The following is a 72,089-nucleotide window of genomic DNA, read 5'->3' on the forward strand; positions in this document are numbered from 1 at the left end:
TTTTTGGTAGAATACTCGATTACTAAAATATTCGATAGCTACAGCCCTAATAAAGACCCTTTATGAATAATTTACTTGGGGGGAAAATGGGCAAAACTAAAATATAAGTACATAAACCGATTAATCTTAAAAATAATCGGCAGATTAATCGATTATCAAAATAATCGTTAGTTGCAGCCCTAATATCTTTAGAGAAGTGCTGATTAAACTGATTTTGAACCTTCACAACTTTTTTGGCCATTTCAGCCAATAAATTTAGGTTCATCACTAGGTGTTTTAGGTTTTTGCTCATGTTACTATCTGTTAATAATTCCACATCTCACACCACAAAATTTAAAGCATGGCTTTACAAGGGTAAACAAGTTGGGGATATGTTTTTTTTTAATTAAAGATTTTAAAGTGTTGAATTTATAAAATAAAAAAAGGAATGTATCTGCTTGTCAAGTCAGACATCACACATCAGTTTCTGTTAGGGCTGGGCGATATACAAAAAAAAATGATATCTCGATATTGTCAAAATTTTTACGATATTCAATATATATCTCGATATGTTTGCATTTGCATTTAAATAATAAAAAATAAAACATGATTTTCTTTTGCCCATTAAAAAAAAAAAAAACTATTTAGATTAAACAGCTAATTTAAGCAGTTAAAAAATCTAGACCAAGAGATCACTTACTGCTTTTTATTAAATGAATACATGTAGGCCTATATGTAACTGAAGCAGTGCAAATTAAGTAACAGTTACAGAAAGTGCATTCTTCTTTTTAGTGCATGCAATTCACAATTTAAACTATGCAACTGGGATAAGTATTTTATTAAAAAAATTTTAACAAGTTTTTAAGCTAAGAACACAAGTCTGTCAACTGTCTGTGGTTTTAAGAGAAGCTCTGTGGCATGAAACTATGTTCCTACTGACACTAAAAACCCTCTTAGATGGGGAGCTAGTTGGTGAAGCACATAGCTATTTCTTATATATAAATATATATAAATGAATACCAAAGACTTTTGCATTCTCTCTGTCTATATTATGGAAACTGGTAAACATATCAGTGAAATTCCCCAATAGTAATTCCAAATGGCCATAGCCTATGTTTCTCTATTCAAACATCAGCGGTCGAGTAAGTGCATTTATTTTGCGATCACAAACGCAAACAATACAGTTGAGATCTCACGACAGAACACAGACCGGCTGAACGACGCTTTGATTAGATCGCTCAATTCCAGCTTGTTAGTGTTTTCAGATTATCGTCGGCGGCTCTTCCGCAATGAGGAGTGAGCACGTGCGCATGGTTGCCAGATTGCTTAAAATAAGCAAACACCGGGCAGAAAATGTATCCTTGTAACAGTGGAGCTCTGATTGGGAGATTTAAACTCTTGTTATCTGGCAACCGCTATCATTACAGCTCTCGTAGTAGAGGGGCGTAGAGCAGTCAGCAGTTACAGGTTCCTTTTTTGGACATTCGGCGCATTCTTTTGGGAAAGTATGCTTGAATTTGAAATATTCGATATTCCCAATATATTCAAATTGTACATCGTCGTCAAAATTATTCCGATGTTATCGCTAATATTCGATATATCGCCCAGCCCTAGTTTCTGTTTCCATAATTTCCGTAATCCTGTTTTTAAAAAATACATGTAAAAAACATTTTATATTTTCATTATTTACTTTAGTACAATGACCATATAAATTAACATTTAATATGAAAAACATATTGTCTAAATGTTAATATTTACCCATCTTCCAGAGTGTAAAGGAGCAACACAATAATGACCATAAACAGATCTGCTCAACATGTGGTCAACATGTTTGCCAAGCTGCATCCCAGGATTACATCTTTTCCCATCATGCACTGCGGCCGCCAGGTAACATGTCATTAGGGCAGCTCATCCTGGCGGTCTATATTTGTTACCCGTCCAGTGGCAGACCAGCGGAGCAGACAGGAGCAAACAAACACCTCTTGGCCCTTGTTTAGCACCTGATATAAGAACACCAGATATGCACTGTTTACACAAAGGCCTGTCTGCATGTCTTCAAAATCAGAACGTGCGACGAAGCTACCCTTTTTGGGATGCACAGCATCCCAACTCCAGCTCAATATGACGATTACTGCAACTGTATCATTAGCTTGCTCTCTCCCTCACACGTAATTAGAAAGAAACTGGTTGTGCGATGCTGCTGGCCTGTCTTTTTCTTTCTGCAACCATTCGCGTCTTGTCTGTTCCACCCTTTCTTCCCTCCCTCCCTCCCTCTCTCTTTTTCTCTCTCAGCCAGCTCCACTGAGCAACAAGTGCTGCCTGCGAGTACCACCCTCCCCCTCGTCCCAGCCTCCAGAAGATATCGCAAATCCTGCGAGCAACTGCCAGCTGCCAAAACTGTTTAGTCAGCAAGAGAGAGAGAGAGAGAGAGAGAGAGAGAATGAGCCGTACATCAGATTTAAACACTTATCTTGAGGAAACAACAAGAGAAAAAAAAAGTTATAAAAGTGAGGCTAGTGTAGTCAAACTACACTGCAAAAAAATGATATCTTAGTATTTTTGTCTTAGTATCTTTGTCTAAAAAAATATCTAAAGATTCCTAAATTAAGATGCATTTACTACATAAGCAAAACTACATTAGATATTAAGTATTGTTTCCAAGCGGGGCAAAAAAACAAACAAAATTAATCCATTTTGTTTAAAATAAGTAAAATTATCTGCCAGTGGGGTAAGTCAAATAATCTTGTTTTACACTCAAATTAGACTAAATATCTTGCATCTAGTAAAAGCATCTTAATCTACAAACAAGACTAAAATACTAAGCCTTTTTTGCACTGTATCCGTTGAGCTGTCTGAATCTCAAGAGAGGGAAAACAGTCGTGCAACTAACTCGCTATTGTTCGAACACTTCCTTCATCTCTTCCCCCTCCACCTCAGAGAAGAGGCGAGTTTCACTTCCTGTCTTTCCTCTCATCTCCTCTTCTCAGCTTGCTACAGCTCCCTTTTTTCCCTTCCCTGCCCTGTCCTCTCCTCCTTTGTGACATTCTTTCACATCGGTGATAGCCGTTGGGTTAGACTTTGAACTCTTGGCAAATACAACATTATTTGCTGGTTGGAGCGACTCGGGGGAGAAGCGGGGAAAGGTGATAAGACGGGCTTCAGCCTTATGTCCCATTAGCCTGAGGACTAGTTAACATGGCAGATGATTGGGTCAGTGCTTCTTAACAATCCTACAGCAGAGTTTAAAAGCAAGATGAACAATCACTTTCATCTAAACAATCATCTGCTAGCTCTTCAGCAGCTTCACTATTTCTGAACCAAACGTGTTTTTCATGTTTTCACAGCCAAAGATAAGTGCTGCCTGTGTGGGCCAAGACAACTCCTGCAGTCAGAGAGGATTGGTTGAATTTTTGAGGTTAAGCCTTCAATCCCATATATGACACATCTAGGCTGTTTAACAATAATGAGCCGCGGTGAGAAGGAGGTGGTAAAGCAGCATTCATGAAAAGTCTGCATTCTTCTTACTGCGTTAACAAACAGTAGGCAATGAGGGACTTCAAGCAGGACAACCACAGATATAGCCGAGGCTGAAGTGTCAGCACCCAACACTATTCTAGTACAGACCTCCAGACAGAAGCACACCTGTGTCGCTCCGAAATAAACCACTCGTTTTAATAAAACACCAGTTAATCTGTGTGCTAATGAAATCAACACACCCCTACAACAATTAAACCCACAACTCTGCATCTCTAACTAATTGCTGTCATTCTTGAATGAGATGGTGCAACTGAATATCCAGTTCTTTACAAGCAAGTTAATTAAAACAGAGTCCTAATTTTTTTATGGATAAACTCCTGATTTGTGAAAACAACTTGTGAAATACACCTTAGGGCTCTTTTTCCTCCATCTCTCACTCAAAGCTGTTCCCCCGCTGTGTTCCTGTCTCTGCTATATGCCTCACGGAGGGATGGAATATAATCTTATCTAAAAAAAGGCAGGCTAAATATATCTTGGGAGCCAAAGGGCCAACCCATCATGCCCTAGGGCCAAAAGCAGGTCCCTTTCCATCAGGTTGCTCATTTTCTCTATCAGGTCTCATTTAGACTTCAATAGCATTAAAAACACTAAAATGCGCAGCAAAACGTCTTGTATGTATGGATGAAGAATGCATAAACCAGGTATAACATTAGTACCTATACAAGATGTGATATTTCACATGCACCTTGTGCAATTGGAACTGGAATCAATTATTCACAAGGCATTTCAAGTAGGACGGTTCAATCCAAGATTGAAAATCAAATAAAATGAAATGTAAATCTGAGAACGTCAGTGATGCAAAGCAGAGCTGTAAAGTGTTTATCATTTGGCAGACACAACCGAGGCCTGCTGTGTAGGTATCTTGGGAATTACTATAATGAATTTAGATAATGTCAATACCCAGGACTCTCACTGAGACGCGAGGGAGGGTGATATACTTTTAATTAGCACTAGAAAAAAATCCCAAGGGGGACTGGACACCAGATTTCCAAATGTTTGAGAATGCATGAACAATGCATTCGGTATGAAACATCTAAATGCATTTAAAAACACCAAATGAAAAATACATTGGTTTTTATTCACTGGTAGCTAAAGTAGAATAAAGTATAAACTTTCCTGACAGTTTAGCATCTATATCGGTTTCCTGTGGGCTTTAACTCAATACATACTGCATATAAAAACACTAGACACTTCATAAACTCAAAAAATATATATGTTTATACACCTGCATGCATTAGAATCTCTAGATTGTGCCATTAAAAAATAAAAAAGAACAAATATGAGAGCAATCTTTCCTATTAGCCTTAGCCAAAGAGGAAACAAACAAAACTACAAGGAAACATCCTCCTTCTTTAGCCACAACACCATCAAGCTTATCCTTTAAGACCTCCGTATGGTCCTACTCATAACACGTCCGGTCTCATCCAAACTCTGACATCACTGATTTGAGAGAAAAGCACACAAAATGTGCTTAGTAAATACATCAGGTGGGGATTTTATTTTTAGGGATGGCATAAGATCTTATATTTAGAGACAGAGATGATGTCCGTGTAGACTCTGCTCGTCTCCAGGGTCGAGTTTCCTAATGGAATGTGAACTGCTCATCCAGATCAATCCTCTCTTCCCGGTCTTTAAAAAAAAAAGGCTAGAGGAAACTTCTTTATTTGCCACGACCCCAAAACTAGTTTTGGTCATCTAATGTGATTGGTTGAGCAGTACTGGGACTTTGCAATCCTTGAACCTTGAAAGTGTGAAGTGGAAGCGGAGCGTGGAATGGGTTTTTACTGGAGGAGAGCGCAATGGAAAGTCCGGAGCGGAGCTGGAGACAAGGGATTAAAGAAATCTCTCATTCTTTTTTGTTGGCTTGTTACTTGCCGACACTCAAAACTAGATGCTTCGGCTTCATTTTGGAAATATCGCTGCCATGGAAAAATTAGTTCCTTTTAATATTGATTTTGTTATTACTACGACATATCACAAATTCAAGAAGGAAACAGAACCTGGAAGTAATCAAAAAAAAGAAGAAAAAATAAGAATTACTGTATATTGTGAACAATAAACCTAAATAACTATATTCAAACATTAATTTCTATCAACTTATTTATCCATGGTACCACAACTAAATATGAAGAAACTGATTAACGCCATTCGCTTCAGACTTGCTTTCCGCTTACTGATCTCTAAATACAGATTATAGATACATTATGATATTATCTACACATTTCCGCAATGTCAAATCAACCTGCACCTTCACAACTTCCCAATTTCATCAAGAATTCAGAGTTTCCCAATAGAAAATACGACTTGTCTTTAGTCATTATGATAATTTCCACTCAAACAAATATATCCACAAACTAGCCTACTTGTCTGAAATGTATATTAGTCATGCAGTATCATTCATAAACAATCCTGTTGTAGTATTTTATCGATGACCCCTAGAGGCCTTGTGCCTAACCTTGCTTAAATACTAATAAAGCAAGATACTCTCGACTATAACCGCAGGAGTATCATCTTAAAGACACCGTGGAGGAGGATGCACTGAATGAATCTGCCACGTTTCCCTCCGTCTCTCCTCAGTTTCTGCCTAGCAACCATGATCTAATCCATCCTCCATTCCTTCAGTTCAGTACGACAGAACTTACAGAAACAACAGATCAACGACCTTTCGTCTTTACTTTGACGGGGCAGATCTTAACGAGTCCCAAACCAGCGAGTAAACAATGTGACAGAATCACGAAACGCTTTCCAACCGACGTTACTTCACTCGAGTTACCTCAGAAACTACCTGAGCAGCTTCGCGATCCAAAACAGGCCATCCTTAAAGAGATACACTGTATTTGTGAACTTTGTGACGCAACAGGTGGTTGTCGAACTAGACCAAACGAAGAAAAAACCGAACTAAATGAACTAAACACATCAAAAACGACTGTTGGTAGTCGACATCGATCGGGGTGATGCTCCGCAGCGTTAGCTTAACGCTAGCTAACCGCCGCAGACTTTGACCCCCATCACCGCTCGAAACTACTTCCAAACAGCTTTAAAAAGTTAGTAACGAGAGCCACAAAGTTGTGTGCGCAGAAACAAGCCGATGTCTTAAAGAAATGGCGTTGTTTGGGCATCAGGTCTCTCCTCACGCGACGAGGAAGCTGAAGTTGGGGGGTGGGAAGTGTCCTCTTAACTTTCCCACTAACTCCAACACGAAGTTACGATAAAACCTCAAATAAACACACAAAAGAGGCCCAAGAGAGAGAGTTTAGGAGAGCCGTGTGACTTACGTTTGACTTTGTTGGGGTTGGGTTGCTTTCGCCGAGACATGATGATGATAGTGATGATGATGAGCTGAGGAGAGAGAGAAAGAGAAGAAGAACAGAAAGAAGCTGCTAAAGTTGTTCCGGAGAGGAATCAAGATGGCGTTTGTAAAAGATGTGCAAAGTTCGTCAACTTTGCGTTTGAGTTCCCCACTTCTCCCAGATTCCCCCCCACGCTGAGATGCTTCAGGGAGGAGAGAGGAACACACTCATGACCGCGCGCGCTCGCTCTCTCTCTCTCTCTCTCTCTCTCTCTAAAGCTGATCAGTAAGGCGGAGTCACGTGATGCTCCTGCTCTAGTCTCCAAGGGGACGCGCGCTCCTGAAGCTGCAGACACACACACACACACTCCGCTCTTTCACAAATACTGCAAAAGCAATACTAAAAACACATAAAAGTGCACTTTATCTGTGTTAACATTGGGTTATGTGAACAGGAAGTCACAAAAAATATTTCAAAACAATAAATACAAAGTAATTAAAGAAAGGAGAATGGGATGTAAAATAATGTTATATAAATATTAATTAAAAATATAAATATCAATAGTAGCCGATGTAAATCTGGGCAAACTACCTGTAGGCTACGAACATTATCCCACATGGTTAGGAAGATTAAAAAGAATGATTGAATAATTAATAATTAAAATATAATAATATTAAGATAAGTAACTACTACTACTGCTATTAAACATCTAATAAAATAATAATCATAGTCAGTAATAAAATATGGTGAGTAAAAATGTAAACAATAAAGAAATAGGCTATGATTATTATTAAATAAAATGAATAGCAATAGTTAATCTTGGCCAGTTATAATTATGCACATTATTAATCAAATATAAACAAAACTGATTATTATTTTGTTGTTATTATTGATATAAAATGAAAATTAAGAATTTATTTGAAAATTAACATGACAGCGTTAATTAAAAACCAAAGAACACTAGAACGCTTGAAGTAATTGATATTTTATAGTTCAGTGTTTTATTGATATGACAAGTACTTTAACAACAACTAAAAAACAAAAAGACACAAAATACACAGTAAATGAAAAATGGGGAAATAAAAATAAAAGAACTGACGTTAGTGATGAAGGTGCAAAGAAAATAACATTAATAAAACTTCACATTAAGAAAGTTTTCAGTGTGGCATGCAACAGACTGTACTGAGAACTACGTTAATTAACTTCAGATGGCAAAAGAGATATTGTATGATGGCTGTATTTTGCAGGGTTTAATCATCTGTAGGGCTGGTTTAAGCAGTGATCTCCTGGTGCTGATCACAGGGTGTTAGACCCTCCTCGTCCAGCTCAGACTCATCAGACTGGACAAACCTGACCCGCGGCACCCAGCCAGCATCTTCCACTGTGATACTGGATATTATAATTGATCCACTTCTGAGAACTTCTCATCAGTCACTACACAGAACTCCAGCTGTGTTCACTGCTCATATAAACTAAAAAACACTGTCTGGCATCTTCACAGGGACTTTCTCCCTCTACTTCTGGATGTATTGGTTAAGGAGGTCTTGCAGTCTCTATACGGGTCAATGAATAACCTGTTTAGACCGTTTATCATTCCCTCCCAAAGTTTGCATGGCTGTTGAGTGTTCAAGTCATGCATCTTTGCAGAACACCACCAAAAGTTAAATAACTTCAGTTTATGAGTCAAATATGTTCATTAGTGAATTTAAGCAATGGTTTGTTTCATTCGTTATCATGCAAACTACATCTAAGTGTTACAGGTTGGGTTTAAAGCCCGTTCTGAAAGGCCTACAGATATACTCCAGAGTAAGACCTCAGTCTCCAAACTAGCCGAAACTTGAGAGTGATGTTATTTATTGACCGTTACCTAGGCATCCGAATGCAAACCTGTTGCTAGGGAACAACCCTTCACAGCAACAAAAGGTTTCCTTTATCCTCTGTGAACGAGTCTGAAAGAGTACCTCAGCAGCGGCGTGGTCTGAAGACATCCCACAATGCACTGCAGGCCGTTGCATCACAACACACACCATGATATACAATATTATCTCTCAGTGCATCCAAATGGTGCTATTTCCTAAATGTTAACATGTAAAACATCTTAATCAGATCATTAGGAACACTCCTGGACTAATGATGGATGTCAGGATGAAGCTGCAGCACACAACATACTGAACTTCTCATGCTAGCGGATTACAAAATATGCTTGATTAAAGGGAATTATGCACACAGATTCAGAGCAATAACTGTCCAAATGCGGCAAAACCAGAATACCTGTATTGTAAAACCAATCAAATTTAAGGCGTTTTTTAAAAAAAAACGTTGCAAAGGTCGCATTTGTCGTATTTTTATTGCTTTATTTTGTTACTGTGAGCCTGAGGAATTCATTCGGTTATCTGTTTATAAATAAACAACATTAATGATGTACTGACTAAATATGTTCACATTTATCAGCCATTGAAACATCTGTCATAATATAGATACAGATAACTTTTGCTAAGGCTGTTTGAAGCTTTATAAAGTTGTTGATCCTGTTAATATAGCAAACTATTGTATTGCATTGCTAAAAAATATACTTAGTTAACATAATCTTACCAACTAACTTGTTCATTTGCTTACCTAGCAAGAAAATATAGTTTAAGAATATTTTACTAACATTTTCCGTTATGAAAATTTTATTTCCGAAATGTTCCCTAAACGTTTTAATGTTTTTTCTTGGTTATATGAATGTTGAGGGAACATTCCATTCTATAGTTTTTAAAAGATTGTCAGAATGTTACGTTTGAATGTTCTCTGAACGTTCTGAAAGAAGTAATAATAAAAATAGATACACATCAAATATAAACTTTATAATTTTTTTGTGCTAACAGTACCACTGGAATAACATTTGTTAGACGTCTAATGTCTTTCAGTGGCTCTAAACTTCTTTTTGAACTTTCTAAAGTTGTCTGCCAATGCTTTGACAACATAAAATAAAAGCCTGACTTTTGTATTACGAATCGAGACGGATGATGAAACAGCTCGTCTTTCAAGCACAGAAATAACTAAATGAATTTCCCAAACTGGGCTATGTTTACTTTTTCATTTTCTCAGAAAGTGCATGGTTTACTGAAGTATAAGCATGTGATGTATAACTCAGAAGGATTATGCAATGATTTTTCCGGGCTTTTGCGATGGAAGTCCTGGTCTGTATGAAGTGAAATGTGTAAATGTATTTGAAAAAGAGAAGAAGGCAGATTAATCTCTGAGGAAGAGAGAAGACACGTGCATACGGACACTTCAACCAGACCTGCCTCTTTCATATTTAATGTGTACATTAGGACTGTATGTCTCTAGATTATCAGGTCTCATCACTCCAGATGAATGGAAGGTATGTGATGAATGTATGTGCTGTCATTATGAATGGGCAAAAACTTTGTATTTGCTTGTGTTGCTTGCAATTAAATATGGTGTCTAATATATTGTGCAATTGAAAAAAGTTCCACTTTTCACTTCTTCATTCAGTAGGCCGATACATTAACTTAATTTCAATACGTTCTTGGGACAAAATCTAGAATGATATAACAAACGAAAGTGATTTTAAAGAGGACATGAAGTAGATGCAGTGCATCTGTCTGTGAGAGGATGAGAGTGCAGCAGCAGAACAGGGTCAGAAGAGGATGGCGCCATCTACTGGTGACAGACAGAACTGCGCTGTGCTACCTTTGAACTTGTGAGACGTGTGTGAAAATACTTATATTCAGTGTGTGTGAACTCAAGCAGTGTTATTTTAGTATCACCGAGATACTATATTTTGAATCATTTAAAAAAATATTTTCGTTTTAATTTTTAAGTTTAAGGTATTATTAAAATATATTTTTTATTATAAAGCATTCCAGTCTTTATTAATTGTAAATTTCAGGTTTTCTAGAAAGGAAAATTTCCACCGCAGAGTTATTTCCACTGTAAATCATAATGTCTGTGGTACCCCCCGGCCTGCGAGGGACATGGGAGCGAGGCCGGTGGAGTGATTGGAGATGAGCTACACCTGTTCGACCCACCGGCCTCGAGGCCCACGGAGGAGATGGAAGGATATAAAACTGGAGCGATGACAGTGAAGGACGAGAGAGGACCAGGCCTGGGCTTTTAGTTGTGTTTTGGTTTTTATTTGCTGTTTTGTGTTTGTTTTGAAATTAAAGTTTCATTTTGATTGTCCGCCGGTTCCCGCCTCCTTCTTCCCGACGATTAGGAAGTTTAATCCATTACAGTCTGTTATTGTGTTATTGTGATGGAAATCTTTAACATTTGTGGATTTTTTTTTTTTTTTTTTTTTTTTTTTTTATAGCTGGACATTTCAGGTATCCTGAAATAAATAAATCATATTTTCAAGGAAATTCCAGCTTGTTTGAAAATGAAAGATAATAAAGATATGGTTCTTTATTTTATTGACAGTCTCATACTGTATTTCAATCATGCTTTTCACTGAAAATGTCTTACGTAGTTTTCAGGAGAAAAAAAAAACTCCTTTATTTGTCACAAGTTTTTTTTTTCACTAAAATTTTCACAAAAAAAATATTGAATCTAGATTTTTTTTCACTGCTTTTTTACATCTTTTTTTTCTGTTTGCATTTTGTTTTTAATGGATTCTTATAGTTTTAAAAGAGCAACGATCTGAGACCAGGGCAAAAATCACCTGACAGCATCAAAAATCCTGAACATACGCCGACACTCACTCTGTACATTTCCCATAACTCTACATTGAGGAATAACAAAAATAACTTAAACATTCCTTTGCTGAAATGCAGTAATATAAGATTAACATCTGAGTTCAACAACTTGCAATTACCACAGTGTAATAGATTGTACAGTTGCTCTCAGCTGAAGCACAGGTCCTCTGCTCTTAAAGGATCAATGAAAGCTGAGAGTTGCATTCACACAGGCGATCAGGAAGCCATCTTGATTTATTGCACGTAGTTTAAGATCAAAATCAGCCTGTGAAAAAACACACGCGTTAAAGGTCATGTTCGTTTTCAAAGTAACATGACGTGAATCAAAGCTGTTTGAATGGAAAACATAAAATCAAACCTTTAGAGGAAGATTTATTTTTGACTTAAATGATGACTCAACGGTGATTATTTCTGGACTATTTCACTGTACATTTTAAAGTGAAAAAAACACACACACACACACACACACACACACACACACACACATATATATATATATATATATATATATATATATATATATATATATATATATATATATATATATATATATATATATATATATATATATATATATATATATATATAAAGAAAGTAAATTACACACCACTTTTATTCCATCAAAAATACAACAGTGACAGCAATAATTCAGTGAAGTATTATTATGATTTCAAATAACTGTGAATGTAAATTATTTCTGTGATGCACAGCTGTGTTTTCAGCATCATTCCTCCAGTCTTCAGTGATCTTCAGAAATCAGAATAATATCATGATTTACTACTCAAGAAACATTTCTGATTGTCATCAATGTTGAAAACTGTATTTTTTTGTGGAAACCGTGTGATAGTTTAAAATTTTCAGGATTCTTTGCTGAATATAAAGTTCAAAGGAACAGCATTTATTATAAATAACATATAAATGGCTTTACTGTCCCTTTTAATTTATTTAACATATTCACAGTGAATACAGGTATCATTTTCTTAAATCATACACTGTATCTTTCTGACCCCAAACCTTGTCCCACTGATCTCACACTGATCTCACACTGATCTCACACTGATCTCACCGCAGCTCCTGTAGGTCACCGTGATTCTTTCAGAGTCGCAGACTGTGTGAAGCGGCCATCGAGGATCCTGAGCGTGAGCCTCATTCATCTGAACCAGAGACAGAATCACAACCAACAACATACTGACACACGGTCGTGTCTTCACAGAGTCTGACTAACGTCGGTGAAATATGTGGTGGAACAGGGCAACTTAACTTCTCCTTTAGGTCAAGCGCTTCAGACGGTGTCAGCATGTCACAAGTTTCACTTCCCTTCATCTTCATGTCAATACATCTTATCAACATGCCCTAGAGCTACTTCCTAATATCTAGCCTAATACAACCAGATATAGTTATGTAAATTGCATTTGTAATAGTACCTAAATTATTAGACTCTGTAAGAACAGCATCTTTTACCCTGATGGCTCATGTGTAGGGTTTAAAAGTTCAGCTAAAAAGCATCACAATTAAATCATTCTTCTTAAAACTCTTTTCATTTTAGTACTTTTCTAAAAAGACATTAAAATAGGTTTAAATTTTCCATGTCATTTTGTTTTTTAGTCTTTTTTTTAAACTCACAATTTTAATTTTAATTATAATTAATTTATTTATTTTAAATGACCTTTTGAGAAATAATGAATAGGTAAAAGCACGTTCTTTCTCTTCTTTTTCAGATACAACATTGTTTAGCACTTTTGTTTTTTAATGCTGGTAGTATCAGTATCACTTTTGTTGTTTCATAAGGGATCGAGAGAAGATGAGAAGAGAAAGAGGAAACATGATTCAGAAAAGTCACAAGTTTGGACATTATTTGGCTAAAAGTGTAACATCAAACCGATACATCATCTCCAAAACCTATCAAGGGTTTTTCTTTTTGTGTCCAGCTTCTGAAAAAATAAAGAGACCCAGAGTTCATAGACCTAGATTTGATCAGTGACAAAAACTGCATTTGTTTCCTTTTAGGGACAACATTTGTCCCCTTAAAATTGATTTATGGTTATTTTTAGAACATTTATACAGGATTCTTTCTCTAACCATATCAAATATATGTGTTAACTTTTAATTTGGACTGTTAAATGCAATTGATGAATTCTGTTAGAATAATAAGACACTACAGGATTTGAGGGGAAGTCGTGGCCTAATGGTTAGAGAGTCGGACTCCCAATCGAAAGGTTGTGAGTTCGAGTCCCGGGCCGGCAGGAATTGTGGGTGGGGGGAGTGCATGTACAGTTCTCTCTCCACCTTCAATACCACGACTTAGGTGCCCTTGAGCAAGGCATCGAACCCCCAACTGCTCCCCGGGCGCCGCAGCATAAATGGCTGCCCACTGCTCCGGGTGTGTGCTCACAGTGTGTGTGTGTGTTCACTGCTCTGTGTGTGCATTTCGGATGGGTTAAATGCAGAGCACAAATTCTGAGTATGGGTCACCATACTTGGCTGAATGTCACGTCACTTTTTTTTTTTTTACACATTTGACAATCAAATGAAATCAGCATCAGGAGAGAACGTCTCAGGTTACGAATGTAACCATGGTTCCCTGAGAGGGAACGAGGCACTGCGTCCTCTGAGGGGACACTATGGGGAACACCTCGTCGTGACCCGTGTCTGAAGCATACTTTGAAAAACGCCAACGTGTTGGCCGGCGACAGCCTCTGACGTCACTACCAGCGCTACAATAAATACGCGCCCGTAGGACCCGTCACTTATCTTCTTCGTGAAGCTTGCGTCCGAAGCATGGCAGGGAGCTAGAGGACGCAGTGTCTCGTTCCCTCTCAGGGAACCATGGTTACATTCGTAACCTGAGACGTTCCCTGTCAAGGGAACTTCGAACTGCGTCCTCTGAGGGGACACTATGGGGAACAGTATACCCACGCCGCCATGCTGAGGGGAGTGCAGACCAGAATCATGGCAAACACTAAGTACCAACTCTACCACTTCAACGGGAGTTGCCCCTGGGACGGTTCGACGGCTGTCTATGACATTATCCCTTATGGCCAAAGGCCTAAGCTACATACCCAACTTACCTGTAGGGCCCTGGCCCAGGGTAGAGCTGAAGGCTTGGAATCACAAAAGATTCCTTTAAAGGGATATGGCTAAGAACCTGGCACTTTCTTCTACCAAGTCTTTGCCTGTCACACAGGGGCTACTGCTAGCTTTCGCAAAAACTTGCCGAAAGAGCTGTCCCAACAGTACTCTAGTAGCGGCACCCTGTTCTAGATAGGTATCAGCGGATACCTGGGTGGAGTGGTGCCCAAGATGAACGGGGCTTTAACCAACTCAAGAAAGGGCACGAAGCAGCCGCGCGAAGCCCTTACCATATAGGATTTTAGAAAGAATGCAGAGTACTAGCGTGCGAACTTACCACAGTGTGGATTTCAGAAAGTGGGCAAAGACTTCACGTGCACACTTACCATAACATGGATTTACAAATACTGTTCTAAGGAGGGGCTCTCGTGGAACTCTGATAGAGCAGCTCGTAGATGGAATGGCCCGGGAGCAGAGCAATTGGAGGACGGAACGTACAAATGAAGCCTCGGCCACGCCTGTACCATGGCGTCCAGTCCCCAAAGGAGCTGGATGAGTCAGAGGAAGCCAGAGGGGATAGTGCGATGCTCTCTCGAGCCGCAAAACCGATCCACCCAAGTCTGGCCAACCTCTCTAACTCTGCCTCAATACCTTGGTGCGAAGGCGCCATTCCCCGAGCCTCAGCCCCTGCCTCAGCAGGATGTCTGCTCTCACAGTGTGTCTCAAAACAGTACGTAGTACTGGAGCGCTCTGAAAGAACCAAGAATCAGTCTCCCATGAGAGGAGGACTCCAAGCTCCGAGCAGCATGCTCATAGGTGACCCTTTCAGAAAAGGGGAGCGCTGCTAAACTACAGCGAGAATTGCCCACACAGCCCCCCATGTTGAGGTGTACAATAAATACACACCGGTTGGATGAAGCCCAAGGAACACCGGGGCTAATCATCTCAAGAAAGGGAACGAAGCGGAGCGCGTAACCCTTACCGTACAGGATTTTAGAAAGTGCGCAGAATCTTGCGTGCACACTTACCACTTTACGTGGATTTCAGAAAGTGTGCAGAGTCTTGCGTGCACACTTACCACTTACGTGGATTTCAGACAGTGCGCAAAGCGTTAACGTGCACACTGACCACCATTTGGTTTTGAGAAAGTACACAGGCTTAGCGTGTGTACTGAAAGGTTACCTTACAACCACAGTATGTGGGAGCTCACATTCAGAGAGACCTGTGAAGCCTGCTACCTGATAACCACAATATGTGGGAGTTCACCTACAGAGAGGCCTAGAGAGGCCTACTACCTATTACCAGATAACCACCTCAAGTGGAAACTGAAAGTAATATGGAACTCGACTCCAGGGAGGCCTGGTGAGGCCTACTACCTGACAACCACAAACCGTGGTAGCTCGCTTTTTAGTGGAAACGCACAGTATGTGGGAGCTAAGTCTCCAGGGAGGCCTGGTGAGGCCTACTACCTGGCAACCACAATATGTGGGAGCTCGCCTTCAGAGAGACCTGGTGAAGCCTACTATCTGAAAACCACAATATGCTATTTAGTGGAAACACACAGAATGTGGGAGCTAAATCTCCAAGGAGGCCTGGTGAGGCCTACTACCTGGCAACCACAGTATGTGGGAGCTCGCCTTCAGAGAGACCTGGTGAAGCCTACTATCTGAAAACCACAATATGCTATTTAGTGGAAACGCACAGTATGTGGGAGCTAAATCTACAGGGAGGCCTGGTGAGGCCTACTACCTGACAACCACAGAATGTGGGAGCTCACCATCAGAGAGGCCTGATGAAGCCTACTACCTGATAACCACAATATGTGGGAGTCCAACCAGCCCCTCATGTTAAGGGAAGCGATGCTTGAGGTGTATAACAAATACACACCGGTTGAATGAAGCCCATGGAATCCAGGGCTAATCATCTTAAGAAAGCGAATGAAGCGGAGCACGTAACCCCTACCGTACAGGATTTTAGAAAGTGCGCAAAGTCTTGCGTGCACACTTACCACTTACGTGGATTTCAGACAGTGTGCAAAGTGTTCAACCCACGCGGCGCGGCCGCCTACTGAAAGCCTGTGATCTTGGCCACCTAGCTATTTCCAGAGCACCACCCTCCTGTACTGAAGTCCCGTTTGCGTCAGTAAGGCGGTTACTATGAACATAGAACCAACCAAAACATCATAGGTCCAGGAAAGGAGACTGTTATGTGAGAGACTTTCCACCTAACCTCTATCAGGTGGAGAGCTGGTGGCTACAGGGGAATTAGGCAGGGGAGGATAAAAACAGAAGTTAAAACAGAGGTTAAAAACATCCGGAGCTACTAGGTTTTTCTATCGCTCTGATCCGGGCGAGGGCGCTGCCTCATCTGAATCACGTCCCTCAGACCCTGCTTACCTCTCCATGACCTGCGGTTCCTCTTGCCCCTGCCCTTAGGCGGGGGAGGAGCGCGAGCCGTGACACTAGCCTTCTGCGCCCGTCTACGATCCTCAGATCGAGATGGGCCAGGACCCCTTTGTTGTTCGGGCTTGGACCTGGACCTTCGTGGAATGAAGGATTTAAAAGCAGCTGAGCACGCCCTTGCCTCCCTGAACTTTTCGACCACCATCTCGACGGAGGTACCGAAAAGCTCAGAAGGCGAGACCGGAGCATCGAGAAGAAACCCCCTTTCTTCCCTCCCGATGTCTGCCAGGTTCACCCACAGATGTCTCTCCGTTACCACCATGGCCGCCATAGACCTGCCCATGGTGGAGGCGGCCTGCTTGGTAGCCTGGAGAGAGAGGTCTGTGGTGCGGCGCAGCTCGGCTACCTGGTCAGGTGAAAGGCCCTCGCCTGTATCCAGGTCCTTCAGCAGGTCAGCCTGGTAGGCCTGAAGCACCGCCATTGTGTGCAACGAAGCCACAGCCTGACCTGATGCCGCGTATGACCTGCCATTTAAGCGGGATGTATCCTGGAGGGGCTTAGATGGCAAAGAGGGAGATTTAAGAGAGGACGTTTCCCCCACAGAGAGATAGCTAGCCAGCGTCTCTTCTACAGGGGGCATCCTCTCATAGCCGTTTTCGTGCATGCCCTCGATATTAGCATAGCTCGTATGCTGAAACCGATGCGAGAGGAAAACGGCCTCTTCCATTCCTTTTCGACTTCTGCATGCAAGTCAGGCAAGAATGGAAGGCTCACCTGGGCTGGAGGGCTATGGTCAGACAAATAACGCTCATCGAGGCGACCTCGTGACGTTACCTTTCTGACACGCTTCCATGGCAAGTCTAATTTTGCCGTGGCGCGATCCATAACTTCTAACAGCTCCTCATACGCAGGGCAGGAGGATTGAGAAGGCTCAGCCTCAGCTTCTTCGCCACTCTCAGACATCTCCTGCTCTTTCTGGGTAGAACCCAGCAGAGCACTAACTTCAGTGTCAGAATGGGTTAATGACAACGCATCTTCCTCCCGAAGTTCACCCTCGTTCGCCGCCGGAGAGAGTGAAAGAGAAAGTCCCTCTCTACACTCCTCAGCGAGATCCACCTGTGATCCCCACGAGCTCATTCTCCTCCGTGCAGAGCAGAGCTTTTTCACAAAAAACGCTCTCAGTGCACGCAGATTGCCCCCTCAAGGACATCTCACGCGTGCTCTTCGCCCAAACAAGAGACGCAAAGAGTGTGTGTGTCATCGGGTGTCAGATAACGCTGACACGAATGCACACACTGTCTAAACGCCTTGCTAGTGGAAGCCATGATGATAATAATAATAGATCGTTTTTACCGTTTTGGTCGTTTCTCAGATGCACGCTTCAAACAAAACAGTCAATGTAGATGAAGAAGATAAGTGACGGGTCCTACGGGCGCGTATTTATAGTCGCGCTGATAGTGACGTCAGAGGCTGTCGCCGGCCAACACGTTGGCATTTTTCAAAGTATGCTTCAGACACGGGTCACGACGAGGTGTTCCCCATAGTGTCCCCTCAGAGGACGCAGTTCGAAGTTCCCTTGACAGGGAAGATGCATTTGAAGTCGCATTTAGCCTGTATTTACACATTCAGTTTACACTGAAATTTACACTGAAATTGCAATTGCATATATACTGTCATGAGATTAATGTCTTAAAATGTAAATTAACTTATTTCTTTATTGACACATTTAAAATCATTGACATACCTAATTATGTCAATACATACATACTTTTGACGACATACAGTACTGTATAAAAACCCAAGTAATTTCTGACCCTGCATTTAATCCATCCTTGGGAGTCAAACTAATGTCACTGGCATTGCATGCTACAGGAACAGGGCTGAATTTATTGCAGGTACTTTGATGTGAGTGGGTTTGTTAGTATGTTTGTTGTTGCATTAAAAGAGCATTTTAAAGAGAAAACAAAATAGAGAAATTTAAAAGTAAGGCTTAAGTAAAATCTGTTAACCATATGAAGATTACATTAGATTTAATAAGACACAAACACTATGAGCAAAGCCAAAGTCCCTTTAAGATAAATATTCTATAGTGAAATCTGACATTTGGGAGTAAGATAAATAACATATACATTTTGAGTAAACTATTGTTGATATTTTAAAAAACATCTTTAGTAGTTTAAGTTGGTAGTGATCAGCATATATTAGGCTATGCATACACATATAGGTCTATCCATCATATCCACAATCATGTGATATATGGGTGAGTGTGATTTCACCAAGTACAACATGTTCCTGGATCAACATCCAATCAACCAATTAGAATTGAGATATAATTTTTCAGGAAATGTCAGTTTCAGGTTTACAATCAGGATTAGGTGCTTCGACACCCTTGTTAAACAGCTATCATTTCCCTCTGATTTTAGGAATAAATTATGGATAAGGTTAGGTTTAGGGGTAGGGATTGGGTTAAGTCTGTATTTTTGGACAGTAATGTTGATCCAGGAACATGTCTTACTTGGAAACATTATATATATAGCAATACATTCTAGTATGTGGTGTTCAAAACACTTTCTTACGATCCTTCATATGATTCTTAAACAACACTTGTCTGATCAGTATCTGATGAAGGACTTACAGGGAATGTGTCATTTTGGTTTAAAGACAAGATTGCAACATGTATTAATCTGTATTTCATTTTCTATGATTATGTTTGCTGTGAAGTGAGGTCACAGACGTGTGTGTGTGTCAGACTGAGCTGATCTTGGGATCATCTTGACTTGCTCTGGTGTTTTTCTCCAGTGGAAGAGGAAGTCCTGAGCATATATTAATCAGAATGGGGTTCCTTCTCAGCAGACCATCTCCACTTCTACAGAGACCGTGAGTTCAGCACTGTTTATGACTCTTTGCCATTTTCAGTTGTATTTCTGAATGCATTAGCATTACATATAAGACAGTTTATTTCTGGTGTACAATTTATGACAGACTTGTAAACACCTGCTATGCCTTATAGCTGATGTATCTCAAAGGCTGTTCGATTCAGATATTATTGGAACTGACTGCATATGATTCCTCACTGTTGTTTTTCGATCCCAATTTTATTTTTATTTGATCTTTTTTTAAAGCTTGGAAGAACATGTTCACCTTATCTCAATGTGACTACATGATATGATGAAATTAGTGAAAAGAATTAGTAGCTATTCATTGTTTATTATCAGTGTATTATCAGCTTATTCTGTTCATGTACTTTAGACACCTAGTCATAGGCTAATCAATATATGGCATCTCACATACAGGATCACAGAATCAAACAGTGACTACAAACCTCATTAATTTTAGTTAATGAAAGGTAATTCATCAGCAATATGTCTTCACAAAAGCGGAAACATTTGTTTGAACGTTCCAGCAGACATACCACAACACAACCAAATATGTATGTGAAGGCATAAAATAATGCTTGCAATTGTTTTTTTAAATGATTTATTAAAACTGAACTGTCCAAAGAACCGGTTTGCGTTCAGGTCTATTGAATTGAGAAGGCAAATTTTCCCACAACTTCAATCAATTTCTTGCGTCCAAGGTGTTGAGAATTGAGAATTGATTCTTTGATTCCCAACAACTTGGATGCAAGGAATTGATTCCCAGCCCTTCCAAAAGGACCGTCTGTATGGCTGCAGTTTACTAAGATTGAAATCATCTTTCATCCAGGACAACGTCAAGACATTTTGTGCACATCATGTCACTTCAACTCGACCAAACTCAGCCCTGGGAACTCCAACGCGGCCGTTTTTCTATTGACAGCTCAAACTTGCACGAGTCTGACCCACCTAAATATGTGGCTTTGGATGTCCCAAAGCCGAGGGGACCTTCAGATGAAGGTAAAATCTTACCCATGTATGCATTTATGCATGCCATTCTGTACTTAAAATATACAAACATTTGCCACAGTTTTTGAAAGCAATTCTTCTTTTTTAGAAACAAAAGCTGCAGGTCTCTCAGTATTGAGTGTTGACATGCGTGCAACTGAGAACAAAAAAGACCACAACACAGACAAGTACAAGTGTTCCACCCTCATCGTGCGCAGGAATAAAGAGTTCACCATCATCATCAAACTTGACCGGGCCTTCAATGCAGAGCAGGACGATGTACAGTTGGAATTCCTGATTGGTGAGCTTCTGCATTTAGTTATAAATTGTAATACATGATAAGGTACATAAAGCATCTGTATAGAAGAAGCGGTATATGAAATACCTGGTATATCTCCATAGCTTAGCACAGGTATAATTTACTGATCTGCTCAACACAGGCAGTTCACCTAATGAAAAAAAGGGCACATACATTACTGTGTCTATCGGAAAAAGGAAACATAAAGGGCACTGGAAGGGCCGTGTGGTGGAAATACAAGGCAATGATGTGACAGTGGGCATAACACCTGACACCGGCTGCATCATTGGCCGCTTCCGCACCTATGTAGCATTAATCACTGATTTGGGAAAACAGCACACTCAGAGGAACCCCGACACGGATTTCTATGTGCTGTTCAATCCTTGGGACCCCGGTGAGTATGACTGTGACACAATGACAACAAACTTAGCAACGGACCTTTGATAAGTCTGTACATTTGCTTTAGGCCATCATTGGACCATTATCAACTTATTACACATGTGATGACGCATGCATATTGTATGTGTTGCTACCCAGCGGATCAAGTGTACGTGGACAAAGAGGAAGACAGGCAGGAGTATGTGATGAATGATGTGGGGATCATCTACAATGGAGAATTCAACAACATAAGTTACCGTTCATGGAACTTTGGGCAGGTTGGCAGAAATCTGGAGAGGTTTCTTCACATCAGGCATACAGAAATTCTCCCACTGAGCTCACATATACTGTATGTAGCATCATTTAACCTAGGGGTGTCCAATCCTGCTTCTGTAGGGCCACTTTCAAGCAGAGTTTAGCTCCAACCTGCCCAAACACACCTGCCTGAAAATTTTTAGGGGTGTTTCTCAATTGTAAAGCTGAATCCTACTAAAGTTGCTCACCTTGGCTGCTACATTATCATGCGGCATCGAAGCCCAACTCAATTTAATTGTTCCTGAAAAGATGCATCAAGTTTATTCTTTGTTTCCTCCAATCACCCACAATTCTTTGTACACATGTATACAAGACCGATAACGAGCCGGCATCGAGTATGACTAGTTTCATAAAGAAATGCAATGAAATGTCTTCAGTGATGAAGGCATGTATTTCCTTTTGTTTTGTTGTAAATTAATCACATAATGCTAAACTGTCTGTAATGTTAACCACTGGAAAGCCAAATGAATTTTTAATAGTATTTTCAAGCAGTGAGGGCAGAAATCTTTATGATGTTACCATATGGACTTGGACATATCAAGTCTTCAGTGCAAGGGAGGACTCTAGCCTATAAGCCTAAGAAGGACTGGTCTAGGAAGGAGACAGTCTCACTATATAGCCTTCCAAATGAGAATCACCCTAGAGTGTGTCTACTTTGCACTAAGGCTGATAATACATGGGGCATACAATACATAAGATTTTTTTAGCAATGTTGCCGTCAATGGGCAACCAGGTGAGACACAGTGTCTAATAATCTAAATTATCGAGATAGAAATTTGTTATCCATTCTCAATGGGAAAGTTCCCAAGAAACATTGTTTAAAATAATTTTCGCGTGTATCATCAGCCTTAGACTCGCAAACTTCCCTAAGCACTTCCCCTAAGGGCAAACTCCTGCCACCATTTTGAGGTACTTTCCACTTCGTCAAGTGGATGAGGGAAGTTTATATGGACAGACCCTCAACACCTTGACTTTGACTGAGGGAGCGAGGCTGCTCATATATACATTTCAGGAATCTCCATATGCCATAATGCAACACGATTGTGACACAGCCAATTGCACTTAATTGACACAAACCCCAAAGTAAATAATAGGATGTAAATCATCACCATAGAATATTCCAAGTCAACAAAGACTTAGGACATTCCAATTCAAACCATTGCAAGGGTTCCGCTAGTAGAGGACACTCATGCAACATGCAATGAGGTACAACGAGAAGTTAGCAAAGGAAGGGAATTAACATTTTAAACTGGAACACAGCTCATGTAATCTTGAAGACCTTGATTAGCTGATGCAAGTGTGTATAATTAGTGCTGAAAGTAAACTCTGCAGGAAGGTGGCCCTCCAAGAACAGGATTGGACATCCTTGAATTAATTTCCTACTGTGTTCACTATGTGGTGTACTGTAGTTTGAAGAGGGGGTTCTGGATGCCTGCCTTATGCTAATGGATGCTGGCAAAGTACCACTTATGTTCAGAGGAAATGCCACTGAAGTAGTTCGGCAAGGATCAGCTCTGGTATGATTTCATAATTAGAATCAAAGTATGGACAATTCCATGAACAAGTAACCATTTTATATTTGGTGGCATATTTTCAGCTGAACGCCCAAGATGATGATGGTCTTTTGGTTGGCAACTGGAGTGGTGACTACTCCAGCGGCACAGCACCCACTGCCTGGACCGGAAGCCCTGAAATCCTGCTCAAATATGTCAAGGAAGGCTGTGAGCCTGTGTGCTTTGCTCAGTGCTGGGTGTTTGCTGGCGTGCTGAACACTTGTGAGTATGGCGATGACACATTCCATGGGGTGTCTGTTTCAATTTTTTTCTTTATGATAGATTCAAATATTATGTGAGCATCATCATTCTACTCCTTTTTTGCAACAACTGTTCAGTAATGCGTTGTCTTGGGATCCCTTCACGGATCATCACCAATTTCCTCTCTGCTCATGACAACACGGGCAACCTGAAGACAGACATTGTGCTGGATGATGATGGGAAAGTGGACCGAAGCCAAACAAAAGATTCAATCTGGTGAGATTTCTTCAAAAAGGTGATGTCCGAGACGTCGACAACTGTGTATTGCAGAAAATTGGTATTAGATCATGAAATTAGATTATTGAAATTAGAAATTGAAATGAGATCATATTCCAGTTTTAAATGTACATCTGATTACAAATAGTCTATGTGGGATTACACAAGTTCTAAGGAAGAATAATTAGCTTTTTGTTTTTTTTTATATGAAATTCGAATGGTATGACAATTAGATCTTAGACTGTAGAGAAATTGAAATTGAGCTAACCTATCATTAAATGTAATCACCATTGGTAGCACAAGTTATTGTAATGCTTTCCTCAGTTGGTCAGAACAAAAGTGGCAGACCTGTGCACTTTACTTGTTCTGATGACAAAATCAGCTGAAAATTCTTATTTGGGTCATATTTCCAAGACGTATGCTAGAATCTGTGATTTCGAAGTACAGTAACAAACATTAGAATCATATGCGCTGAAGCACCGTGCAAATGCACAACCCACTTAAAGGAAATAATTTAGCAAATAACTGCAATTTCAAGTTTCAAACAGAGATGGCAACAAGTTAAGATGCGACTTTAAGACTTTAAGACGTGACTCGTATTTGTATTAATCACTTGCATGGATGAGTTAAAACTTGATGTGTGCAGTGCAAAATTTGGCAGAATGGATAAAATGAGGAATGTTGTTTTATCTACTGGTCATGAGAGCTGAGTAAAATTACTTACAAAACAGTGATATTATTATCAACTTGCTGAAAATAAAATGAGTTTTTGTGTGAGCGCATGCAGGCAACATCAACATCATAATTTGACAAAGTAAAGTTATCTTTGTGGGGAAATGGGTCTCCTTACTTTGTGATGGCTTGGAATTTCAATGGGAATCAGATTTACGTGTTTATACATAGTCAGATGTCCAGATATTGGATATGCATCTGATTGGATCTCATATGGATATTTAATTTAACACATACAACAATATCTGATCTGTGTCACATGTAAATATATATTTTTTTATATGGCTTTTTCATATACTATGAAGCCAATATGATATTATTCTCTGGTTGGTTGGTAATATGTTTAAATGCAATTCTGTATTTCACAGGAACTACCACTGCTGGAATGAGGTGTACATGAAGAGGCTTGATCTGCCTGAAAAATACTCTGGGTGGCAGGTGGTCGACAGCACCCCTCAGGAGACCAGTGATGGTATGATCCTTGCCATAACTCCTGCCACATCATACAAGTACCATAGGAGTACCTTTTTGAGTACCCAAGTTTATATGAGTTATTTTACTTGTCCCATACAGGTCTTCATCGATGCGGCCCAACATCTGTCAGTGCCATCAAAGAGGGAGAGCTCAGCTTTCCATTCGATGCAAAGTTTGTCTTTGCAGAGGTAAGAAGCATGTCAGTGTTCTTTGATGTTTTTACCCTGTAGATTCAACTGACAAGATATTAAAATCTAAGATATATGCAAACAGATGTAGGAAAAAATATTTTTTCCTGTCTTCAGGTGAACAGTGATGTGGTATACCATAAGTCTGATAAGTATGGAAAAATGAGTATTATCTATGTAGACTCTTCATATATGGGAAAGGCCCTTGTGACTAAAAAGAAAGGCAGTATCAAATATGAGGACATCACGTCTACCTATAAATACCCAGAAGGTATGTTTCATTCTAGTCAAGTCTACAGAATCAAAAATCAATATGGCATTTAGATCAGGAGAGCTGCATTCAATGTAGCTATGTGATTCATATGATTGGCCTCTGACATGATTGACACTATTTGTGAACTACAAGAAGTCATGGTGGCTTACAAGGGTTCTCCATTTGAAAAGATAATCCTTTAAGTGTTTTCAACTAAATTTGGACATGAGTCTTCGAGAGACTAATCATATTTTTGACTAGGATGTGATTAGGAAGAGCCTTTTTTCCTTGCTTTGGTTGAAATGCTTGACAGAATTTTAATCAAGAGTGTCAGTTTATTAATTTGACTGGTTTATAGAACCTGGTTTATAGAGAACTTAATTTGGTCAAAAAACATATTAAAAGCATTTAAACGCACAGTATGGAATTTTTGGCCAGCAGGGGTCATCAATCAAAATAATAACATAAGACGTACTTTGATGACGTCGGGAAAGAGCGTAGGCTCATGGGAGTTGTTTTTCATTGGAACACGCGCTCTGTCGCTCCCCACATTCCTCACTCATTTTAACTGAGGCCGGCGACACACTGGATGCGTAGCGCAAGCGTCTCAGCTGCGTGGCGTGTCAGTTTTTAATTCGGCTCCCATGTTAATAGGTTAGAGCTTGCAGACTGCCTGTGTGAGACGCGTGTCTCACGAGCGGCTCGATCCGCGCGGAAAACGCGTGCTTGCTAGAAATAGGACCGACGCCTATTTTTCACGCGACATGCACGCGTGTTGGAAGCTTTTCCAGGCAAAATATAATAGGAAAATATGTTTATATGTAATTTTGTACACAAATACATATTAATTCATGACATTTTGATGTTTGAAGTCTATAGGTTGACATAAATTCAGATATAAATGTAATTTAAAAAATAAATAAATAATTATCGATTTTCAAATATTGCACCTGTCAAACATCGTCTATTTTGCCGTCAATACTGTTGACGGTGTCCTTTATCAGTAGGCTTTATATTTATGTTCAACATGAAGTATAGATATTGTAAGAGCCTGGTCTGTCAGCGGTCTCCCTTCACCTACAGCAGCAGCAGCCTAGTATTTTGACAATCACGTCTTTTCGAACGGAGAGATATATGAATTATCAGACCCCTATCAAATCAATATTCCATCTAGCTAGTAGTAATATATGTATAAAACACAATATATGTTAAAAAAAGCTACTTTATCCAGCTAGATATAGAACACATGTAGATTTACATTATACTCTACATGAGAGCTAGTCCGTCTGCGTTTTACACAAGACATCATCGTTTCACAAAATATATGGATAGATACAGTTAGCTGAATGGATGCATACCTGTTTATTAGAATGCAAACATCTCTCTGTAGTTTCAGCTTGTCACGAAGCTCTCTCTATCTTGGAAATGCAACTCCAATATTTACCCGTGTCTTGTTTGTTCTCTTGTCCCAAAACTTTCTCAGGTCATTTATTTCACCCGTACGTTTGCGCTTCACAGAACGTGCAGGCAAAGCATACTCATGATCCATAACTAAGTTATTGATTGAAGTATAAATACGAATATAAACAATATAAATATAAAATATAATAGTCTCGATCAAGACTAGCTACTACTTTTTCTTCTTCGTCTCGTCTTTGCTTCTGTTCACCTTTGTATTTGGCGGTTCCGCAGGAAGTTAGATAAACTAGAGGGGTCAAAGTTTATATGATGCCATAGACGGGCGACAAAACGGAAATAAAGAAACGTGCCGTGTCTTCTAATTAAACTATAATTTTCTCTGGATTTGAAAGTTCGTGGAAACTTTCGGGATAATGTAAGTACACAACTAAAAAATATATATAACATAGATATAGTCATATCTGCTATTTTTAAAGCAGAAAAATTACATATTGTGCCTTTAATGTTTATTTATACTGGGTAATTTGATAATACCTTGTTAAAAACAGCATATGCTGGTTAGGTATGTTTTGAAGCATGACAGCTAGTTTGGGCTGGTCTAAGCTGGTTTAAGATGGTCATATGGTGATCCTAAGCAAATAGCCTCTGCTCAGGACCAGCTCATATCTAGCTTATAACTAGCTCAGGACCAGCTTAAACCAGCTCATGACCAGCTCAGAACCAGCTTAAACCAGCTCATAACCAACCAAGGACCAGCTTAAACCAGCTCATGACCAACTAAGGACCAGCTTAAACCAGCCCAGTGTTGTGTTCTAGATTCTTGGAGCAACAATTTAAAAACACAGTTGGTTTCAATAACACAAGAGCATTCTATTGACACTTGCAAGACTCAACAAAGCCCTTTAGTTATTTGATTATTCAACAGACTTATAGGAGGAAGCCAAACATCCTATGGATGTGCACCAAACAATAATGTTTTGATTGATTTGGGAAGGAGTGGAAAATTACAATATTTTGACTTCAACCTTCCTGACTCTAGGAAGTCTCAAGGAGAGAGAGACCATGCAGATGGCAGTGAGTCGTGGAGTTCCAACCAAGGACTACTTGCCACTCACTGAAGCAGGTGTGGACTTCGAGCTCCAGGCTGACACCATCAAAATGGGTGACAACCTCAAGCTGACGCTGAACATTAAGAACCATACCAGCCAAACCTGCACCCTCAGTGCCATCATAACTGGCTGTGTGGTGTACTACACAGGGGTCACTAGTACAGCTTTTAAACATGAAAACATGTCTACAACTGTGGAAGCCTCAAAGAGTGAGTCAGACACAAGTGTTTCAGTAAAACTGCTCGTTATCTTGAGATCGATTTTAACTCTAAGTAATTCTACATAAATATTGTTAATGGATTAGGTCATTGTGTGATCATATTATCTTTTTATAGCTGAGTCCCTTACAATAGATGTCAAAGCTTTGGAGTACATGCCCCACCTTGTGGAACAGTCCAACCTGCTCTTCATGGTGTATGGGCACGTTGAGGAAAATGACGCATCCATTTCCACAATGAGAGTTGTCACTCTTAGTCCTCCTGAACTCGCAATAAAGGTAGTTTACAGAATCAGAATCAGAAAGAGCTTTTTTGCCAAGTATGCTTGCGCATACAAGGAATTTGTTTTAGTGACATAAGCTTCCAGTACACAGAGACAACAACTTTGCTAATAAATAAGTGTATAAACAATTATGCTAGAAAAGATAACGGAATAGGACTGAGTAAGATGCAGGCATGTACTAGGATGGAGGGGTAACAAATAAATATAAGGATATTGCACATTTTTATTGCATAGGTGGGGAACATTTAACTGTTCATGAGGTAGATTGCCTGGGGGAAGAAACTGTTCTTGTGCCTGACTGTCCTGGTATTTGCGACTCTGAAGGGTCGGCCAGATGGCAAATGTTCAAAGATGGGGTAACTTGGATGTGAGGGATCCAGAGTGATTTTCTGAGCCCTTTTCCTCACTCTGGATGTATACAGTTCTTGAAGGGTGGGCAGGGGAGTACCAATAATCCTTTCAGCAGTCTGAACCGTTTTCTGTAGTCTTCTTGAAGTGCACAGTACAGACTCAATGACGGCTGAGTAGAACTGTTTCAGCAGCTCCTGTGGCAGGTTAAACTTCCTCAGCTGGCAAGAAGTACAATCTTTATTGGGCCTTTTTAACAATGGAGTCAATGTGATTGAATGTGAGTGTCATCTGCAAACTTCAGGAGCTTGACTGAAGGGTCTTTAGTGGTGCAGTCATTGGTGTACAGCAAGAAGAGTAGTGGGGAGAGAACACATCCCTGAGGGGCACCAGTGTTGGTGGAGCAGTTTGAAATGAATTTCCCCAGTCTCACTAACTGTTGCCTATCTGCCAAAAAGCTAGTGATCCACTGACAGATAGAGCTAGGAACAGAGAGCTGGGTCAGTTTGGTCTGTAGGGCTGTTGGGATGATGCTGTTGAAAGCCGAACTAAAGTCCACAAACAGGATTCTCACATAAATCCCTGTTTTGTCCAGGTGTTGCAGGATGAAGTGCAATCAGCACTTGATTGCATCATCCACGGACCTGTTTGCTCGGTAAGCAAACTGCAGGGGGTCCAGTAAGGATCCAGTGATGTCCTTCAGATAAGCCAGAACCAGTTTTTCAAACGACTTCATGACAACAGACGTTAGAGCCAGAGGTCTGTAGTCGTTAAGTCCTGTTATCTTGGGTTTCTTTGGAACGGGGATGATGGTGGAGCGTTTGAAGCAGGAAGGCACTTCACACAACTCCAGAGATCTGTTGAAGATCTGTGAAAAGATGGGGGCCAGCTGGTCAGCACAGGTTTTCAGACAGCCTTGTGTAACGCCATCTGGGCCTGGTGCTTTTCTTCTTTTATTCTTCCTGAAGTCCTGGTGCACATCATCTTCACAGATTTGAAGAGCAGGAGGTGTGGAGAGGGGGATTGCAGGAGGTGTTAACGGTTGTGTAGAAAGATGGTCAGAAAGGGTGTTGGGGGTTTCAAATCTTGTCACGCTGTCTGGTCTCTGTTTCCCTGAGTCTCCACTAGTGGTCTCACTTCCCCATAGGCACCTCACCGTAGGCACTACAATTCCCACTAAGCCTTGTCCCTTCATCACAGTAATTGCACTCCTGTTAATTGCACTCAGGTGTCTTCACTTGTTAGTCATTATCCTCCTTATATTAACCAGTCTTTTCCTGTTTATCTTGATGGAGTCCTTTCCTTCCGTTACCCAGTTTCCTCGTCTTCCGAGTTCCTCGTCTTCCGAGTTCCTGTTTCCGTTCCTGTTCCCGTTCCTGTTCCTTTCCTGTTTGTTTTTTTGTCTGATGGATTTATGGTTTGACACCTGCTTGTTTGATTTCTCTTTGGATTACCCATTAAAACCCTACTGCTATTGGATCTTTCATCTCCTGCGTTTCACTGGGTCCCCGATCGTCACAAATCTACAATAAAACTCATTCAGGTCATTAGCAAGTCGTTGATTAGCCTCAGTGCAGGGGGATGGTGTCTTGTAGTTAGTGATGGCTCTCAGTCTTCTCCACACTGAAGTTGAGTTGTTGCAAGTAAACTTTTTAGCCGCTCTAATCTCTTTGGTCAGTGTGTTCCTGGGCTGATTGTGCAAGACTCTGTCCCCATTTCTGTAGGCATCCTCTTTGGCCTGACGAAGATGTCTGAGTTTTACTGCAAACCATGGCTTATCATTGTTGAATGTTAAATAAGTCCTGGTAGGAATTCATATATCCTCACAAAAACTAATATGGGATGTTACAGTCTCTGTGAGTTCGTCCAGATCGGTGGTAGCAGCATCAAAAACACTCCAATCAGTAAGGTCAAAACAAGCTTGTAAATCCTGCTTTGTTTGTCCTTACTACAGGTTTAGCAGATTTAAGTTTCTGCTTGTAGGTCGATATAAGACGAACCAGACAGTGATCAGACAGCCCCAAAGCTGCTCGTGGAACAGAGTGATAAGCATCCTTTATTGTGGTGTAATTTGATCCAATATATTACTGTCTCTGGTGGGACATGTAACATGCTGTCTGTATTTTGGTAGTTCACAAGAGAGATTGGCTTTATTAAAGTCCCCAAGAATGATTAAAACAGAGTCCGGGTGTTGTTGTTCTGTCTCTGTGATCTGATCAGTGAGTTTCTGTAATGCTGAGCTCACGTGCGCTTGTGGGGGAATGTAAACACTCACCAGAATGAACGAGTGAAACTCCCGTGGCGAATAGAATGGCTTGCAGCTGTACACTACTGTTCATTGATGTAAGAGCATGTCCTACCGCCGCGCGATTTGACAGTTGATTCTGCGTCGCAATCTGCTCTAAACAGCTGAAAGTCCGGCAGATGGATTGCGCTGTCCGGTATGGCATCATTCAGCCAGGTTTCCGTGAAACACAGAGCAGCAGAGTGTGAGAAATCCTTATTTGTCTGAGAGAGCAGAAGGAGTTCGTCCGTTTTGTTGGGAAGAGAGCGGAGATTTGCCAGATGGATGCTAGGCAACGACGCCGAAATCCGCGCTTTCTGAGTCTGTCAAGTGCTCCCGCACGTCCTGTAGCGTTTGATCAGCGCTGCTGCTCCTCCGATAACAATGTTCAGTAAAACGTCTGAATAATACAATGGATATTAAAGGGATAGATCACCCAAAAATGAAAATTATGTCATTTATTATGTGCATGTGTCATTGTACTCTCCAATTATTGCTGAATGAAGTCGTTCCTCTTCAAGAACTCGAGCTGCATAAAAAACGCTTTGGGAATGTGTCTGGGTGACCACACTCTGAATCACATGTGAAATCATTCCAATGGAATGGCGAAACATCACGGGTGGACAAACCAGAGAGCTTACAAGCACATCCAAAACAAGCAGCATTAGCTTCTCTGTTTTCAGCAAGCGCTCTGTGTGAAACCTGTCAGTCTTATTTTCTGTTGTTTGTGAAACAGTGCACATTAACCTCTATATGGGGAGCTAAACAGACAACACATTAGATTGTGAGTTCTTCTCTGCTCATGCTAAACATTATCGTTGTGTTGTTGTTTGGAAGCAGGGCATGCACAGTTAGCTCTTAGAGTGTAGACACAGTTAGAGTGTTTCCGTGTTTGCAGTCTTTACGGTTCCTTTTGGGATCTGTGCGGGGGGGTCGCATATGATTCTAGTGCTCTCTCTCAAGGTTCGGAAGCTCGCGTTGCAGTCTCTTCCCTCTTTAAGTTACATCTCTATGCTGCATTTATCTTCTCCGAGGAGGTTGATGTTGTTAGCAATTATGTTTATGAGACTGAAGACTCGCAATTCCAATCATTTGCATATAACAAGCATACTGCATTTTAGATCACTCATTTCTCTCTGCCCTCGCTACAATTAGGGGTGGGGATGCAAGCAATTTCTGTGTGGTTTGTTCTGGAGTGGAGCGTGCACAGTCTGCTCTTGAGGGGGCTGGCTGTGTTCAATTATAAAATGTCCCTAAGTGTACAAGTGTGCATTACCTTGGATGTTTAGCTCTGCTCCCACTGGCATTTCTTCTTGAGGGAAGAAAGTCTTATGCAATGTATAATCAGGTAGCTTGCGCATTGCTGAGGCAACATGTGCATTATGGATCTGCAGCAAATAATGTCATGGGAATTAGAATATCAGCACAGCATCAGTTTTAGCTTCACGCATACTCAGTATCTCCAGCTCATCCGTTCTCAATATGTTGAACATGTCCGAAAGGAACGGTTCTCGAATGTGTCCAAAATGTTGAACGTGTCTGAAATAAACGATTCTCGGTTCAGTGTACTGGTTATTTGAGAACTGTTAACTCGAGAACTGCTGTACCATTCAGTATTACACACATGCTTAGTATCTCCAGCTCATCGGTTCTCAGTGTGTTGAGTGTGTATGAAAGAATCGATCCTCGAACGTGTCCAAAATGTCCAACTTGTCCGACAGAAAGTAGCAGTACTTTTCATTCAGTAGTACACACATGCTCAGTATATCAGCTGCTCACAGCATGTTTCAGTGCTGTTGGAGTAACAGAACTTATGAATACTTTGATTGGTTTATTTCAAATCGTAGGGATTGTAAGGCAAGTCTGAAAATGAGAAACTTTAGAAAATTGAGGATCACCTCTGACCCGAGATGCAAACTGATTTGTATGATTCAGTCTGATTTGGTGTACCAGTTTGACCAGTTCAATAAAAAGAACCGGTTCAAACAGGATTCGTTCACGAACCAGACATCACTTATATCGGGACCTACTGGTTTTCCCCTTTCTCCACACCGAGGTGTTGAGAGCATGGGTTTAACCCAGGGGTGCCCAACCCTGCTCCTGGCGAGCGACTGTCCTGCAAAGTTTGGCTCCAACCCTAATCAAACACACCTGCCTTTAATTTTTAAGTGAGCCTGAAGACCTTAATTAGTTGCTTCAGGCGTGTTTGATTAGGATTGGAGCTTAAGTTTGCAGGACAGTCGATCACCAGGAGCAGGGTTGGGCACCCCGGTTTAACCATTTTTTATTCCAGCTCATCTGCCCTTTTTAAAAAATTCTATTTCACATGCTGCATGAGTAGGTTTATAGGGTGATGTCCAAAGTGAGACAGACGCCTGCAGGCTTTCTGTTCCCATTGTGTCACGTCACACTGCCCGGAAGTAGCATGGAACTGAGGATAAGCGAAATAAGACTTTATTAATCCAACACAGGGTATATCAAACATGGAACACTGAGGAAGACACACATATGTCATTTGTAGATTTTTGAAATAAAAGGACAAGGCTTATAAAGATAATTGGGGAAACACTTGTACATTGAATAACTAATTTAACAGGGACACGGAACACATGAGGAGGGAAAACTAGACACACCTGGGAACTAATCAAACCAAAGACGGGAGACAGTAACTGGGTCACAGGAGGAAAAACACACATAAAGTGTCCAGGGGTGTGACACATTGCAGCATCACCCCTAGGCCCCCACATTTTCGAATGCTGGACACAGGTCTCAGGGGCTGCTGGGCGGGAGCAGCCCAAGCCATGTTCCAGCTCCTCATTTGGGGAGTATCACTTCTCATATTCCCATAGTATATCTGGAGTCAGAGTGGTGCTCCCTGGCCGAAGTCTTTTAAGCAGAAAGTGGATCTGCAGACCATCATTCTTGCTAGATATTCTTTGACTAAAAGGTTCTGATGCCTATGGCCCAGGACTTCTGAGGGCGGGCCATAGGCTCGAGATGTAATCGAGATGTCGTCCTTGCCCATATGAAACAACTGGGGTTGGGACTCAATGCCAAGGAAACTGTGCTTTCTCCATTACAGAGAACCATTTAACTGGATATAGTGTTTCAACTAAGGTTGTTGCAACCATACTCCACTCCAGATCTCCCTCCACAAGGAAACTGTATTCATGGTGCAGAAATTGTCAGCTGCTCCCAATTAACTGCCAGGCTGGTTCAGTTCTGGAGTTCCTGCAGGTTTGACCCCCTTCCACCTTTAGAGTGTTCGTGGTGGCCATAGCTGCTTACCACTTCCCTTTGGGTGGTCAGTCACTGGGGGCAAAACCCATTGGAACATGTTTCTTTCACTGTTCTTGAGAACAAGAGAAATATGGTACCACTCCAGATTTTCAGGTGCATCTGTCTTAGTTGTGCTCGCCATGATTTCACACTAGACAGGCATTTGTCATAATGGTTCCCTAAGCTTTTTAGATGCAGCTGGAGTTCCTGAAGGGGAACATCTCTAGGTTACGTATGTAACCCTGGTTCCGCGAGGGAACAAGACGCTGCATCTCGCCATACTTCCTGCATCCCTGTTAGTGACTTGCTTCAACTTATCAGAAGCTAATGCTGGTTGTTTCGGATGCACTTTTAAGCTCTCTGGTCTCTACGCCACCCTGCCCGTGATGTTTCGCCATTCCATTGAACTGATTTCACAGTTTCAGAGTGTGGTCATACAAAGGCATTCCCAAAGCATTTTTGACGCAGTGTCTCATTCCCTCCGGGAACCAGGATTACATATGTAAACCAGAGATATTATTTTTGTTTTCTTTGTGCACAAAAAGTATTCTTGTACCTTTGTAAAATTACGGTTGAACCACTGATGCCACATTGACTGTTTTGATGATGTCTGTACTACTTTTCTGTGCCTTGATCATGGTAGTTTTCTTGCTGTCTATGCAGGGTCAAAGAGCTCTCGTATTTCATAAAAAATATCTTAATTTATTTTCAGAGGACGAATGAAGTTCTTAAGGGTTTGAAACAACATAAGGGTGAGTACTTAAAGCTGCAGTCCATAACTTTTTGTGGATCCGAGGTCAATATTTGAGCAAGTACATAACCAGCCAGTGTTCGAAACGATTGCCTTACTTTAGCATGATTCATGATTAGCTTATAATAATGTTTTCTAATTTTAGTGGTACGGACAGGTTTTCACAGGAAATTTGAGCATGACACTGTGTCATTACGTCTTTTCTGTAAACATATAGAAGTTGTCCCGGCAACTAGGCTATCACATCTGAGGATCCTGCAGGTCCTTTTCTCACAGCAGCTGGAATAATTAAATGCATCATTTTGTTAGCGGATTGTAATCCATAATGTATTATTTGTTAATAATACACATGTGAATGAAATTCAATTATATTCCAGTTATAAATACGATTCTAATTAATGATAGCCTAGTATTACAAAGATTTGTATTTTTTTTTTATGTTTGAAGGGAGCATAATTTGCTTTTTGTGTTAAAATAATTTCTTAATATGAAATTCAAAGAGTACAATTAGACTAGACTGTTCAGAAATCTAAATCTACATTCTAATACACACTATACTCATAGTCACCAATTCTGATGTTGTTTCAAAATTTGAGAATAAAGTACACCAATAATAAAAATAATTTGAATGTTTTTTATAAATAATTTGAATGGTGCTATGAGCTAATCAATCTTTATATTTAATCACCATTAGTAGCGAGATTTATGGTAGGCTAAGGCTTTTTACCTCAGTAGATCAGTAGTAAATATCCACACCAGTGCAGTGGCTGACTGCCACACACAAATACTCCTCAAAACATCAGATTCATCCACACTGGAGCACAACCCACACAGGGAAGAAAATTCAGCACAAAGCTGCAATTCCAGGTTTTCAAAAAGAGATGGCGACAAAGAGGCAAATCTCAAGGACTGCAGCTTTAATGACAGAATTTTTGGGTGAACTATCCCTTTAATTTGGAAATATTTCAGAATATAATGATCATTTTGTCATAATGTACTCACCCTCATGTTGTCCCAAATCTGTATTTATTTTATTGATCGACTGACTTTCATTAAAAGGACAAAAACAGTTGAAAGTAACTCATTAATGTGGACCTTAATAGAAAAAATGTTTTATTGTTCATTACTATAAAACACAAAGGCAACACTAAATCTGAAATATTCCATACACCTGTCTTTAAATTTGAAAACTTCAGGGGATGCAGTTTTCACAATCATTCTTTAAGTTTTAATAACAGTTGGTAAAGCTGAGTAATGTTGCAATCAATTTCTCATGCCAAGTCCATATTTACGTGTTGGCAAGTTGTAATTACAATGTCATGTACATGTACTTTTTATACAAAAAGTTGGCATTAAATAGAAGTTGCGACTTTTTTTCCCCTTATTGTGGTGTATGAAATCTATTCTAGCACTGTAGTATGGGACTTGATTGTGTCCATCGAAAATTGATTGGAACGTTTGATCAATGTCATTTGCTATTGCTGCGGTCTCACATGAATGCCAGGTTATCCTGCCATCGTGCCAGTAAAAATGTCATCAGAGAAGAGATGTCATTGCAAGAGGAAGTATGATAATCAATGACTTCCATCTAACTCAATGAGATTGAGGGAAGTTAGATAGGGAAGGGCATTTAAAAAAAAAAGTCGAACAGAACTATGATGGTTTCTGCTGAGTTTTGTCACGTTTCTAGCATCTGGTGTAGAAAGGATTTCAGTTTCTTTTAACAATAATTTAATGAGATCTGCTGGATGGGAGTTGCACTACAAACAATATTTAGTTGAGTTTTAGTTATTAATAGTTCTTTTATTAGATACCATTTTCCAAACTTACCTTTATAGTTGCACAAAGAGCTTTGTAAAAGCAATAAATGTTTGTTGCTGCTCTACATTATTATCTATCTACAGATGACTGCATCTCCCCGGGTGGGCAAGGAAGTCATTGTCAGTGTGGATTTCCAGAATCCCTATGATTTCATCCTGAAAAACGTTCAGCTCCGCATTGATGGACCTGGTCTGATACCGACCAAATTGAAACATTACAGGTAAACTTTAGATTTCTATCACACTGGCAGGTGAAATAAAGCAAATGCAAAGAGATGTTGCAATAACTACACTGTAAAATCTAATAAGTTGGGCTTACTTAAAAAAAGCATGCAAACTGATTGCCTTGAAAAAACTAAGTAAAGTGAAATAGGAATAGTATGTTGTACTGACAAATGCTTAGTTAGTATAGTTAACTTACACAAGAGTTCTAGTAACTAAAAAAGAACTGTATTTTAAAGTATGAAGAACTTGTATGTTTAAAGTTGTTGTTTTTATTTGCCAATTTTATTTGCTGTCTTGTGTCAGCAGTAGCACAACAAAAAGAGCAAATAAAATGGCTATTGTTACAATTAATGAAAATAAATTAAATTTAATTGTTACCATTGTTGTGATTCACGTGATGAATGTTTAAGTCTGTGTGTGACTTCAGCATATCACCACTCACTATTTAAGGATTATATAAAAAGCATATCAAGGTATTTATGAAAAATAAAATCTCAAAAAGGTCATTATTAAACACACACATAAAAATGCTTTAATTAAAAAATAGGTCATTTTATAAAAGCAACCTATTCATTAACTCTGATTTCATGATGCATTTCTCCATTAATAGAGAGAAAATTATAGTAACATAAATGAAGTTTCAAGTGCCCAACCAAAGGGAATGCTAATCACTATAATGGTGAGCTAAAAAGAAAAACGGCAATTAGCAACATATTAGTGCACTGCTGCCTCTCACTGGTTTATTAATGTCATTGGTTCCTTTGTGGCTACTTGAATATTTTAAGTAAGTGTCACTCAAAACAGTAAGTAAATTGTTTTATTTGCCTTGAAAGTACCTGAAACTTAATAAAACCTAGTAAGTATAACGACTAAGTAAAGATAACTAATTAAATCTAAGTAAGGTAAACTATTGGATTTTACAGTGTACTACACCATACCCATAAACACGTCCAGACATATACAAAGAAAAATATAGGATTTTTTTTTTGTGCATATACACTATATTTATATATTCATTGATTCAAATAGAAACATAAAAATATAAAAACATAGAAAACTAAATACACCTTTTGGATGAATTCTGTAAATATTTAGTCTGTTTTGTGTGTGTTTCCACTTGCAGCCGGATATTACCTGGTGCCTCAGTAAAATATAAAGTGTCATTTTTCCCTCTGTCTCTGGGGAAGAAGGTGCTGATGGCGTGTCTAGACTGCCCTCTACTGAGACAGGTCACCAATCAGATTGAATTTGAAGTAGTGCAAGACTAGAGTGACACTGGGAACAAGACAGAGAAAAGAGGAACCGGAGAGGAAACGCAATTGAAGAGTTTCCTTTACCATTGCTTTGCTTTGATTCACTAAGCAAATATGTTTTTACCAATAATTAAATAATTAAATGTTACATATCAAATTGCTCCTGATTACCCAACTGAATTTAAAAGAAAAGTTCGTTCACAAATTATGCAGACTCTCTTATGACTTTCTTTGTTCTGTGCAACACAGCAGACATTTTGACAAACCGAACAGAAATGTTTACAGGTTTGGAAAGCATTAGGGTGAGTAAATGACAAAATGTTCATTTTTGGCAGAACTATCCCTTTAAATCAACAAGTGTGAGAACTATAATAAATAATTGAATCTTATGAAATCCTTAGCCATCTGCAACATGTTGTGTTTTGTTTGGGGAAATGTTTTCTCTGCTTGGAAGGAATCTTAACTAACTTACTGTATTAATCACAATGTATTGTTGTTGTACTGTGCTCTGATGCCATGGAGTATGTTGTAATAATGCAAATTAACAATAAATGTTTAGCATGAAAGCTTTTTGTCACAATTTAGTCTACTCACCTAATGTCATTATACACCTGCTTGATTTTATTTTCTTCAGAGAAACAGGAACAAAAAAAAAAGAAAAAAAAAAAAAAAATTCCCCATGGAATATTTTGTACTGTTGCTTTACAATGCACTGATTGTTTAGCTGAACAATCCTGGGGGATTTCATGATTTTAATTGGACTTCTTTTATTGGTGGTTTAACCTCTAAATCCTAACGAAATACTGAGAAATTTGACCATATATGCATGAAGCGCTATTTAAAACTTCTGGATAAAGATAAGCAGCTCGTAATCTACCGGTGAAGCTCATTTTATATGTGCTATACAGAAACGCTGACAGAAACCTCTCCTGCCTCATTCTTATCAGAAACTGAGAAACAAAATAATTGTAACACCACAAAATAATGATCGCAGAATTAACAGACAGTACAGTTTCATGTTCTCGAAGAAGGCTAATCTCAATATCTAGACACTCAATATTTTACCTTCATAGCCATGAACACATTCTTAAAATGATATAAAATTATAAATCCTTTATTATTTCACAACATTCAACATACATATTTCTCTCCAGCTGTGCAGTAAAATTCACTTTATTAAAGGTTCACTTTTCATTCATGAAGATGACATGAAGAAATATGCCAAAAATAAAGTCTTTTTAAGATGAAAATGAAATTAATGTTATAACAAGGAGATGAGGATCACTCATTGGCTGCAGCTGACATTTCAACTTCCTAGTTGTTTTGTCTTGCTTTTTGATTAATTAGCAAATAAATATTATGACTAATTTTAGTACTTTATTGCACTGAAGTTTAAAGTAGAGCAAGTGCAGGAAGTCACAAAGTCACTTGTCATTTAAATAAATAAATAAAGCCAGACAACAGCCTATAATGCGGAATTATTTAAATACCTATATAGTTAAATACAAATTAAATAACAATTTAATAATGCATTGAATATTTTGAAATATTTAAATTTAATTTAACAACTACATCGTTTCAGTTGGATCAAAATTATTATTATTTCATAATGGTATTATACAGACTCATGTCATATTCATGAAGCACCGCTCCATTCCAGCAGCAGACCTAGAAAACAACAAATATAGCATTGTGTTAGAAAAAGTCCTGAGTATGTTCACTAGTGGTCATTAGTGCGGGTCACACGTCTGCTCAGAGCATTAGTGTTTTCAGTTACAGCTCAGTGCATGTGTTCTGTGAAGCATGGAGTACGCAAAAACCTTGGTTCCCACATCTCTGATGAGGTAAGAGACTTTTCATAGTTTTAGGTTTCAGTGTTAGAGGTCAACGGGAGTTTTGGGGAGTCTCTTGGTTATTTGTGTAAATACAAGCTTGAAATTCTTGCACTATTTTACATTTTATTGAATCTCTTAATAATAGCACTAATTAATAGTGAGACAGTAACATTAATTAATGCAAGTCATGACAGCCTATGTTTGGCATACATTTGAACTAAATTTTAAACAATTTCAACAGAATTTAAAATCAGTTTTGATATCAAGTTGAAATTACTTATACTTGTGATTATACCTAAAAAATTAAGGAAATGTTTTACAGTAACACACAGTAACAAGCATACATTAATCGTAGTACAGTAAATCTGCTAAGACTTTTTTAAAATTTGGTATACATTAACAATGTATCAAAAACAAACATAAATTAGCATTGTGGTTTTTAAAAATCGAACAAACTGACCCTTATTTTAAAGTATTACCTGTTAAATGTAAAATTCCTCATGCACAAATCAAATAATTAAACCGCTGTAAGTGAAACAAAATAAAACTACTGTGAAAGTTTTCTGTACTGCAATATACTCTGCTTTGAAAGTGTGTTATCAAGCATTGAATTATCACTTCAGCAGCAGACGGCGTGAACATTTCTCTTCCTGGTTATATAACCATAACTCACTCTTAACATTAAATGTAGTTTTAAGAACATATCAAGGATATCGCCCCAGTGACAGTTTTGTGTTTTTTCCTAACAGACTATCCTGAGATTGCAGGTCTAGTTTTGACGTTATGTCTCCGTGCTGTATTAAAGGGTCAGCTCTGATTGTGTGTTGATGTGGTTCTGTAGGTCTGTGTCGTCTGTGCAGACGTCTCTTATCCAGCGAATGCTGTCCCCTCCTCAGCCCCGTCCGTACAAGGTCTGTACGCAGAACCGCCGCAGGAGGAAAGGCTTCACCTCCACCTGTCTAGCAGACCTCATGGAGCAGGTCAGATCTCTGGATGTCGTGCATGAAGCTGCATACCAGTATATTATACTAATATATAGTTAGTTCTACACTTATATTCAATGCTGCATTTATGCAAAAAAAATAAAAAGAACTATTAAAACATCATTACTGTGTAGTGAATTATTGTGAGGCATTATAACCATTTATATAACTGTTTTCTATTTAAAATGTAATTTATTTCTGTCATGGCAAAGCTGAATTTTCAGCATTTATTTCCAACATATTTTTTTAGCAAAAAGTATATAAAATTTTATGCAACCTTGCTGTATTTATTCATTTCTTTCAAAAAAAAATAAAAAATACAAATTTTATTGCCACCATGGAATCGTAGGATATTATTATTAGGATATTAGGATATTATTGTTATTATTATTATTTGAGTTAAAAAAAAATAAAAAAAGTGAAAAAGGGTTTGAAACAATCTTCACTATATGAAATTGCTTGTACATTTCATGAATAACTACAAAAAATGGGTAGAAAGTAGAAAGACTGTACTGTAAAATGTACTCTAATAATCAATGTTTTTTTATGCTTGTTGACCCAGGAAATCTTATTTTCTTTTATTTTGCAGTCATGGAAAACATGCATTATCTTAGCAATGTGCAATAGTAAAATACTAAAAGTCATGGAAATATGTTATGCCAATATATGTATTCCTAATTTATTTAGCTGCTCTCTGCAGTTGTGCCTGAAAGCTTCCAAGATAACATCCGTTAGTTAATTGAGCTTCAGTCAGATCTTACTGGAGATTTATAAATGAATACTCATATATTATTCTCTCTCTCTACAGGTGGCCAGTTCTTTCTTGATAACGTGTCAGTTCCTCACACTTGTGCTGGAGGATGATGGGACGGTGGTGGACTCTGAAGCTTTTTTTCAGTCTCTGCCTACAAATACAGCATTCATGGTCCTGGACAAAGGGGAAGCGTGGACCCCCAATACACTGGTACAGCTGTTATACACATTTGTAATTATAATTTAACAAAATGTAAAAAAATATATATTTAGTATAGTATATTATCTTCATTATCTGCATTACATTCATATAAGGCAAAATAATACATATACAAGGTTTTTTTTTTTTTTACAGAATGCTATTTATCTACAGTGTAATACAGCATGATATATTTACACATTACTGCTGTCATATTTATGACCTGGTACCTACAGTTTGTATTTGTATTTTTATGTTTCATAAGCTGTGCCCATTAAGCAAACAGTGAAAATGGATTTAGATGCGGGTCTAATCAGGATTGTTTTCCCTAGAGCTGATTAACTGTATCCTATGTGTTGCTCCATTTACAGCTGTTCATTTATCAGTTTTGTTGATTTGAAACTTTCATCAGCATTTGTTATTTTAAACTTCTTCATTTAATCATTGCAAGAGTTGTCTTCACTGAAACGATCTTTGTGGTTTTGCTCCACCAGGGAGCAGGCTTGCATTTACCCTAAACGCTCATGACATTATCGCTCGCTTCAATCTGTGATTTGTCTCACAGGCATTTGTTTTGCCCTCAATCCATATTTCACAGGTTCTGCCAAGTTTCAGACAGCCAAAAAGAAGTGGAATTGCTAAATTGAGCTTTGACCTGTACAAACTGAACCCAAAGGGTTTTCTGGGATGCCTCACCGTTAAAGCCACACTCTGTGAAATATACACTCTCTCATATGACATCACGTCCAGCAGAGCCAAGTACTTACTGAAGTAAGAGATCACACACACACACACACACACACACACACACACACACACACACACACACACACACACACACACACACACACACACACACACACACACACACACACACACACACACACACACGTCATATTGCCAGGCTGCAGTATTAATCATATTAATGTTTGTCAGGACAATCATACATGTATGTGTCTCTGGAGCACAAAAGCAGTCATAAGTAACACAGGTATATTTGTAGCAATAGCCAACAATACATCGTATAGGTCAAAATTATACATTTTTCTTTTATGCCAAAAATCATGAGGATATTGAGTTAAGATAATGCTCCATGAATATATTTCCTACCATAATTAGTAATTACTAATATGCATTGCCAAGAACTTCATTTGGACAACTTTAAAGGGGATTTTCTCAGTATTATGATTTCTTTGCTCCCTCAGATTCCAGATTTTTAAATAGTTGTATCTTTGCCAAATATTGTCTGATCCTAACAAAGCATACATCGATGGAAATATTATTTATTCAGCTTTCAGAAGATGTATAAAGCTCAATTTCGGAAAAAAATGGACCCTTGACTGCTCAAGTGTCAGAAATAAGCTATAAGCATTTACAGATGGATCTGACTATCAGTGAAAATGCTTCTACTCTTCTTTCCTCATTTAAAACAGATGTTTTTCACATTACAATGATGTACTTCAAAGAGCAATTTGGGATTACCATGGCATGGAAAGTGTCCCTAGTTGTTCAATAAAAGGCCTGTCTGAAAAGTTTTTACCTCTCTTTTTTCCTTCTTCAGGTTTTTATTGTGGTGTTTCGTGTACATGGCCAAACTGGCGGGTCAGGTTCTCCTGTGTGGCTCCACATACGTGCTGTGGTATATTGGAGACGAGGAAACCTCTGACTAAACGTCATCAGCTGCTGACAGATCGAAATAGTGCGAAGAAATCAATACTGCACTTACGTTTAGTTTTTGCTTAGACAAATATGAATATATATTTGTCCTTCGTACGTTATGTTTTATGTGGCTTATTTCATAACTGCTTAGTTCTCAAATGTACTGTGTAAAAAAAATAGTGAACTTAAGGAGAACTGAATATTTTGCATGTCATCTTTTATCAGAGTTGTGCTAAAATGATCTGCAGTTGAACTTGTTGTGTGACTGAATTTTTGAAAGACTTTATCTGATTTTGCTTATCCATCAGAATGAAACTGGTACAAAATTACGCAAGCACATTTCCGCTTTGGAATAATAATAATAAAAAACTAAATTGTGGCAAATTTTTTCGCAACTGAGATTCTATCTCACAATTATGACTGATCAAGAATTACTTATAAAAAGTGTTTCCCTCATAATTCTGAGTTTATATGTAGCAATTCTGTTTTTGTTTGTTTTCCCCTGTAGTGCAATAAAAATACATTTAAATGTTACTTTTTATCTCAAAATTCCGACTTTCTCACAATTGCACAGTTTATATCTCACAATTTTTTTAGGGAATGGAGACATTTTATCTCAATATAAAATGAAAAGAGTTTTTTTCTCTGAATTCTAAGTTTAAACTGAATATCCCCATTCCCTAGAAAAATGTACAAATAAAAAATAATATATATTTATATAGGTCTGTTTCTGCCATAAAACAAATTATATATATATTTTTTTTTTTTTTTGGAAACATACGTCCATAAAAAAAGAAATCCAAAAGATCCAGTTTCAGTTCAAAATTGAAGAAATCAAGCTCATATCTTAAAGACAGAAACTGCTTGGAATGTTGGAAAGGTGGAGTATAAGTATGAATGTATAGACTTTCTTTTAAAACATCAGGTCTAGGTCACACATGTTACTCTGGACTCTGGAGAGCAAAAGCAGAACGTATATTACTGTATTTATAGAGCAGAATATATATATTTTTTGCAAAGTAGGCCTAATGCAGAATCTGTGACAGTGACTAGAGAGAAATGACAGCACACTTGTGATTGTGCAGCTGATATGTCATTCAAATCCCCACCAATCGAGCAGAGGAGGAGTGAAGGCTGAAGATCGAGAGTTAGACTGAACTCAGAGCAGAGCCAGAGCTGATTCAGAGGAGCATCATGAGGGAGATCGTCCACATTCAAGCCGGACAATGCGGCAATCAGATCGGAACAAAGGTGCGCTCAATATCTTTTATTTTCCTATCACACTATCCATCGATTTAAAACTTTATATTTTGCATTTTGAAAAACGATTTACTTTAACTTTGATGAGTGCATACATTTTGTGAAGGAAATACCTGAAGCTAATGATTATAACGATTTTCAGTAATGCCACTTCTCTAACATGCAGTAAGATAGATACACATTCTTCATTCTTCTACATTTTATGTAGTCTGATCATACTTAAACGTGATCAACCCTTGAGTCATGACAGGAAACAACCCGCAACATTTTAAGGGCGCATGAGCTGCCTATGTGTGTGTCGAGTATGCATCGTCCTTTATCACACAGTTAAGTTTGGGGAAACTGTCTTTAATGACATCTAAACTAACCCAAAACAACTGTGACACATCTAGTTCTGGGAGGTCATCAGCGACGAGCACGGCATCGATCCAGCCGGAAATTATGTGGGTGACTCCGTCCTGCAGCTCGACAGGATTAATGTATACTACAACGAGGCTTCCTGTAAGTGTGTGTGTGTGTGTGTGTGTGTGTGTGTGTCAGTGTGTGAGTATGAATCAAACTAACAGTGACCTTAAACTTCTGAGCGGTGTAGTCAGCTCACAGGAATTTCCTGCGATTCTCTGACTTCATTAGCATAATGTTTTATTAAATGATTTACATAAATGAATGAAAATAAATAGGAGTTGAATTTTAAAGGATACACTGTTTGTTTTTTATTACATTTCTATCATTAATTAATAAGTTAGTTAATCAATGTAACATCTGTTTTAGTGAGAAAATTTCACTGAATAACTTTTACAGTACTAAAGGGTTTACAGCCATAAAAAAGATTTGTGTGTGTGCGCGTGTGTGTGTGTGTGTGTGTGTGTGTGTGTTCAGCTCACAAGTATGTTCCCAGAGCTGTGCTGGTGGACCTGGAGCCTGGAACGATGGACAGTGTTCGTTCTGGGGCATTCGGACAGCTTTTCCGACCAGACAACTTCATCTTTGGTATTGTGTCAACATGTCAAACTCTCATTTTTTTCAACTAGCCTACTTATTACTTGTAGGACTGACTGTTAGCGTCAAGCCAAAGAATGTATAAGGAACACATTTAATTGTTTTTGAAAGTAGTAAGGGGCCATTTACAGGACAAAATTATCAAACAAAAAATGTAAACTTTTTTTGAGTTTTACCTCTTTATTTACATGACAATGGCGTGTCCATTTTAAAGGCAAGCATGAACAAACATACACAACAATGGCAGAGTACATGGTACTGTTGTTGCTTCTCTAGAGTTTGCTAATGCTTGTTCAATGTGGATTTACTACTCCAATATAACAACCAACAGCGGAGACGCATCATATACAACATATAATCTTCACTTCCCTACAAGGTACTGTTTACTAACTAGGTGACAGCGCCTACTACTGGCCTGGCATACTGGTAATACAGTGTTTTTGGCCATTTTCATGGATATGTGTAAATGCAAATCTTTTTTAAAACGTTGTCATGTATACGTAAAACTTTTCAAAAACACAAAGGAAAAACGTTTCTGTTTTTGACTACACCATTGTCGTGTCGTGTAAGCCCAAGTGCAATTTTTGAAAACACCACCGTTATCGTTTCTGTGGAAACACCCAATACGTTAATCTTTGAAAACGGTGACGTCATGCGTGTGCGTAGTACGGTTTAGGTATGTAGACATGTGCAGTACGTGTCGTAAAGTGACCTTATTATGGGCAATGAAAGGTTAATATTTTAGTTTTGGGAGTCCCCAACAACAGGTTGACATGCATGCAAGGTCAAAAAACACTTTCATTGTCTTCTAATATGCGTTTATTTTGAGATTACTTGCTGAACGACTCCCAAACGATTCGCTCAACGATTAATTTTTTCAAAACCATCCCTTTGCGTGATGCTACTCTACGGGGATTGGTCCGACTGTTTTAATTTTCTTTTTATAATGAAGAAATGCCTGATAAAGCAGTGTTTGTGAGCGCAGTGCTACTTTGTGTACAGGGTTACCGGGGAAACCACTATTTTTATCACTCCAAAAGCAGCACCTAGTGGCAAAGAATGAATTTGCATTTTCATTCAGACCAATGCAAAAAAGACCAACAAGTGGACGGGCAATATGCTAATGTTGACGTCAATATGAAACGGCATCGGATTTGTTTTTAAAAACGACTCATTTCAATGATTTAGAGTCGGTACAGGTACTGTTTAGTAACAAGGCAACAGCGCCAACTACTGGCCTGGTATACATAATATAGCATTTTTGGCTGTTTTCGCAGATATGTGTAGACACGAATCTATTTGAAAACGTTGTAGTGTATACATGAAACCTTTTAATAACGAAAGGGATAAACCTTTCTGTTTTTGACTACATCGTTGTCGTGTAAACGTAGCCTTTAGAATACTTGCTTTCAACTTGAATTCCTTCAAACAAAAAATCTTATTAAACTCATTTAATTATCCTACAATTCTTCAGTATTTATGATAACATAAGATTCACATTACATAAAAACTTTCTCTCTCCCAGCACTTGTTCTGAAAGTATATTTTGAAGTCAGATTCTGTTTGACATAATATAATATTAATGCAAACATAATATAAATGGCACTACAGTAGTTCATAGGTTGTTTCTTTGTGTCTGTAAACATCAACCTAATTTTCCACAGTACTGCTGAATAGAAAAAAAAACAGACAATAGTCAAGTCCTTAATATCTATATCACTATATCTATATCAAACTGTGATTTAAAAAACAATAAGATTATAATACTTTAATTTAGCAAGAATGGATTAAATTGATCCAAAGTGACAGTGGAATTTTTCCAAAAGTTTACATTTCAAATAAAAAAAAAAAAAAAAAAAAAAATACTCCCAGCTAACATTTTACTCATAGTGTCAATCATGAGGAACTATAAATATAGTGTCCAAGTAAATGGCAAATTGTATACACAATAAAATGAGCACAATATATTTTCTGCCATTAATATCACTTCCAAAACTAGTGTGGACAGCTTTTATTTTCAAATGAGGAAATAGACAACATTCACAAAATACTCCAGTACATATTTTCATGACATTCCACAGACACAATGCGTCTGGAATGCATCTCAAGAATGAACATAAATGTCACGTAGGCTATGATGAATGCTGGATAAATAATTGCTACATGCCTCCCTATAACAAGTGGCTAAAAAAATTATATTTTGTTTTGTATGCAAACTGATCGTCTCTTATTTTATTGCTTTTGCAGGACAGACAGGTGCAGGAAACAACTGGGCCAAGGGCCACTACACGGAAGGAGCCGAGCTGGTGGACTCTGTCCTGGATGTGGTCAGGAAGGAGTGTGAGCACTGTGATTGTCTGCAGGGCTTCCAGCTCACGCACTCCCTCGGCGGAGGAACCGGATCGGGAATGGGGACTCTTCTGATCAGCAAGATCCGAGAGGAGTATCCAGACCGCATCATGAACACCTTCAGCGTCATGCCTTCACCCAAAGTGTCTGATACGGTGGTGGAACCCTACAATGCCACGCTGTCGGTGCATCAGCTGGTGGAAAACACGGATGAAACGTACTGCATCGATAACGAGGCGCTGTACGACATCTGCTTCCGCACGCTCAAGCTCACCACACCCACGTACGGCGATCTCAATCACTTAGTGTCCGCGACTATGAGCGGCGTCACCACTTCGTTGCGGTTCCCCGGACAGCTGAACGCAGATCTGCGCAAGCTAGCAGTCAACATGGTGCCTTTCCCTCGCCTTCACTTCTTCATGCCCGGCTTCGCACCATTGACCGCAAGAGGAAGTCAACAGTATCGCGCGCTCACTGTGCCTGAACTCACACAGCAGATGTTTGACGCCAAGAACATGATGGCTGCTTGTGACCCAAGGCATGGGCGATACCTCACGGTGGCCACCGTTTTCCGCGGCCCTATGTCTATGAAGGAAGTCGACGAGCAGATGTTGGCCATCCAGAACAAGAACAGCAGCTATTTCGTAGAGTGGATCCCCAACAACGTTAAAGTGGCGGTGTGTGACATCCCACCCAGGGGACTGAAGATGGCCTCCACTTTTATCGGCAACAGCACTGCCATCCAGGAGCTCTTCAAGCGCATTTCCGAGCAGTTCTCGGCCATGTTCAAACGCAAGGCCTTCCTGCATTGGTTCACTGGCGAGGGAATGGATGAGATGGAGTTCACAGAGGCCGAGAGCAATATGAATGACCTGGTGTCTGAGTATCAGCAGTACCAGGAGGCTACGGCCAATGACGGCGAGGAAGCATTTGAGGATGAAGAGGAAGAAGTGAACGAGTGAACCAGGAATGCATTTTTGCAGTTTCTTTTCTGTCGTTTTTTAAGCTGTAATGTTTAAGTTTTGTATGTGGAAGACTGAAGTCCTAGTAAACAAATACAGCTTGCAATAAATGCTTTTTGAAGACGCCATACATTTGTACTGTGATTATTTTTGTTTTTTATAATTATTATTATTAATTGTTATTGTCATTATTTATCATTATTTGGTATTATTTACAATACTCTTGGACTTTTTTGTCCAATTGGAATTTATTCATTATGCTAAAACTAAGTATCGAACTGTTTTAATCAAATTCTTAATTAAACACCACTTAAAAATGTCGTCCAAAATGTAAATAATTGAATATATTAATATATAATAGTGTGCCTAATTGAAAGTGCACTTAGTGTACTTCAAATCTAAAAAGTACTGTTTTTATAGTAAAAAGCTGTACTTGCAGAAAATAAAATATAATTGAAATAAAAGAAGTCACACTTAATTTTAAGATATCCTTGTTGTAGTGTAATTATACATTTAAGGACTGAGTAATATTAATTAACTACATGTACTTACTATGTTGTTAGGGTTTGGCTTCGGGTTGCTTGCATGTAATTATGCATAAGGTTTTGTTATTATAACAGTAAGTACATGTAAAACAAGGACAGCTTAAAATAAAGTATTACCTAAACGACTGACAAAGTGTATTAAAGAGAGTATATTGGGAGAGATTACAGTTTCTGTACACACTTAAGTACACTTTTAAAAAGTTTTACTTTAAAATACCTTTTTATTTGTTGACTAACATAATAAAAATATTAAATATTTTTAATAAAATATATAAATATTTTAACATCCAAATATCTTAATGTCTTATTTGATATTACAATCAATTCAATTGCAGCTATCACTACAAACGTGCAACTATGAATATTCATATATTTAAATACATGGCATACAAGTTAAATAAAACATGACATTAAAGTACATTTTAGTTGATCATAAATCTTTGCCAGTATATTTGGCGGTACTTAAACTGTATTAATATTTAAAAAAATATTTCAAATGCAATAGAATTAAAATACATATACAGTAACAATGTACTTAAGTCCTATTTAAGTGGGTCAAAAAGCACTTTAAAAGTACAGCTAATTGCATTTAGTGTAAATTTAAACTATAACACATTTTGATTCCATTGCAATTAACGTGCCTGAGAACAATACATTCAGTTCACACTTAAATACAGTGTATTTTTCCAAATGATATTATTTCAGTAACAAATACTTTTTTTTTTTTTAAATAGGCAAAAGTATGTTTCTATCTCTTAAGAGTTGCAGCAAATATTGTTTAATATTATATAATGTTGCACATAAAAAGGTTCAAAAGCTGTAACTGGGCAGTACATTTTCAAAGGTATACTGTAAGTATCACTAAAGGGTGCATTTTATTACTAATCTAAACTGTACATATCAGTATTTACACAGGATATTAGTTCCTTTTGAAAGGATATCATCTCAGCAACAGCTTTTGTAACTTCTTTTCTTCTTATTTTTTCCGGGTGTGTAGTCATAGAGCATTTGTCATTGAGCACAAGTCATTGAGCTAAAACCCTATGGAGGATAGGTGAGGTTAGAGCCAGTCTTTCTGAATAACACAAACTTTGTTCAAATCTGCTTGTGTCTCGTAACACACAGGCTCTTGTTCCAGCCCTGGACGCAAATCCTGCTCACTCAACCTTTTATTATTCTCACCAGCTGCTGAGCAAGCCGTTCTACACTGTAGCTAACAATAGAGGAAGTCCAGTCTCGACACAACGATTGAGAGCACAGCATTAACAAGCACAAAGGGCTTTCAGCTCTAAACTCTGTATTAGGAGTGATTTACAGAAGCTTTTCAAATTTGAATTTTAATCCTGATCTCTGGACTCTGAGCGTGTATAGAATTCATTTGGGAAATAGAAAGCCATTTAGGAAAAAAAGGAATTAAAAATAAATAAATTAGTCCTCCATAAAATGAAAAGAAAAATGTATTAATTACATTTAAATAAAATAAAGGAAATGGAGATAGATCAAATAAACCATAATAATTAATAAAGTAAAATGTTAATATTAACAATATATTTCTAAACTTAAAATTCTGTAAATATATATATATAAATTCTGTAAATAATCCAATAAAATTCTATTTAAAAAAATAAAATGTTTGCATATTTTGTATATGTATTTATATTTTCAAATGATTTAATAAGTACAAATGTAAAGTACAAAATTATTTTGTTTTTTATAGATTTTATTGTCAGTTTGCAAAGCGATTACTTTCTATTTTAATTTTTGAATCGTTAATTCACATCTCCACATTTTGGTGATTTCTCTTTGCTAAATAATTGTCCATTTTACACAGCATTAAAAAGAGTTATGTAATTATAAAATAAAATAATGATATAATATAATTACATTTTATTCAGAAAATAAATGAATGATTGTATGTATGTATTTAAATGTCAGTTTGTAAGCAAGTAATTGCTTCACATTTTTACAGTACATCTCTCCTAGTTCCTCATAACTTGCTAACGAGGCTGAAGGAGTGATGCAGTCTCTTAACAAAAAACACAAGAGGTCTATGTGTGGGATATTCTGAAATATGAAATGGTTATTCGCAGGATCAAGAAAGAAAGGCAGGGGTTTAGAGGTCTTCCTTTGGTATGTTTAACAGCTGAGAGGAAAGTGGGTCAGAATGCCTTGCTCACATTTCCGTACGAACCAAAATGCTGAAACCTCCGGTCTTAAGACTGGGAGGATAGTTATGTGTGATTGGCAGTTCATTTGCTCTGTATTCCCTGTGCATGTTGGGATATCCAACGGTTTTTAGCTGCAGTATCACTAACTGTGGGAGTGTGTCGCAGCATCCCCAATAAGGCATTGAAAATGTATCTGGAATCTACTGGAGTCTCATTTGTTTAAACCAACTATGATATATTCGATGTCGATGCTTAGCTAGAGATGGGTGCAAAGTAACACTAACTTCTCAAAGTGCATGGTTAGAAAATATATATATAGCTCCTGTGCCTAAACATTTATATAACATCTTGAACCTGGTGCAGGGCTGGCACAGATTCATGTTTCCAAAAGAACTGCCATCTGCAGACTTATGGCTCTTTACAAATTGTTTATACAAAAGCAAACCGTACCAGTTAGATCATTCTTTATAGCAACAGCACGGCGAACTAGACACACTCGATTCATCTCATTCATCCTATTAGAATTACACGAATACGAGTGTGGTTTGTTATTCAGTGAGCCATGTTTTAGTGAGCATAACTTTGCATCCAGTTATGACAATGTGTCTTGTCTGGATTTTTGAGCTTCATTTCATTCTGTCACCATCCTTAATTCATATTTTATATCACTGTGGGTTATTTTGAATACAAATACGTTGCAATGGATGTTACGATAAAAAACATTGGTTGTGAATATGTAACTATTACTGTAACTCTCAGTCTAAAACAGTACATGGATCCCCATGTAACTATTAGAAGACAACTTGAGAGCTGCTTTATCAGGGTTGATCTATGCATCAAAAAAAAAATGCATTTCACAACACTGACATCATCTGGAAAGCACCAGAAATATGCAAAGGTCGACTTGACTATGTCTTGAGTTTGATGTGGCTGCTTAGTAAAAATATTATGTAACACTTTAATTAAAGCCTTGTAATGCATTATATGTGTAATGCATTATAAAAGAGGTTTTTATGCATGAAATATAATGCATTGTACAATCTCATGAATAACTGTAACCCCATTATAACACTTATCAATTAATTGTCACTTTGCATTTTAAATTAAGTTATAATTATGTATAATTATAATGCATTATACCCTTTAATAAGACTTTATAATGCATTGTAGATTTTTTTATTAAATATTTTGCAACTATTCATTTTCCTCCAGTGTCTAGTTCTTTCCACATCATGTTTAAGATGTAAATTACCATATGTACCGAAGTACTGAGAATCTTTCTGAGAATTGATTTTTTTTTTATCTGATTGATACTGTAGTGAGATTCAATGATTTTTCATGTATAATATTGTCCTTCTAAGCAGTAGTGTTCAAATGTATTTCAAACCATAGATTATTTCCTCACAGAAAGTGTAATGGTTTTATAGTTATAAAAGGAATCGTAATAGAAAGTGTAATGGTCCCCGTCGATCTCCGCCAGTAAATTACCTTTTATTGGTGGCATGTTAAATCAACAAATTCAAAAATAGGCCAAAACAAGCCAAATGGCCCTTTATGCAAAACTCTAAACTCATCATATGCCATGCACATACCTAAACGTATGCATTATACACAATCTCAACTTTCACAGTCTATTTTAATTAAAGAGCTCAACTGCCCCCCCCCCCCCCCCCCTTCACAAAACTCATAATTTAGCTCAGTTTTATAATTGGTAGAATGTTAACTTATTAATAAACTTATTTCAGTCAATGATAATTTATGCAATATGTCAAATCTTTAAACTGCAGAAATAAAATCAAGTTAACGTAGCCTAATTTCTCAGGAAAACTGCAAACTTGGCAACACTGCTACAGTACTTGAACGCATTAAGTAATGATTTTATTGTTTCACAGTTGATGCTTTTTATACTTCTGTGATAGTTTCAAATGTGTTTTCAGCAGGGTTAATTTGGCAGAAAACTGCATGCTTAAATCTATGCTATTTTGATCTGTTTTGTGACATATACCCAAATGGTATAAGGTTACCACCCCACTGGGAGCTTTTGTACCTTTTTTGGAGTACACCCTAAACAAACTGACGATAATTGACAATCTCTTAGATACATTTTTCTCATCCTATAAACATGTGGTTCATAGTTATTCTACTAAGGATCATCATTGAAATTACACTGGTTTCATCATAAATTTTATTTCATTTTCATGTAAATTTCATATTCACCAATGCAAAGTGACACAGTTCATGAAGTGCATGGATAATGAAAAAAAGTCACATTTTGTGCAGAATTTTTTATTCTTTAAAATCACCAATAAAAGCTGTAAGTAGGTGTTTAGAAGCTTCTGTCAGCTCTCTACTACAGTCTTGGCCCATTCCTCGCCTGAAAAAGCTTCCAGATCACTGATAATCTTTGGTTTTCACATTGCCACTGCTTTCTTCAAATTCAACCAGATATTTGAAATGAGTATTAAGCCTGGAGACTGAACAGGTCACTCAAGTACATTCTTTAACTGATCCCTGAACCAAGCAGAAGTAGATTTGGATGTGTACTTTGGGACGACTGGCCTGCAGGAAAGTCCATTGATCATCAGCTTCAGTCTTTGCACCAAAGGCATCACAATTCTTGTCAAAATGGCCTGACACTTTAAAGAATCCATGATGTCCTTCATACAGTCATGATTTCCACTTCCTTCTACAGCAAAGAAACCCCATAACAGGACTGATCCACCTCCAAGTTTCACGATGGAGATGGTGTTCTTCTGCTTATGAGCTTTGTCTGTTTTGCAGCAGACATACTGCTGATCCATGGGTCCAGAAAGTTTTTATGATATTGTGCTTTTTCTTCAACACCCTCAAAGGTTTTCTGGTACAACACACTTTAAGCTAAGAAAGAAGGCTGAGAGCTTTTAATATCGTGGAAATCTTCATATATCCTTTGACTTTCTAAAGTAATACAATTATTTATTCTCTTTAGCTTGTCTATAGCTTTTGTGAGATCTCGGTTGCCATTTTTGCTACTCAACTTCAGCACATGCATGGGTTAACTGTGTGTGTAACAGCTCAAGCTAATTCTGTTTTTAATAGAGTTTTTAAAGGTTTAATTGTGTTTTATTTCCCTCCATGCAAATAAGTGATAAGATTAATGTAATATTTTAAATATAATGATTTTATTACAAACATGGTGATTATATTTAAATTAAACATCCAACTTGATATTATAAATAATATTAACTAGACCTATTTAAATCTATGTCATGTCAAAGTCAGCTATTAATTGTTACCTCAGTGATTGTGTCTTTAGCCCCAACAATTTTTTAAAATGATTTTTCATTGAAAAAAACCTGATGATTTAATTACCTTGAACAAAAATAATCAACAAGGCCTTTGTCTCAAAACATTCAATTTGCTGCATAGATCTTATAAAAACACTTAAATACTGTAGGACTATTAGCAGAATCAGATTTGTGTTGCAGCCAAATTCGTGAAACAAGTTGTGGTGAGTTTTTTGCGCCTTCTTCTGGTTCAGAGGAGAACCAAACTAAACTCTTGTGAGACTTTATCCAGGCTCTACCTTACGGAAAGATTTACCCCAAAATACTCATTCTGACATAAATTACTCACTCTCATGTCATTTCATTCTCAAACACACAAGTTTGGACCAGGGCTGTCAACCTCCGAAAAACCTTGAACTATGACCCTCCAGTTAGGAAGCACTCACTTATTGTATCTGGTATTATTTTGCCATTTCTCTGCAGGAATGTAGAACACATTGTCCATGTTAATCATGTTCTCACACAAGAAAGCTGATATCCACGTGCAGTATGTGGTGTTTCAAGGAAACTAAGACGTGTGATTAGAAACATCAGAACTATTGTGCTCAGCTTCAATCAGATTATAATAAGAAGAAGAAGATGTCCATGTAGTTGTGTCTGTGTTTACTGCAGTCATGTCATCAGTCACTCATTTCATCAAGACTTCACGCCTGGAAACAGATATCCAGATGGAGCAATGGAGGTACATCCAAGTTTAAGTTATTACATTAAAACTAAGTTAATATCTCTCTCATTAAATGACAATTTGTTTTGAGAACACAAATGTAGTCTCCTGTTTACTGCTACAGAAGTTTACAGAAACTATGAAATGTGAGATATTTTTGGCTATTACTGCAAATATAAGACTGCTTTTGTGCTCCAGGGTCACAGATGACATCCTTGTGTTTTATACTGATGTAATTGTAACAGTGTCCTAGGACCACAAGATGGCAGGATTATACTTTCTTTGAGTAAAAATGTCAGTTTGCTTTATCTGTCAACTTCAAAATGGTGTGTTTATATATTTCTCAGAAAACAGTTATCACTTTACATGCAATACTACATAAACCAATGCTTTAATAAAGCAAGGATACATTGAATTAAATCAAAGTAAATAAATGCTGTTTCCACAAAAGTTTGAAGGGGCATAACTGTTTTCATCATTAATGTTTCTTGAGCAGCAAATCATCATATTTTCATGATTTCTGAAGATCACGTGACACTGAAGACTGGAGGAATGATGCTGAAAATACAGCTGTGCGTCACAGAAATAAATAGCAATATTTTCAAATAGAAAATAGTTACTTTAAATTGGAATAATGCTTCACAATATTACTCTTTTTATTGATGAAATAAAAGCAGCCTTGATGGACATTCAGAAACAATAACAGCATAACTACTGTGTCTCCAAATGACCTCACGAGCCCTTGAGCAAGACCCGAAAACAAATACAACTCGTGCAAACAAAAGAGACCTCAAGAGTATCTGTGATAGCATTAAAAAAGCTTTAATTGGCAACTAAAGTAACCCAAGACACTGAAGAAACACACATAAAACACATGAACGATTCTCGCTCTTGGCCAGAAAGCACGAGCGATTAGGGATTCTGTTCCTGCAGACTCTCACAATCAGAGGAAAAACAACCGCTGAGATTCCCACCGCAGCGAGAGCAAATCAAATATACAGGCGTTATCACCGTGGGAGAATCCATCCCTGATCAAATAAGCAGTAACACTGCTGCACACCGGCCTCTTGTTGAATACAAACAGACTTCAAGTGAAGAAATCCGAGGGTCTGCGTCTGGCACAAGAGACGGATCTGTCAGGAAAGGCCCGGCTGCCTTGGAAACAGAGAAGAAGGCGACCCAAAGGAGGAAAGCACTGAAGAAGGGGGCGGGAGGCAGAGCGAAAAAAGGTGGAGTGTTTAATGAAGAGAGAGAAAGAGAGAGAGGAGAGAGAGAGAGTGAAAACACAGTGGAGCCTAGAGGAAGAGTAAGTGAATGAGGCAGAGCGAGTCGTTCTTCACACTCCGGCGCTCGCCTCGCTCATTCACAAAACAAACGAGAGACAGAGAGAGAGAGAGAGTGTAACAGGGCGGAGGACAGCAGCGAGGCGCACAGATGCCACAGACGCCCTCCTCCTGGAGAGAGAAGCTGAGGGCTCCTGTCGAAGGGGTCCTCACAGATGCAGCGGTCCCTGCGTGGGGTCCTCAGGTGTCTGGGGGCGAAGCTGTGCCGCAGGAGCGCTCTGCTGGTCGTCCTGCTGTGGCTGGCCTCCTGGCTCTTCCTCAACGGACTGGTGTTCGTGCACAGGAACATGTTCTCTGACTTCTGCACTGACCACAAGAGCAAAGAGATCCTGCAGAGGGTGGTAAGACCAACTTGTTTGTCATCACTCAAATCAGGATTATAGCAACAAGTCTGTACTTTATGGATATGACCAAAATGTCTGGATATCAACTTGCTTAACTTGAAAAGAGAGCAAATAAAAACAATATTGGTATTTGTTTAGAGTAAAATGTTGTCTAAACTTAAGGGAAGACACCACTGGTGTATGTCAAGTAGTTTTCATTACTTGAAATAAATATTAACTGAAAATAATAATAATTATTATTATATTTAACTACTAAAATAACTAAAACTAAGACTGAAAAAAGAAAATATATACATGCATACAAGACCAAAACTACTCGAAACGACTCAACAAAATAACTAAAACATCAATGTAACATAGAAATATAAAAATAATAGAAATGTATAAAATATAAAACATATTCGGACTACAATAGAATCTCAACTGTACTAAAAAACACTGGAATGAAATATAAATTATTTTTAAAAACCTTAAGAATATTAATACACTGTAAAAAAAGTATATATATATATATACAGATCTCTCCAACTCAACATTTTTCTAGTGACTGATCACATATGATTGACCAAATTGAATTAGTGTGAATTTCATTTTGAAAATTCAATTCAATTTAGATTTTGAAATTTTTGAGTTGGAGAGGTTTATATTTTTTACAGTGTAGTTAATTTTTTTGTTTCAAAGTAAACTTACAGGTTTTAAAGATATGTATTATTTCAGATGCAAACATATACAATGTATTGAACATCTGACTATTCTTCACACTCGAAGCAAAATAAATCTCAAAACTGACCAGCGCGTGAAAAAACGTAAACGTAAACTTCAGTACTTTTACAACAGATCAATAGGCTACATTTTTCAAAATATAATTCAGTACAATCTGCAAATCAGCGGTCCTGTCGCAGTTGTAGTGGTCCCTCGGGGATTTTGATCAATTGTCCACCAAATGACACACAGTGTATTCGGTAGGATTACTCCGTCCTGCATTGAATCATGGGTACCAGCAGGAACGCTCCTCCATTAAAGGCTTAAGCTTTGTTCCTCGGGGGAAACCTAAAGCTCTTTCAGAGTCACTGGATTATGTGATGTCAAGTGAGCGCGGAAAGAACATTTTGTTTGTTGCCACATTGGGAACCGCACAATCCTGGCGGGCTTTAGACGGGGATTGGAAGATGATTACTGGTCAATTAGTGGGAAAGTTTTTGCACGCAAACTATCATTACTTAAACGAATTGAGCAGATTCAGAGATTTTATTTATTTATTATTTACTTATCAAAATGACTGCTGAACAAATATTGTTAATTGAAAAAAAAACACATATATATATATATATATATATATATATATACTGTATATATAAAGTCTTTAATAATATTAGCACTAAAATGTCAAATTATAAAGAACATATATGTGACCCTGGACCACAAAAGCAGTCATAAGTGTCAATTTTTTGGAAATTGAGATTCATACATCATCTAAAAGCTGAATAAATAATATTTCCATTGATGTATGGTTTGTTAGGAAGACAGTATTTGGCCGAGATGCAACTATTTGTAAATCTGGAATCTGAGGGAGCAAAAAAAAAAATGAAATATTGAGAAAATCATCTTTAAAGTTGTCCAAATGAATTCTTAGCAATGCATATTACTAATCAAAAATTAAGTTTTGATATATTTACGGTAGGAAATTGACAAAATATCTTCATGGAACATGATCTTTACTTAATATCCTAATGATTTTTGGCATAAAGGTATAATTTTGACCCATACAATGCATTGTTGGCTAATGCTACAAATATACCCCAGAGACTTAACACTGCTTTTGAGCTCCAAGGTCACATATACACAGTAAAAAAATAACTTTTCAATGATAACTAAAATGGATTATTGTAGTATGTTTTACAAGAAAATATTTGTCTTTCTACAAAATTTCATGTTGAAATTACATTTCAAAGTAAATCATACATCAAACTTTCTGTGGAATGTATATATATATATATATATATATATATATATATATATATATATATATATATTATCATTTATTTATCAAAGTTAGTAAATGTATCAGACTAGTTCATTTAAAATCATACTTTTGAATTAACTTTGACTGATGCAATCCTTTGAGCTGTCATGAAAGTGAAACTGAGTGAATTACATTTTTTTGCTTCTGTAATATTTAAGATCATGACACAAATGTCATCTAATTCTTAATATTTGATCAGGCTAAAATAAATATTATATTGAATTCAACAGCTGCAAGCCGATGGAGTGCTGTGTGCCAGTATTGTGTAAATGATGACCGGCTGGAGATGTAACTATGAGGTGCATGTCACTTTGGCATTGAAGATGAAGTGAAAATAACAGACTGGCTGCTGTAATTGTTGGGTCGAAGTCATTTTTAAATTCTCAGGGACGTTTAGGGAGAATATTTCGGCTCAGACATCACAGTTCAGGGCTCTACAGTGAGTTTTGTTTTACTTTGTGTTATTTTCTTTCTTTTAACCTCTTAATATCTGCGCAGTCAAAAGGCACAATGTAAAATAACATATTTTTTTTAAAAATGTAATAAAACATTTTATCGGTCTATTTTAACAAATCAAACAATGAAAAATGAAGATCTGCATATACACATCTGAAGACTTTTATGCCCCCCCCCCCCCCCCCCCTGGACGCATATTTGGCGCTCCTCTGTTTCATCTTAGTACTTTTTACAAGAAAATAATCTTTGCATTTTTTCAACCTTTCAAAATTTTCATGTTATTGTGAAATAAAAACTGTTATTTTCTAGTCCATTTGGATTTTGACTTTTTTTCTATAATATTCAGAGCAATTGAATTTTTGGAATTCCTCTCACATTACACTCTTAAAAATAAAGGTGCTTCATGATGCCTTAGAAGAACCTTTTTTGTGTAAATGGTTCCATAAAGAACCTTTAACATCTGAAGAAGTTTCAAAAAAGGTTCTTTGTGGCCAAAGAAGGTTCTTCAGATTATAAAAAGGTAAGAGAAAGATGGTTCTTTAAAGAACCTTTGGATGTTTTTTATGGAACCAGAAATGCTTCTTCTATGGCATTAAGAATGTAATTCTATATGATCCCTCATTTTACAAGGAGGAAAAAGCTTTCAGCTTTAGGATGCCAAAATGTGGTTTACATTAATTCATTTAGCAGATGCTTTTATCCAGAGCAGCTTCCAAATGAGAAAAATACAAGTTTTCGAGTTTTGATTCGTTTATTCTGTACTCCATGTCTAATTTCCCACTGAATTGTTTTATTAGCGCAGTCAAAAGCACAGAGATGGTTCTCATAATTCACATTAGATGTTTATTTGGAAATGCCGCAGAATCAAATCCAACTATAAGTTGTCATCTCCTTTCCTCTTATGACCACACACCTGGTTTAAACACTTACGTAGAACAGAAATAGTCATGTTTATTTACAACGAGTGTGACGATTGATAGGTGAATCAATAATTTAGTGCTGAATTTAATGAAGAAACGAAACCGTTTTAGTTACAAGGTTTTAGTTATGATAATGCAACTTACTTACTTTATCTCCAAAACACAAAAGTCATTTCTCAATTGATGAACTGTTAAAACAGTCTGATAATCTGCCAAACACTTAGCATTTCTAAGGGCTTCAGCGTTGTAATAAACAGCGGCGAGTGCTGCACATTCACACAATAAACTGTTTATCGTATCTGGCAGCATGTGGCTGAGAAGCTTTGAACTACACGAGGCCTTTTGTAATCAGCCGTACCATCTGTCACCTGTGTGGAGTAGAAGTGTTGGCATGAGTTCATCAAATCAACCTACAGTAACTGTTCTTTAAGTGGTGCTCTGCTGCAGGCTCTCGATACAGTTTCATGCTTTGTTTTACTCTCATGTGAAGGTTAAGCACAGGTGGTCTTTCATGCGGTGGGTAGACATGATCCAGTGACTGGACGGACTTTCATGCACAGATCATTGTTTGGTAGTAAAATGAATGGTTCGGATGTGTCATTATGATAGTTTCAAGATAAGAAATCGTATTGTTGGAGAGACCAAATACACAGCCCTACTTATATAAGGGCCAAAAAAGTCTTTTCTGCTCACCAATGCTGCATTTATTTGATCAGAAATACAGTAAAAACTGTAATATTGTGAAATACTATTTCAATTCCAAATACCTGTTTTTATTTGAATCTCTGTTAAAGTGTTATTTATTTCTGTGATGCACAGCTGAATTTGCATCATCATTCCTCTAGTCTTCAGTGTCACATGATCTTCAGAAATCATTCTGATATGATGATTTGCTGCTCAAGAAACATTTCTGATTATTATCAATATTGAAAACAGTCGTGCTGTACAATATTTTGGTAAAAACCATGATGCATTGTGTTCAGGATTCTTTGATGAGTTCAAAAGAGCAGCATTTCTTGGAAATAAATCGGTCACATCGATTGAATGCATCCTTACCTCAATAAAAGTATTAAAACATATTCAAACTATATCTAACCCCAAACTTTTGAATGGTACTATATGTAATGGATAGTACTTCATACTTCATACATTCACTAAAAAAAAAAACCCTCCAAAACACCAACTGAGTAAAAATCATTATTTGAGCATTCATTTGTTTGCAGATGCCAGTTGATTTAATACTCTGTTTATAATAAAATGTAATGTTTTTAAATGGAGCTTTTAGGAACCGCTGTATGTGTTTCTTGGCATATAAGAGTACACTAGAGGACAATAGGCCCATTCTCATTTTGTATCCCAGTTTTAGTGAGTTTCTTGTAAAGTGAAAGTGATGGAGTGACCCAGAGCAGCCTATGCAGACATTCTTGGCATGCTGGGACTGGCCAGCACTCAGGCCAGATGGAGATACAGCCTGTGGGCAACAGAAATAGACTGCTATTCTCTGGGGCCTAATGTTTAATCATTACCTTACATGCTCAGAAGCATAAAGAAAATGTTGTTTCCCTCTTATTTCATGTCCTCACGCAGCACTGGAGCTGTGCTCGCTTACTGGCATGACTCACAGGAGCCTTTTAGTTTTCTGCTTCCTAGATATGTCTCAGTATGGTGCCTCCTCCAGTGTGAGAGTATGTGTGTGTGTGTGTTTTCAGTTTTTCCACCAGGTGAAAAAAATAAGTGCAATTGCTTAGTAACAGCACACATCTCCTCAACAATGACTCATGTCTATATCATAGCACAAACTGTCCAGAATGAGTTATTACCAGGGTTTAATGCTATACAAATCACAAGCTAGTATTAGTGATGCTTGATGCAAACAGTGCTAAATATATAACTATCAACAGCCTGACTGGATAGAGGATGCATATTTTACTCCTGACTGGAACTAAAAATTCCATTAAGCCAAAAATATTCAATGGTTATAGATTTTTCCATGAAAAATAAACAAATAAATAATAATTATGTTTAGAATGTGATGTGTATTTAGTCAATGCAACCAAGAATATAAATAAATTAATAAATAAACAAATACATAAATAAATAAATTGCTATAGTTCATTTAAAATACTCAGATTAAAAGCATCAGACATGATGTGCCAAATCAACCAAAAGTATGTTTTAGGAATGTTTGGCTAATTTTCCCGTTAGGTTATGAAAAGGTTATGGGTTATGTTCTCTTTACATGTTTTACTTTTTTTCATCATTCTTTGTTACAAAAATGCTGGAACATTCTATTTTAGAATTTTGCATATTTTGAATGTTACCTTGATTGTTCCCTGAAAATTCTGAAACGAGTAGTAACATAAAAAACAAAAACAAAAAAACATTAGATGGGTGTCCAACTAAAACATTTGAGAAGAAAAACATCCTAGGAATTATGTATAACATTTTATGTTTTGAGAACATTATTTAAGATAAGATAAGTTTAAACTAACATTCCTGACTAATCGTTACAGGAAAACATTCATTCATAACTTTGAGAAAACATTGCCAAAGTTCTGAGAACTTTCAAATCCAGTACTTAATCTTCTTTCTTGTACCCAAAAAATTAACCTAACCACTAGATTACAAACACAGCCATGATTTACAACATTCGAGTCACTTTGGGCCTCACAGTGGGAAAGTTTACATGCAAACGGGAGCTGTTGCCCCATCTGAAGAATTAAAACACATGTGGGGAATTTGGCTGGCACTTACAGCGTCGAAAACAGCGGAAGCCGCAGAGTGAGCACAGAGCACATAAACACTGAGAGGCTCATGAGAGGATCTGTTGGGAGCAAGCTCTTTCTATGTTTAGACTCAGTCGAGCTGATAACAGACCTCTGAGATTCAAGTGCTTTATTCGGAGTGTTGTCATGGTAAAGTGACCAACTGGGAGTAATTCAGGTAATTACTGGTGCTGGCTATTATTATTATTATTACTTGTGCGTGTCCACTGGTGCAGAAGAAACACGCTCACATGCTGGAGAGAAAAGTGTACAGTAATTTAGTTGTCTCCAGCATGGCCTGTAATTGCTTTCAAAGCAAAATCAGAATCAGAAAAATTTAAACATTACTTAAAAAAGTACACATGATCTGAATTTAATACAATCTTAAAGGGATAGTTTACCAATATTTCTTCATTGGAGATTTGGAGAAATGTAGCATTGCATCACTTGCTCAGCAATGGGTTCTCTGCAGTGAATGGGTGCCGTCAGAATATATTATGATGCCAAAAGCTGTTTGTAAGAAACATATTCATCAATAAGACGTTTTTAACATCATACCTTTGCTTCCAGGTAAAACTACAAGTCCTACAGTATAAACGCTTTCTCCAGTGAATAGTGTACTTGTCTGAATCAGGAGAGAAATCTGCACAGATCAAACACTGTTTACAAGCCAAAACAGCTCTAATTAAATATGTGGATGGATTTTGATGTGAGAGACAACAGGAGATGGACTTTTTTTTACTGGATGAAGCATTATTATGGATTATAGCCTCATATTACAGGTGATGGGTTTAAGTTAAAAAAACATCTTAATGATGGATTGGTTTGTCATAAACAAACAACTTTTGTCTTTATAAGACATTAACTGATGGACTGGAGTGGTGTGGATGACTTGTGGATTATTGTGATGTTTTTATCAGCTGTTTGGACTCTCATTCTGACGGCACCCATTCACTGTAGAGCATCCTTTGGTGAGCAAGTGATGAGATGCTACATTTCTCCAAATCTGATGAAGAAACAAACTCATCTACATCATGGATGGCTTGAAAATGAGTACACTGTCAGCAAATTTTCATTTTTTTGATGAACAATTGTTTTAACACAGCTATGGGTTCTTTAAAATTACCAAGAATCTCCAGTATTTTTGGTAAAATTGGTCAAAAAAAAACTTTTAGTTTTAGTAAGAAAGGACATTTATACACTTTTTGTTTTCTTCACCATCTGGTTCAATAAAAATTTAAATGCCTTTACTTTTCTATGGGTTCAAACAAAGATTTCCAATGAAACACAAAGAAAAAGAAAATGTCCTAAATCCAAGCCAAAATATCACAGATTTTATGACCTGAGACAATATGCACATCCACACGATGTTGCACTCATCTTCAGAGAAGTAGAGAAGTCTTCAAAGATCGTAAAAACCTAGTGTTATCACTGCCATTTTTAATCATACAAACGTGTGAGGTTCAGCTCTATGACACAACAGTAAAGAGCTTTAGCAGGCCAGAGGACATATTTTATGTAAGGGGACAAGCAAGGGATGGGAGATCATCCACCAAACCATTATGATTGATAATGATAAGGAAAACATATCGCTAACATGCTAAAGCCAATGCAGATACTGTAGGAGCTGGACCAGAGCCGGACTGAGTGAGGATAACAGCTGTTTACTTTGGGAGGTGACAGAGGACGATTTGCAGGGTAATCTCTGTGGAACACAAATCATCCGAAGCCCCTGAGCCATATATATGTGCAGACTGCAGCAACAACCAGTAATTACTTCATTTTTCACGAGAGGGTCAAGAGGAAAAATCCAAGAGCAAAAGCAGATCGGTTTTAACACCATGCATTAAAATGATTATTAGACTGTTTTACAAAGATTAAATATGTGAATTTCATGCATGCTATTAAAATATGCTGACAGGTGGCATTGGTGCCGTATCTCAACATAGGCACATATTTAATAAGTGAGATATGAGATGGAATTAAGATATATGCAGTGATTAAAAACAGCTTTAACGCTATGGAAATGAGTTTGACATGACACACATCATACCGAGACTATCAGAATTTGTACTTGACTTCCTAGGAATACAAATAATAAACATAACGGTAAAATATAACGTTTTTATATATACATATTTAATGCAAGTAAGAGAGTGTGTACTCAAATGTTTCAAAATACTTTTGTAAAAATAATTTAAAACAACATACTTGTTCTGAGTCTGACATGTACTTATTCAAATATATAAAATCATTTACTTTGACTTCTGATCATACATTTTTTTTAATCATTTTTGAAAGAAGTATAAATTTAAATGCTTAGAAAATTAACAGTAAGAGATGTTGAAAGCGATGAAAAAATTGCAATATAAACTCACAACTACAAGAAATATAGTCAAAATTGTGAGATACAAACTCATAATTGCAAGAAACAGAGTCAGACTTGCAAGTTATATATTCAAACCAAAATTAATTCAGACACCTTAAATTTTTTCACATTATCACAATTTAATTACTATAGTTTAGAAAACTGTAATACAATATAACAAGAACTGAAGTTAACCTGTCATAACAAATTAATCTTGATAATATCAGATAACTTTGAAAGAAAGATATGTAATTAATTAGATTGAAAAAAAAAAGAAGAATGTTTTTGGTATAATACCTGTATGTCACAGTTTATTTAGCTATTCTCACTTATATAAATTAAATGAAGTGTCCTCCACCCACTAGAAAATAAAAAATATCTAAAATTACAAGTGGTGTCTGAATAATTTTTGGTTCGACCGTAAATTGTAATGTAGATTCAAGAGATAAACTCATGATCGCAAGGAATAGTCAGGATTACGAGATATAAACTCATAATTGTGAGAAATAAAGTCAGGATTGCGAGATCCCACAATTGCGAGAAATTAATTTTGAGTGGGTCTGTCAGTTAAACGTGTTAACTTAATGAGTTATAAAAAAATAACGGGATTCAAACATTTTAACACTGGTAATGCACTGGCCCCACCCCCAGACCTTTACATCATCTTACATTTCGTACAGATCACGGTTGACATATGATGCAGGGTAAAATTCAAGATATTGGAGCAAAAGTTCCCCCTTCATGAGTTTTTGTCTCATATTTCTATTATATGATAAGCACACCAGCAGTGAGAGCAATATCACACGAGTGCTGTTTTTGTCATGAAGAACAAGTGCAAATGTGTTGCTACTGTGTTATATTTTAAACACAATACCGTGTTTTTGTTCAATTTTACCAACGAATATATAACCTATAAAGCCACAGCAGAGCTGCATCTCCGAGTAACACAGCAGTGTCAAGTTTCTGAATGAATCCGCGTTTTGAAAGAATCGTGTGAATCAATGATTCAAATGCTCATTCACAGAGACAGCCGTTCACTTCATTCCTGAGTCAATCAGCCGCTTGAACGAATCGACTCATAAAGACATTTACCACCAACTGCTGGCAGTTTCAGTTTCTTCAGAATATCAATACATTTATTAAAAAACATAAATAAATAAATAAAAACATTAAAGGTATAGTTCACCAAAAATCAAAAAAATAGATCCTGTCATCATTTACTCACTTGAATGACTTTCTTTTGTAAAGCGTAAAATAAGTTATTTTGAAGAATGTTGGTAACTAAGCTGTTTTGGTCACCAGTGACTTAAAGTGACGAAGTGACCAGTGACGAATTGCAATCACAGTGCATCTTTGACTTCTAAAGTGAGCACTGCCTGTTCTGTGTCTTTGTTTCAGTGTGCTGAGTATCAGCAGGGAGTCCTGACCGGTGACCTCTGCGAGGACCTCTGCGTGGCCGGTCGTGTGGAATACAAACGCTGCCTCTATTACGAGAATGGCAAGAAGGTCATGGCCGCCAGCTGGCGTGGGGTGCCTATCGTTCTCAAGTCAAAGCTGGAGAACTTCTCCTCCTATGAGGCTTTAGCTCTGCTGGAGTACCAGGATGCAGCGGGAGGAGCGGGAGGCGAGGAGGAGCTCTCTCCGCTGGATGTCGTCTTCTTCGCTACGCTGGAGATCAAAAACTCTCTGGGTTTGGAGACGGGAGCTAACTTGACGTTGCCCCGGTTGTGGGGCCAGAAGCTGAAAGAGAACGAGCGGACGTACTCTCGAGCGGAGCTGGCCTCGCTCTGGGCTCTCCTTCAGCAGGAGGAGTACACCTTCCTCAGGGTCCTGCAGGATTTAACCCACCACGTGGCCAAGATCCTGGGCTCCTGTGGTCACTTTTACGCCGTGGAGTACTTGGCGGCCGGACATGCGTGGGACCAGCACATATTCTCGTTGGAGGAGCTGACTCTGAGCCCCTCGCCGAGCCCCCGGAGCGGACAGGAGAAGACGATGACCGCAAGAGATATGGTCCCCCGAGTGGCCCTGAGCTTTCTAGAGATGGTGGAGCATTTCGAGAACGACTTTTCCCACAGCTTACACCTCTGTGACATCAAACCAGAGAACTTCGCCATCAGGAAGGACCTGACGGTGAGTAAACACTTATTAATACCTTTTTAAAACCAAGTAATGAAAATGTAAAGAGTAAATAGAATGGATAGGAGAATAAAATAGAATACAATATGTTAACATTTGAAAATGTAACTTCCAAAAGATCTCCATTACTTTTTAATTTGTTGAATAAATAAATTAGCTATTTATGGCTTGAATAGCTCTGCTCCAAGCCATTAGATTAGAAATAACTTTTACTGCAATTTCTGATCACACTGCAAAATGTTTTCCAGTGAAAATGTATAAAGACTCTTAAATCTTGAGAAACATTTTGCAACATTTAATACCGTGACTATAAATGTAAGAATTTCTGGCTGAAAAAATTAAGACTTTTTAAGACCAAATGAAGGAATGAAAAGAAAGGAAACACAATACGTCAATATATTCTCTAAATTAAAATGTCTAGGGGGCACATTTAAAAGTTAAAAGTATAAATTTGAATGGAAAAAAGTGATATTCTTCTGATCTTCATGAGTATTTTTGTCCTGTTTTCCAGTGCACATGTCTAAAGATTATTTTACATTTACTTGAGAAACAAAATGACACAGGATCTAAATTGATCTAAATTGAACAAGTTTATGAATAAAATAAAAACATACTGTCAATGGGCTCAAAAAATCTACTTAATTCAAGACATTTGAATATTTGTTTTTGTCTTAAGATACTTAACATTAACATACTTGTCTTTAGACGTAAGTATGTTTAGATATTTGTATTTGAAGACAAAAAGATCCATTTTTTGCATTGCATTTGATGCGTTTTTAAGGCTTTATTTTTATTTTTTGCCAATATCTTTGGCAAGATTTGGGCATTGTTATAGACATCATAGCAATTCATCTCTTATTTGCTTTAAGTTGACCATTTCTCAGTGTTTTTTTAGGACGCCTTCACCAGCTGATTATTATAGTATCTGCTAGATCATTTCATTTAATCAGAAAACTATGAACTGATGCGACTCTTTAGGAGAACATAAAAGCATGCGGTTCACTGTTCACTACAATGTGATTGTGGTTAAATGAATCATCCAAGGATCCAAATCTAATGAAAACATTTCTATTAAGAGTATATATCTTTCTAGTATTAGATCAGAATATTCTTGTAATAATTAGTTCATTGTTATTAAACTATTCTGCAATATTTATTATAGTTAAGTATTGTTTTAAAAAGTTATCCATCCTTGTCTCACACTGTTGGCAAAATGTAGTACTACTTGCTGTTTATTTGTCAAATTTTCAAAATAATAATAGTTTCTAAGTAAATCCTATGCCATTTATTCAGTCAATCTATCCATCTGAAATGAATCATCTATCTCTAAATATTTGTTTTTAATTACGGTAATACAGTGTTAATTATGTCTAATAGTTATGTCTTTTTTTCTATGCAAATGATTGCATGTTTTAAGATCTCTCTTAAAGTATCTTGATTATTAGTTTTAGTATTTTACAATCTAAGCAAATACATCTGACATATACAAAAGATTTTTTAAATATGAAAAAAAAAATTGCATCTTAGAAATAATGTAGAATATTAAATATTTATTTTATTTTTAAATGTATTTTTATTTCTAGGTTTAAATTGGATTTTGAATACTAGAATATTTAAGTGGTTTTGGACTGAATATATATATGAATACCGTACATTGCATTTCTGATTATTGTGTTGTTTTTCACTGGTCAGGTGGTGGCCATAGATGTGGACATGGCTTTTTTTGAGCCTAAAATGAGAGACATACTTGAGCAGAACTGCACCAGTGACAATGACTGCAACTTCTTCGACTGCATTTCCAAGTGTGACAAAACTAAAAACAGATGTGGGCCGAAACGCAAGAACAGTAACCTTCAGGTGAGTGAGGCATTCATTATTCTGACTCCATTATATACTGTAATTCTTTAATAATTTGCATCAATTCTTTTCTATTTCAACATTCAATAATCCTGTGGAGTATGTGGTTAGCCATTATATATGTGGTTTTGGAAAACTGTCATAAAAGAATACCAGTAAAATAGCTTGAGGACACAATCATTCTTCAGCGGTAAACATTGCCAAGAAAAATGCACGGAATGTTAATAGTTCATGATAACGCTGAAGGGAATCATATAGCGCAGTCATTACTGCTCCTGAACACAATGGGGTTAACAGTCAAACAAAGGAAGCAACTTTGATTACGGGCGAGTGTCAGATCATCATGAGTTGTGACTACGGTCAACCGCATCAGTCTGAGTGAATGATATTTGTGTAATAAATAAGGCTATATTCAAACTGCAATCCAACAATTAAAATTTGCTATTTTTTTGAGAGTTGTTCACAATTTCTTACTTTTTTTTAACAGCACAGATGTTTCAAAACTGAACCGTATGTGTGAAACACCCTGCCCTGGAATGCTCATCTAAGTTTTATAGATTTAGGTTAACATTTTTACAAACTTACAGTAAGTCAAAAAAAAAAAAAAGACAAAAAAAAAGAAAGAAACAAACATGTAAGCTGAATTAAACCACACCTAATTTACTGATTACAATAAAATAAAAAATAATAATATTGTAGGGTGAATTAAGACACACCTAATTAAGTAATTTCTACAAAAAAAGTTACTATTAAAAAGCGACAAATAGGGATGGGACGGTATGAAAATTTAATATCACGATTATAGTGACTAAAATTATCACGATTATCAATATTATCACGGTTTTGTTGAAACGAGATGAAAGTGTTCAAAAATAGTTGATGCTCACACTGAAAACATTTCAGCAAGTTTTATATTTAATAATCAACAAACAACTAATAAAACAAGCAACTCTATGCACTTAATTTAAAGAAAGATTAAATTCTGTGGCATTTCCTTCCTTACAATGAAAAGTGTAGAAGCATAGAAAAGCATAGAAAAGTCACTGACTTTCGCCATTCCTTCTCGAAAAAAAACAAAAAAAACATTGTGCGCTGCGCTTGCGTCAGACTGTTGCTGGCTGGACATGATTTAATAGTGAGTTATTAAAACCGCGATAATCAAACACGGTTTTAATGATAATTCATTTTTAAACGATATTACTAACCTTCAGCACATTTTATCACGGTTATCAATAAAACCGGTTATCGTCCCATCCCTAGCGACAAATGAACAGTCATATAAAACCCAAAACTATCTGATTACTACCAAAAATGCAAATGGCTCAGATCAGAAAATCCTCATGTAATTCAATGATTTTAGCATTTGTCATTAATAACTCACCCTCGTGTCGTTCCAAACCCGTAAGACCTCCGTTTATCTTCAGAACACAGTTTAAGATATTTTAGATTTAGTCCCAGAGCTCTCAGTCCCTCCATTGAAGCTGTGTGTACGGTCTACTGTCCATGTCCAGAAAGGTAAGAAAAACATCATCAAAGTAGCCCATGTGACATCACAGGGTCAGTTAGAATTTTTTGAAGCATCGGAAATACATTTTGGTCCAAAAATAGCAAAAACTACGACTTTATTCAGCATTGTCCGAGCCAGATAACGAACAAAAGATTGACTCATTCT

General features: G+C 37.6%; 5 protein-coding genes across 7 annotated transcripts in view; 4 read left to right on the plus strand and 1 right to left on the minus strand.

Moving 5' to 3' along the window:
• LOC132115867 (ras-responsive element-binding protein 1-like) overlaps positions 1 to 7,085 on the minus strand; it is a 50,999-nt gene extending 43,914 nt beyond the window's left edge. For both annotated transcript variants that reach the window (XM_059524258.1, XM_059524259.1), the window contains exon 1: positions 6,792 to 7,085. In XM_059524258.1, coding sequence (XP_059380241.1) covers positions 6,792 to 6,831 — 40 coding nt within the window. In that variant the 5' untranslated portion in view covers positions 6,832 to 7,085. The remainder of the gene's footprint in view (positions 1 to 6,791) is intronic.
• Positions 7,086 to 19,828: 12,743 nt separating this feature from the next.
• Positions 19,829 to 38,889, plus strand: LOC132115659 (coagulation factor XIII A chain-like). Its single transcript, XM_059524072.1, has 15 exons — positions 19,829 to 19,857; positions 20,686 to 20,855; positions 20,953 to 21,144; positions 21,284 to 21,535; positions 21,679 to 21,797; positions 23,244 to 23,351; positions 23,432 to 23,609; positions 23,726 to 23,864; positions 24,965 to 25,068; positions 25,170 to 25,258; positions 25,376 to 25,529; positions 27,970 to 28,248; positions 28,375 to 28,535; positions 37,107 to 37,243; positions 38,371 to 38,889. The coding sequence occupies exons 2-15, from the start codon at positions 20,714 to 20,716 to the stop codon at positions 38,513 to 38,515; spliced, it is 2,199 nt and encodes a 732-aa protein (XP_059380055.1). The 5' UTR covers positions 19,829 to 19,857; positions 20,686 to 20,713; the 3' UTR covers positions 38,516 to 38,889.
• Positions 38,890 to 40,235: 1,346 nt separating this feature from the next.
• cidea (cell death inducing DFFA like effector a) lies at positions 40,236 to 44,308 on the plus strand. The gene is made up of 5 exons (XM_059524262.1): positions 40,236 to 40,344; positions 41,177 to 41,315; positions 42,127 to 42,282; positions 42,869 to 43,041; positions 43,832 to 44,308. Exons 1-5 carry the CDS (start codon positions 40,304 to 40,306, stop codon positions 43,938 to 43,940), a joined length of 618 nt encoding a protein of 205 aa, XP_059380245.1. The 5' UTR covers positions 40,236 to 40,303; the 3' UTR covers positions 43,941 to 44,308.
• A 727-nt stretch (positions 44,309 to 45,035) lies between these two features.
• On the plus strand, positions 45,036 to 49,627 carry tubb6 (tubulin, beta 6 class V). Its single transcript, XM_059524261.1, has 4 exons — positions 45,036 to 45,180; positions 45,582 to 45,690; positions 46,069 to 46,179; positions 48,436 to 49,627. The coding sequence occupies exons 1-4, from the start codon at positions 45,124 to 45,126 to the stop codon at positions 49,497 to 49,499; spliced, it is 1,341 nt and encodes a 446-aa protein (XP_059380244.1). The 5' UTR covers positions 45,036 to 45,123; the 3' UTR covers positions 49,500 to 49,627.
• An 8,001-nt stretch (positions 49,628 to 57,628) lies between these two features.
• dipk1c (divergent protein kinase domain 1C) overlaps positions 57,629 to 72,089 on the plus strand; it is a 17,324-nt gene continuing 2,863 nt past the window's right edge. For both annotated transcript variants that reach the window (XM_059524273.1, XM_059524274.1), the window contains exons 1-3: positions 57,629 to 57,886; positions 67,820 to 68,554; positions 70,253 to 70,417. In XM_059524273.1, coding sequence (XP_059380256.1) covers positions 57,701 to 57,886; positions 67,820 to 68,554; positions 70,253 to 70,417 — 1,086 coding nt within the window. In that variant the 5' untranslated portion in view covers positions 57,629 to 57,700. The remainder of the gene's footprint in view (positions 57,887 to 67,819; positions 68,555 to 70,252; positions 70,418 to 72,089) is intronic.

Source organism: Carassius carassius, chromosome 35 (genome assembly GCF_963082965.1).
Source record: "Carassius carassius chromosome 35, fCarCar2.1, whole genome shotgun sequence".
NCBI lineage: Eukaryota > Metazoa > Chordata > Actinopteri > Cypriniformes > Cyprinidae > Carassius > Carassius carassius.

Coding starts and splice junctions, on each gene's coding strand:
- LOC132115659 (XM_059524072.1), top strand. CDS start 20,714: ATGTCACTTCAACTCGACCAAACTCAGCCCTGGGAACTCCAACGCGGC. Junction 25,069..25,169: donor CCCTCAGGAGACCAGTGATG/GTATGATCCTTG, acceptor TGTCCCATACAG/GTCTTCATCGATGCGGCCCA. Junction 28,249..28,374: donor AACTGTGGAAGCCTCAAAGA/GTGAGTCAGACA, acceptor ATCTTTTTATAG/CTGAGTCCCTTACAATAGAT.
- cidea (XM_059524262.1), top strand. CDS start 40,304: ATGGAGTACGCAAAAACCTTGGTTCCCACATCTCTGATGAG. Junction 41,316..42,126: donor TAGCAGACCTCATGGAGCAG/GTCAGATCTCTG, acceptor CTCTCTCTACAG/GTGGCCAGTTCTTTCTTGAT. Junction 43,042..43,831: donor AGAGCCAAGTACTTACTGAA/GTAAGAGATCAC, acceptor TTCCTTCTTCAG/GTTTTTATTGTGGTGTTTCG.
- tubb6 (XM_059524261.1), top strand. CDS start 45,124: ATGAGGGAGATCGTCCACATTCAAGCCGGACAATGCGGCAATCAGATC. Junction 45,181..45,581: donor GCAATCAGATCGGAACAAAG/GTGCGCTCAATA, acceptor TGACACATCTAG/TTCTGGGAGGTCATCAGCGA. Junction 46,180..48,435: donor ACCAGACAACTTCATCTTTG/GTATTGTGTCAA, acceptor TTGCTTTTGCAG/GACAGACAGGTGCAGGAAAC.